This window comes from Mesocricetus auratus, unplaced genomic scaffold (genome assembly GCF_017639785.1).
Source record: "Mesocricetus auratus isolate SY011 unplaced genomic scaffold, BCM_Maur_2.0 Super-Scaffold_100694, whole genome shotgun sequence".
Classification (NCBI taxonomy): domain Eukaryota; kingdom Metazoa; phylum Chordata; class Mammalia; order Rodentia; family Cricetidae; genus Mesocricetus; species Mesocricetus auratus.
Genome location: NW_024429268.1, coordinates 4,640,229 through 4,711,715, shown reverse-complemented (window position 1 = coordinate 4,711,715; position 71,487 = coordinate 4,640,229). Strand labels below are relative to the sequence as shown.

Genomic DNA, 71,487 nt, shown 5'->3' with positions numbered 1-71,487 from the left:
TGGGAATAAACTGTAATAATGGAGATTAACTACTTAGCATTTTACACATTTCATAAGTGTTATTAAAATCCAAATGAGGATATTTTCCAGTCAAGACACGCTTGTGCCAATATCCTATCCAAGCATTCAGATAAGTGTATTTGCAAAATCCTTAAATTCTTACTTGAATTGGAGGATGACACAGAGACAAGTAATATGCTCTTTCTGTTCATTCTTAGAGCACTGTAGGCTTCATAGAACTTGCTAAAGAGATCAAATTCATTCTCTAGTGAGACAAAATAGATGGCAAGCTCCATGCTTTGAACAGAACCCACTTATTAGCTCATGTTTCTGTAGGTCAGTACTTTGTGTTCTGCCTGACCAGAAACACTACTCCTCTTCCCGGGCTTGATTTTGATTCTAATCTGAGTCTTGAAGTTCTCTTCCTGGCTCACTGATGACTAAGAATTGATTTCCTCATATATAAGACTGAAGACCTTATTTTTAAGTTGGTTTAACATTTGTGACAGTTTCTTACTTGTACATAATGTATTGTGATCATAATCCCTCACTACCTCCTTTTATGACCCTCCCATTCCTGTTGACTCCCTCTTCCCTCCCTACTACTGCCCTGCCCTGTTTTCATATCTTGTGCATATGGTCATAGTTAGTGTGTGTTCATGATCAGAATGGCTATACCATATTTTGAGGTTATCATTTGATAGTACTCCTCCCCATCCTCTGGTTCTATGGTCTTTCCTTACCCTCCTTCATGATGTCCTTTGGGCATTGGAGCTGGTGGAATAGATGTCATATTTAGGGCTAAGAACTTATCAATCCCTTATTCTTAGCAACCTTTGTTACAATATAAATTCCTGCTTTAATGACTTCCCACAACCAAGTGAGATGAAGCTTTCATTTCTGCTACTTGCCAGGGAATTGTACTCAGTGCTTAGAAACCACCAGCTCCTTGCCACATGGACCTTACAGACAGCTCACTGTTGGATGTATGACTTACTCCAGGATAGACTGAGTATGACTTTCTACTTTTCATCTACCAGAAAACAAACAAAACGCCTCTCGCCTCTGCCTTTCAGTGCATTAATTACTGGGGTCAAATGTGCATTACTGACCTTTTGGCCTGGCTTAAAAAACTCCTACTGAGCAGTCTATGTTACAGCTACCCCTGAATGGTGATGGGGCACCATGACGGCATTCTTGTTGAGATCTGGTATGTTTAGGATGGTATGGCTACAAGGGGCATCCTCGAATCCATATGGAGTTGGGAGCGGGGTTGGCAGAGAGCAAAGTGAGATGCTGAGAATTCAGAGCTGGGAGATTTGGGTGTCTGCTGAAAAAGTCAGCCCGACAGTGATGTTTCTGAAAAAGCCATGCTTTCTGTTCCTACAAATGTGGTCCTGTGATGGTCTGAAGAGTCTGGGATACTGCAGGCTTAACTGCTAAGTGTAGACTCGAGAAACAGGATCACACATGAACTACGATTAACAATGAATGCCTCATTTGTAAGAATGAAAGACTCCACTGTTGACGCCTGTGTTCATTGGCCATTTTCTGTGTCGTCTGTGGTAAAATTTCTATTCAAATCTTTTAATGAGGGTATCCTTTGACAAATATATGATAGATTCTGGTCACATTCAACCTCCCGTCCTTGATGATTTTCCACTCCATCTGCTCTTCTCCTCCTCTTCCTCCCACCCCTAATATGATTACTTTTTTTTTCTATTGCTGAATTTTCAAAAGCTCTTTACATTTTTGGATAGAAATTCCTTTTGCAAAATTTCTCTCACTAGGTAGTTGTTTTTCAGGTTATGATGGCAAAACACTTGTAGTTTTGATTAAGTTCATTTTATTTTTCTCTTCAGGCATTTATAATCCAGTGTTAGACCCAAGAATGCTTTGTTCTATTCAGATCATGAAGACATATTCTTATATTTTTGGTTGTGAGCCTAGTCTTTAATGGCTGAACTATCCCTCCAGCCCAGAAGATATAGTCTTATGGTTTCTTTTTTTTTTTTTTTGGTTTCTTTTAAGAACTTTATAGCTACAGTTCTCATACTTAGAGTCATGATCTGTTTTGAGTTTTTGAAGCCATCTTAGCACCATTTTTTGAAGCTCATTGGGTTTTCGTAATAATCAAAATATTGGCATATTTAGAGCATTTTGGATAAGTGCATGAGGAGGCAGAGCATTTGCAAGTATAAATTTGTGTGTATTGTTTTTTATCATTTATTACACTGTCTGCTTGTTTTTCTCTCCCAAGAGAGTATCTCAGTCATTATACTAGCATGCCTGGTTTGTTGTCTGAGAGACATGTGACAGATTGATTTTGTTGAAAGAATGGATAATAAGCAGGCCTTTTTGATGAAACAGCCAGTGGGTAAGTCTCTGGGCAGATGCTTCTGTTGTATTTGACTGATACAGAAGCTGCCGGGATTTCCATTGTAAGTTATGGAAGAAAGGGCCTTTTTGGTCTATACTTCCATATCGCTGTTCATGATCTAAGGAAGTTAGGATGGGAGCTTAAGCAGGGAAGGAACCTGGTGGCAGGAGCTGATGCAGAGACTGTAGAGGAGCAGCTTACTGATTTGCTCCCATGGCTTGCTCAGCCTGGGGGATGGCACCATCCACCACAGCCTGGGCCCTCCCACATTAATCTAATTAAGAAAATAATGTCTTATGGCCAGATCTTATGGTAGCGTTTGCTCAACTGAGGCTCCCTGCTTTCAGATAGCTCGCGTCTGTGTGTTAAACTGACGCAACATTAGCCAGCACACCAGCTGAGAGCAAGACCCAAGTCTTAGAACATGTTAACCGCATGTTCTTTGGAGACACCTTCCCAGAGAGCATGGCCTGTAACCTCTGGGTGCAGACCACTTTGGGGATCTGGCATAGACCCTCTTAGTCGTGATTTCCACGCTGGCGCTGCCACTTCCGTCTTTCTGTTTCCTCTTTCCTTTGGAGGAATCTCTCTAATATTAGTTGGATCCTTGGGCTTTCCACCTCCAAAAGCTGAAGGGGTAATTGCTTACTCCAGCCCCCCTGTACCAACGTTCTTCCCCCAGATGATCTCATCCAGTTTAATAGCTTTAAATACCATGTAAGTGTTGAGTCTCCAAACCTGTTACTCCAGCATTTGCTGCTCACCGAGATCCAGACTTAACATTTCAATTGTCTAGCTCATGTCTCAACTTAGGTAACAAGCAGGCATCTCAGGTGCTACAGGACCAAAACAGATTTCCACCCACAGACATGTTCTTCCATCCCTCCCCGTCTCAGCAAGCGGCTCTGGGAAAGCCTCTCCAGTGATACAGCTGAAGCCTTAGAATTGGTGATGGATGTTTTCCCCCCCCTGTTCTTACCCCTATTCATCAGACAAATTATATCAGGTTTACATTCGTAATACATCATAATATTGTTATGCCTGGGCCACGAGCACCCCAGAAGCCACCAGGAGTCCGAGTTTGTATGCAGAAGAAAAGAGCAAGCTGGAGCCTGGGCTCTCCATCTGTTCCAACACAGTGGTTGGATCAGGGAGAGCATTGAGAGCTCAGCTATGGCAGGGTTTTTAAGGAGCAAAGGATGGGGGTTAGAGGAATTCCGGATTCACGTGGCATTGAACTTCTGATTGGGCATGAATGGGATAACAGAAGTCTTGTCAAACAGTGATTGGTACAGGAGTTGCTGCAAGGAAATTGGCAACCTGTATACCTGTTGGGTAAGATATTCTTAATGTTCTGGAGCAACTAGTACTTGTTTGTCTCAATTGCAGGGTACAGTGTGTAAATTTCCTCCCAGTATTGTTAGTCTACAGCCTGTCATGGCTGCATTGATGATAAGTTAGGCCTCTTCACTTGTCATTGCTTTCCTCCCCTTGGGCTTCTATCCGAGGAGAAGCTCTGATCTGCATGTGTAGTGCAGGGTGGAACCCTCTAACTGTTTTCTTCCACCCTAACTTGCCCTGTCCAGGGGATATACAGTTGTCCAGGGAATCCACTTAAACAGATTGATTTGATCACATTGCCCCTTATTTGAAACCCTCAAAGGAACTTCAGCTATACTGGACTAATATCCAAATTCCTTTCCAGGACTAACAAATCTTTTGATGCTGCTTTTTTAGTTAGCACGGTGCTAAACATGGATATTTCCATGAGGAGCAAACACTCAATATCGTGAGAGTTCCGCCATTTCAGTGTTTCCAGATCTTCAAAGTAGATGCAAACAAACAACTAACCAACAGCAACAAAAAACAAAACAAAACCCTGGATTTTGTGAAGAGTAAATGGCTGATGAAACTGTGTTGAGTCTCCTCATTCTTTGTGGAGAAAGACAAGGAATTCTTTCTTCTCACCTCAAAAATTTGTGGGGATCAGGAGTGTCCATTATGATATCAAGAAAGCTCACTGCATTCTGTCTTCAGCTGGGAGTCATATCAGATTTGGGGTCTTCATTCTATCAGAAGGATGTAGAGGGAGTGATGGCCAGTTTGGTCAACTTGAAACAAACTGAGGGAACTTGTATCATCTGGGAAGAGGACACCTCAACATGGAAAATGAGTCCCTAAGATTGGCCTTCTGGAAAGTCTGCAGTGCAGTTCCTTGATTAATGATTGATGTGGGTGTGCCCCTCCCATACAGAGTGCTGCCACCCCTGGAAAAGTGGTCCTGAGTTGCATTAGAAAGCAGACTAAGCAAAGGCATGTAGAACAGGCCAGAGAGCAGCTCTCCTCCATGGCTTCTGCTTCAGCCTAGAGTTTTTGCCCTCGCTTCCTTCAGTGATGGTGTGTAACCTACACGTCAAATAAAACTGTTTTCTCCCCAAGTTGCTTTTGATTACGTTTATCAGAGCAGTAAAAATCCATACTAAGACATAGGTAAGACACAAGCTGTTTGGCTCAATTTTAGAATCACAGGCACAAGTTTACACATATATACTTAACTAAACTGAACATAAGATTGGACTGTGGGCAAGCCTGTAGTGTGTTTTCTGGGTTAATGATTAATGTGGGTTTGGCCTATCCCATGCATCCAAGGGTACCCAGCGGGATCATGATGCATTCCTCAACAAATTATGCCGGGGAAACCGGATATCCAAGTGTAGAAAGTTCCAGTAGGAAACCTTCAGATCTCGGAAAGAAACCCAGGAAAGAGAAGGCTATATTCGTTGTTTTCTAGGTCTGGTAAGTACAAAGTCAGATTCTTATGCCAGCCTCAGTAACTGTTTCCCATACTTTCTCCATTCTCAGCATCAGTCCGTCTGAGGGATGCTGAAGCTGCTGTTATGTTGCTGTCTAGGATTCGTATACTGATACGGTTCAAGGCTGCTTTATTACTTGAGGTGATCTTCTGATAATGTATGCAGTCAGAATGAAAAGAAAAGCTATGCATCCTGCTTTGGCTTGTGCTCTTTCTTAGAATCAAGTTTAAAATAATGGCGAGGGAGGATGAATACAGCTACAACGACATATCACAAGAATGAATGTTGGTGCGGTGCAAGGCTCTGCTCTCCTGGGCCTCTAGGCTCACATATATTGTTTTGATAACATTTCTCCTAACTTTCTGCCTCCTGTAAGTACAAAGGAGCAACTTGCACTGTCCAGCAATCTCGAGGCATCTTCTTTTGTTTTCTCTGGAGAACTAATAAATATTTGAAAACACCTTTCTCACGAGCTTGCTTATATATCACTTACATTCTACAGGACTTCAGTGGCAGCAAAGAGATGTGCTTATAAGTATATGTTGAGGGCTAGGGATACAGTTTAGTGCTAGAGTGCATTTTTAGCATATGTGTGCCCCCGAATCACAACAAACAGACGTCTATAAACATTTTTGTTTAGTAGATAAAGAAATACACGAAAAACAATGTAAGATCCACGACAGCGGTAAGAAGGCACATCCAGATGATCTCAATGGAACTGCTCTTTTTATTGCAGATTGATAAGTTTCACACAGTGGTATAGGGCCTCTGTGTCCACCTTGTGGATTGACGGGTACAACCAACAGCAACTGGGAAAAACAACAAAAACTGTGGCTGTGATGAACGTGTAAAGACATTGTTTTCTTATCATTGTTACTTAAAAATATCCTCGCTAGGCGGGGCCTGTGCTTTTCTGAATGGAAATCGAGGAGGAGAAGATCTGGGGAAGAAGACTGGGGGACTGGGAATAGTGGATGGGGGAAACTGTGACTGAGATGTAATACATGAGAAGAGTAAATAAAAAGGGAAAAAACAAACCAGTGCTTTGCTTAACACAGTATTTATATTGAATTAGGCATACAAGCAATCTAGAGAGTCTTAGAGCATACAGATGTGCATAAGTGATATGCAGCCTCTATTCCATTATGTAAAGGGACCGGTGCGTCTTGAGTATTTTGGTACCCATGGGAGGTCAAGGAATCATTTCATAGGAGTATCTGGATGCACTTATGCTGCGGGGATAACAGTTTTCACATTATTAGCTGGACTAATTTTCTCATGTGACTCATGATAAAAATCGTATTCTAACAGAATATGTGAACACTTTAAAAACAGCCGTAGACAAATCAGAACACACTGGAAGTATTAAACAGAAAATCTCTTAATATAGATTAACTTGAATATGTTCTCGCTCTGAAAATGTTTTTGGAACAAGATTGCAGATTGAGGGCCATAATTCAAGTCTTCCCACAAGGCTAGAATAGTAACTTCATCCTGAGAACAGTTGTTCTTGGAGAGTTCCAGAACACGGCAGGCTGCTGCTGAGCTGCAGAGCGCAAAAGCTAGGAGGGCTACACAGAAAATGATAGGGAGCATTTAATGCGTGTGACACTTGCCTGCAATCATCACAGCTCCATGCAGGAGAGAGAAAGAGAGAGAGATGTATCCGCAGTGGCCCCTCCAGTGGAAAGGGGAGCAGGAGGCCCCTGCTGGCCTTCACTGCCTATTTGAGTAGCCTTTCACTTTCAGACATCTGGAGCTCTTTCCACTGAGGTTGCCCGCAGTCTTCATCAACCCCACTCTCAACTGGTGGAGCTGCCCAGAGCCCTGTGGTCCCTCTGCCCCAAGGCCAGAACCATGACATCACCTGGAGCTGGAGCCACCATGGTCCTCCCTGTAACTGGAGGGCCATGTCCCATCTAGCCTGTGACTTCAGACTTACATACACTTAGAGCTTTTGCTTTTGTTTTTGACACAGGGGCTCCTGTAGCTCAAGCTGACGGGAGCTATGAGTAGCTAGGTAGCTATGCAGCCGTGGATGATTGTCAATCCCTGCTCCTTGTACCTCTGCCCCCCAAGTGAGATTACAGGAATTAGCCATCATGTCTAGCTTGGTTTTTCAATGCTCATTGTTTTTTTTGGTTCTGCGGTTCCTTAGAAACCCAAGTTTGTAGAATCTGGGAAAGGCAATTGCTTCTTTGAGTGTGCAGAAATCACACCCAAGATTATATAAACATTTAAAAAAAATCAAGGAAACACGACACTCATGGAACACAGTAAATTTCCAGAAACCATCCCAAAAGAATGCATACAATATGGTGCTGGAATAAACCCAGACATATAAACAATGAGACACAGCAGAGAGCTCAGATAACAAGTTCATACATGGATGGTCAACTGAGTTTTGAGTAGAGTGCCAAGAATACGCAGTGGGGCTAAGATGGTTTCTTTGATGAACGATGGTGGAGGGGGGATGAGGGAGGCTGGATATTCCCAGGGAGAAGACTGAAGCTAGACCCCTGTACTATACAACACCAAAAAATAACTTAAAATAGGTTAACCACTTAATCATAAAACTATAATAAGTGAAGGCAACTGAAAACTCCCTGACATCGATACGGGTCCCGAGCTTTAGGATATCACACGGAAAGCACACACAGACAAGGACAGTCAAAACAGAGAAAGAGGGTTTTATCAGACTAAAAAGCCCATGGGCAGCATAGGATGCAGTCAGCTGGGTGGAAAAGATAATGTTCTTTAGGCATACAAGCATCACACGCAAGGCTACACAGGACTTGGAAGATTAAAAACAAAACAAAAGACACAAAACAGAAGGAACACAATACATTTCCAGTAACTAACCGCAAATAATGCAAACATCACAAGACTTGAACAAAGCCAGAACGACGAGGCACAGCAGAGCGCTCAGACGCAAGCTTACACACACGCAGACAACTTCACTTTGACTTGGGTGCCAAGAGTCTGCAGTAAGGAAAGAATGGTTTCTTTCTTCTCTTTCTGAGAAGGAAGAAAAATTGTAAGGGCTTTTACACAGGTCAAGAGTGACGTCATCCCCCAAACAACCCGATTTAAGTGTGAGCAAAGGATCCGAGGAGAGGATAGTCTTTAAAAGCGGCGTTCAAGCAGACAAGAAACATGAGAAAATGCGCTCAGCATCATCAGCTTTAGAGAGATGCCAATCCACACCATGAAGAGGCATTACCTCACACCTGTTAGTGGTTACCAGAGAGAGATAAATGCTGGGAGGAGGCAGAGAAAACAAGTCCCTGGATGCATTGGTTGGAATGGGAATTGGCACAGGCAGTTTGGTAAATAATATGGATGTTTAGAAAAAAAGAAACAGAGAGAGAGAGAGACAGAGAGACAGAGAGAGAGACACAGAGAGAGAGAGACAGACAGAGAGAGAGACAGAGAGAGAGACAGACAGACAGAGAGAGACAGAGACAGAGAGAGACAGAGAGAGACAGACAGACAGAGAGAGAGAAAGAGAGACAGACAGAGAGAGAAGAGAACAGAACTACTTTATTAATTAACTGTCCCATTTTCTGGGTTTATGTTATCTCTTAGCCCATTTTCTGTCACTATATTCTGGGTGATTTTTAAAGAGAGTGGTTATCCTGACTCAAGGTTTAGAAGCTCAGGGTATGGTTCTGATCTTTGCTTAACTTCTGGCGAAAGAAGGCAAGCAGATGCTTGCAGAAGAGAATGCCACATCCAGAGACTAGGGAGGCACCAGAGACTAGGGAGGCACCAGCATCACTTCTCAGATTCTCAGGATAACCAATCCAGTCCTACAAGAGTGAGAACATAGATGAGAAAAAGGCTTAATCTCTCCTAACGAACCACTCACCTCTGAGAGTTTGCAACACCCTTTAATATGGTCATACTGGAACCAAGGTTCAGCATGAGTTTTGGTGTGACTCACACATATCTAACCCAGAGTAGGGAGCATCCAAAGGAAGCAAAGTCATTATGTCAGAGATATCAGCGTTTTCATGTCCAAGCAAGTGTCATTTACAGTAGCCAAGACATGGAGACAAATAAGAAAGTACTAATAGCCGGGTGGTGGTGGCACACGCCTTTAATCCCAGCACTCGGGAGGCAGAGGCAGGCAGATGTCTGTGAGTTCAAGGCAGGGCTGGACCGACAGCCTCCAAAACAATACAGAGAAACTCAACCAAAAAAAAAAAAAAAAAAGAAAGTACTAATAAAGAAAACACGATACATGGCCCCTGTAGAATATTATTCAGCCTTCAAAAATGAAATGCTGGGCAGCACCATTGTCAATGGCACCCAGGCAGAGCAAGATAGTAGAAACAAGACCTGCTGTAGCTAAACGACCCTGGCGGCTTCCTGCTCGGGTTCCAGAGACTGATATCTTCAAGTCATAGAGCTGGGTAAGAAAGCTGGTTGCAGTCCTCATCTGTGAGAATGGTTGATCCCAGAAAAGATCAACTCTAACCTCCTAGCCAAAAAAAGGAGGCAAGCAGTCTGGACAAGCTACAGTTTCACAACGTTAAGCCAGAATGCCCGGACAGGGACAACAAGATTCGTCAAGAAGTGATACCACAGATCCAAGAAGACAGCTGTACTCTAGTGCCTTGGTGGGGACATGGAGCATGTGGTGTGGCGAGCAGGATCATGCCGTCCACCTCTGGAGGTGTGAAGGAGGCTATCCAGCCCTCAAGAAGGTCATGAATAAACCCAAAGAAAACCAGCCAATTGTAAATTTCAGTCAGGCCACAAGTGACACGCTTCTCCCCAGGATTCCAGAATCAGTGGGTGTTGGGGTTCAGTTTCTGGAATGAGCCTAGACCAGAGCTCAGTACATACGAACTCCGGTCCTACCAACTCTGACTGGGAGCAGTGACTGAATGGGGGCAATTGCTAATTATAAAGATCTTCAGACCAGAGAAGACATCCGGAATGCAGCAGGGCACAAGTGTGGCTGGGAGGAACGGGTTCCCACTCACTCAGGAATTGGAGTCCAGAATCGTGACCCTGCTCAAGACCTTGTCGCTCTAGTGAAGCTTCCATGTGCCCACACAGGTTTCCGTGATCAATAGGTGTCAGGAATTCATTTCAACCAGTCATCAAGTGAAGAAACCAAGGTGAGGACTGCGGTACACAGCGTGTAAGACTTCCTTTTCTTTTTCACATAATCTAAAAGAGGCATCAGGAGGATCGGGCTAAGTGGAGAGGCACCTTGGAACACCGCCGCTTAGCAAACATTACTGGGCCTCCAGCCTTTCCCAGCAACTCCACTCTTAGGCATATATCCAAAAGATGCCCATTCATACAACAAGGATGTCTGTTCCACTATGTTCATAGCAGCATTATTTGTAATAGCCAGAACTTGGAAGCAACCTAGATGCCCCTCAACCGAAGAGTGGATAGAGAACATGTGGTATATTTACACAATGGACTACTATTCAGTGGAAAAAAAACAATGGAATCCTGAAATTTGCAGGTAAATGGATGGCACTAGAAGAAACCATCCTGAGTGAGGTATCACAGTCACAAAAAGAGAAACATGGCATGTACTCTCTCATATATGGATTTTAGACATAGATCTGGGTAGTGCCAGCCTACAATCCCATGGCCAGAGTGTCTGGGAAACAGAACCTTCATTCAGTGGCTGATGGAAACAGAGGCAGACTCCCAATCCAGTGACAGAGAGGAAGGACTGATGACTAAAGGGGTTAAGACTGGGCTGGTTTAACCCCAGAAACATCTGACCTGACAAGGGTTAGCTCTTGAATCCCAGACTGATGTCTGGGAATCCAGCATGGGACTGATCAAGACCCCCTGAATGTGGGTGTCAGTGAGGAGGCCTAGGTAATCTATTGAGCCTTGGGTAGTAGATCAGTATTTATTCCGGTTATACAAATGGACTTTGGATTCCCATCCAACAATGAGAGATGCTCTCTCACCCTGAACTCTTGGGGGAGGGTCTAGGCCCTGTCCTGGATGAAATGACAGACTATGGACACCTCCATGGAGGACCTCACCCTCCCTGGGGAAATGAGGGGATATTGGGGGGGGGTTGGTGGGAGGGCACTGGAGGAGGGGAGGGAAAGGGAGAGGGACCTGGAATTGACATGTGAAGCAATCTTGTTTCTAATTTAAATTTAAAAATTATATATATAAATAAAACATGATGATCTGAAGCCAGGGTTGGTATCTTGGCACTCAGGGAGGGGAGACAGGAGTATCGTAGGATAATCTGGGCTACGTGGAGAGTTTCAGACCCATTTGGACTCGTGGTTTTCCATAGTTAGATCCTGTCTCAAAACCCAAAATTAAAATCGAACCACCTCTGAGTAAAATTCCAGCTATGAGAAAGAATCAGCTACTTATTTCTATTAAAAAGAAATCTGTTTTACGTTTACAGGTTTCTACAATTTTTTTTTCCCTTTCAGGAAGAAACACAAACTACATCATGTTCCCTGAGCAGTTTTTCTGAATGTCAAACTAGGAACAAATTGTAAGTGCACCCAAGGGCTGACAATGTAGGGTTTTATGACTTTTGGCGAGTCAGCAGCATCGTATCATCCTAAGCTGGAAGGGTCGTCCCAATGCCCTGGACTGAGCATCGTGTCATCCTAGGCCAGAAGGGTCATCATAGTGCCCTAGACTGAGCATCGTGTCATCCTAGGCTGGAAGGGTCATCATAGTGCCCTGGACTGAGCATCGTGTCATCCTAAGCTGGAAGGGTCGTCCCAGTGCCCTGGACCACTAATGCAGTCTCCTCCAGGCACTATGTCCTAAGGGGTTGGTATTAACCAATGCTCCACATATGGCTTTGGAACAGACACCTCAGATAGCATTAATTTGATTTATTATATTTTTCTATAAAACCAGTAGCTCTTGGAAAAGAGGTTTCATCGTTTAAGTCACTGTTTGTAACTTCTGACCTCTGGTTTTATTTTGGAAAGTTCACAGCAGACACTTCTAAGATCTTTTATGAAAGGCAGTGAACTCTGGGTCTAAGTTGGCATAAATCTTCAACATTCTGTTTGTCTCTGTTTGGTTTTTTAATATAGAGTGACTGTAATCACGTGAAAGTCCCACTGAACTGAAGAATTACCTCTGATGTACAAATAAAGTATGACTGTTTATCCAGTCAGATATCTAATTTTTACATGTGAGTTGCTTTCTTCAAGAACATATATAGGTAAACAAAATTATCTTGATAGAAAAAAAGAAATACTGTTATTTGAAACAACACAAATGAATATTATGCTCTAGAAGACATTAAACCAAGCAAAGACCTCCAGACATAGAAAGACAGACACTGGAGGACTTCACATGTGGGAGCTAAAATAACCAAGCTTGCAGAGGTCAAGCGTAGAGTGATGTTGTCAGGGATCCAGGATAAGGAGGTGAATAGTGAGATGTTGGTCACGGGGTACAAAATTCCAGCTATGCTGAATGTTCAGCCATGTGAGAACAGCTGGTCATACCAAAGTACATATTTGTGATTTGCTGAAATATTTTTATGCCACACATGAAAGTAATTAAAAAACATAACTCTCTGAGATGATAGGCATATTAATGTAGTTTTACTTTTCAATGTGGTCTGGTAGGGGATCTCTCTAATGTTGGTGCTGGTAGGCGGGGCTCAGGGGCTCTCTTGTGCCTTCTAAGCTGTGGCACCTCATTGTGGTAGACAAATCTAAGGTGGCCTTCATGAGCACCAACCCTGACCTTTGGAGCTTTGCGGGTTCCTCACTTTCCCAGTTGATAAGAGTCCTGTCTTGATTCTGGGCAAAGGAGTCCAGCGTGCTGTACATCCTGTAACAGAGCTGTGTGTTGCTAGTCAGTTCATACAGGCAAACGAGATAGGTTGAGATCCTAGAAGTGTGTTGTTCCTGTTTTGCTCATATACCGCACCCTGCTGGTCTAATGAAGTCAGTGGCCGTATTTAAACATCTCACTTGGCAAAGACTGAGGACAGCCTCTGTCTCAATCTTTGTGGGACCTAAGTGCATTCCAGTAAATGTACTCTGCTCTACAACCACAAGGAAACGTATTCTCTCACTGGTTATAAATTACTTATACCATGGTATTGACTTTGATGAGTGAGGGTAGGTGTATGTCAGGGAAACTCAGCTGAGCCTGACTTCTTTAGTGCCACAATTTTTCCTAGGTATCTCCGTGTACTGGGCATCTATGCATCTATTTCTGTCTGTCTGTCTGTCTGTCTGTCTGTCTGTCTGTCTGTCTGTCTACACCCAGTAGGAAGATGAGTGGTCATATAGTCCAATGATGGGATAAGAAGGATGGAAGTTACTTACCAAAACTAAAAACCCTCTCCACTGATGCTACCCAAGCGTGGTAGCATGTAGGCAAAACGAGAGAAGGCAAATCACCAGCAGCTGGTGGCCGGTGGTACCCAAGCCCAGGGGGACATTTGCATCCTATCTGAGCCAAGAGCACACCTTTTATCTTCTGCCTGAGCATGCTTCCCACTGAAGCTCTCGTTCAGATGCAGAGCCCAACCGTTCGCCTCACCTCTCCCGAAGGGAGTGTGAGGGACTGTAGGTACCAGTCAGGGAGGAGGCCAGGAACCAAGGCCATCGTTGGGGACTGGAGGAGGGGCTGAAATGCTACCGGCGCTGACGGTTTTCTTCATGTCGGTCTTTGTCTTGCTTTGTGTCCTGGGGATCCTGGCCAACGGCTTCATTGTGCTGATGCTGAGCAGGGAATGGCTACGGCGCGGTAGGCTGCTCCCCTTGGACATGATCCTCTTCAGTTTGGGCGCCTCCCGATTCTGCCAGCAGTGCGTTGGGCTGGTGAACAGCTTCTACTACTTCTTCTACCTGGTTGAATACTCCAAGGGTCTTGCCCGGCAGCTCATTAGTCTGCACTGGGACTTCTTGAACTCAGCCACTTTCTGGTTTGGCACCTGGCTCAGCGTCCTGTTCTGCACCAAGATTGCCAATTTCTCCCATCCTGTCTTCCTGTGGTTGAAATGGAGGCTCCCGGCATTGGTGCCCCGACTCCTGCTGGGCTCTGTCTTGGTGTCCTTCATCATAACTCTGCTGTTCTTTTGGGGAAACCACGCTGTATATCAGGCATTCTTAAGAAGAGAAATTTCTGGGAACACAACCTTTGAGGAGTGGAACAGAAGGCTGGAAATAAGCTATTTTATGCCTCTGAAACTTGCCACCATGTCAATTCCTAGCTCTCTCTTTCTGATCTCAATCTTGCTGTTGATTAATTCTCTCAGGAGACATACCCAGAGAATGCAGAACAATGCTCACAGCTTGCAGGATTCCAGTGCCCAGGCCCACAGCAGAGCTCTGAAGTCACTTATCTCCTTCCTGGTTCTTTATGCGCTGTCATTTGTGTCCATGGTCACCGATGCCACAGTTATCATTTCCTCAGATAACATGTGGTATTGGCCCTGGCAAATTATCCTTTATTTGTGTATGTCTGTTCACCCATTTATCCTTATCACCAATAATCTCAGGTTTCGAGGCACATTCAGGCAGCTACTCCTGTTGGCCAGGGGTTTCTGGGTGGCCTAGAAGGCATGTTCTCTTCATCTAGACCCTTTGAAGACACTCAGGTTGGGGTAACCTCCTTTGGAAGTGAAGCTCTCTCACGTGGAAATGTTTTTGTAGGCAGACACGGGGGGGGGGTCACACTGTGAACTCCCCCCCCCCTTGAGAAGAAGGAGAGGAAAATACAGGACTCTGAGCATTCTTCCTTACCTTGGGATATTATGAAAATAGAGATTCTGAATCTTGAAGAGCCAGTATTGACCCAAAGTGCAAAATACAGTATCTGCTGTTGTTTTCATTATTACCGATTCATTCTTCAAGTAAAAGTCTCGATCCACTGGATCACCTCATCCAGGCTAGCTACTGGGGGAGTTAAAGAAAAGGTGTTTGTGTCTCAGCTGAACTGAGATGTGGGAGTGCACGGGAAGCAACGGTGTTTCTGAAGACAGAGGAGCAGTTGGTATGGGAACCGCAAAGGGCAGGTGGCTGTGGCTGCAGGGGGGTGTGGGCTAGGAGTCCTGAGCACTCTTTACCATATGGAGATTGTTTGTCTCTTGCCAAATTTGGCAACTTTGGCTTTGGTTTTGTGATGATTACTGGGGAAATTCCTGCTGCTATTCTGTTTCATTTCTCGTTAATATTTCCCCTTTTCCTCTCTTTAATTTTCTCCTCTCTGCAGATTCTGCTCATTATTCCTTTTAGAAAAGACCACTGTGACTGCCCCATTTTCCCTAACTGTCTTAGGGAATGCTTTACTTCCCTAAAGTAGACGTAACAGACCCACATCTGCACTGAATAGATGTGATCTTTTTTATTCAGAAAAACAGACTCAAGAACCTCTCTTATGTTATATTCAAATGTCATTTTCAAAAAAAAATTTTAAAACTGTGTTAGATGTTCCAAATGCTGTTTTAAAAATAACTTGCTCCAGTTATTACAAAAATGTTTTGAAAGGTAATTTTGGAAAGAAACGCAGATAGCATGGGCGTTTGTAAGACAGCCTGGAAAGCTCTGTCATGTCATGTCCATGGCAGCTCGTTGCTCTAGCTTTTAGTAGGGCCTCTCTGAATCCTATAGGTCTTTTACCCCACTGAAGCCATTCTGTATCTCTCTCTCCTTCCTGTCTTTCTCTCTGCCCCCACCCCCGTGTGTGTGTGTGTGTGTGTGTGTGTGTGTGTGTGTGTGTGAACTATTGGGTGAAGTGTAATATGTGACTTAAATTGACATTTATAGCTAAGTTTGGGATAACACAACTTGTGATCTCCAACAACCTTATCTGCCATGTGGAAACAGCAACATTTGATAAATTAAAATGATGAAATGGATGCTGCTTGTGTATTCATTGTTCTTCAATAAATTCTGGCATTTTTAGGAAAGAAGATTTTTCAAAAAATTTTAAATTGTTTTGGCATTGTAGGTTTCTTTTTTAATTTTTTATTTACTTAAAAGTTTTTTTTTTTAAATTTTACATGCCAACCACAATTTCTCCTTCCTCCCCTCCTCCTGATCTCCTCCCACTGTCCTCCCCCACCCAAAGCCCTATTCACTCTTCATTAAGGGTAAGGCTTACCATGGAGACTCAACAAGATCTGGCATGTCAGGTTGAGGCAGGACCACCACCCATGTGTTAAGGCCAAGCAAGGTATCCCTCCATAGGGAATGGGCTCCAAAAAGTCACTTCATATACTAAGGATAAATCCTGGTCCCACTGCCAGTGGCACCACAGACTGTCCAAGCCACAAAACTGTCGCCCACATCCAGAGGGCCTAGTTCAGACCTATGCAGGTTCCCAGCTATCAGTTCAGAGTCACTGAGTTACCACTAGCTTAGGTCAGCTGTCCCTATGGGTTTCCCCATCATGATCTTAACCCCTTTGCTCTTAAAATCCCTCCTCCCTCCCTCTGACTGGACTGGACTCTGGGAGCTCAGCCCAGTGCTTAGCTGTGGATCTCTGCATCTGCTCCCATCAGTTACTGGGTGAAGGTTCTATAATGACAATTAGGGTGGCCATCAATCTGATTACAGGGGAAGGCCAGTCCAGGCACCCTATCCACTATTGCTAGGAGTCTTAGCTGGGGTCATCCTTGTGGATTCCTGGGAGTTTCCCTAGCACCAGGTTTCTTCCTAACCCCATAATGGCTCTCTCTGTCAAGATTTCTCAGAAAGAAGAACTTTTGCTAAAAGGCATCAATATGTAAATTTCAGAGACCAGTTTACAAGGTGATAGAGATTGCACTCTCCTCCGAGGAAAAACAGCTGCCCTGTTGTAGGGTATACGGGACTAAGTGAGCATGGGCTGTACGGTTGAAGAAAGTGGTCCTACATATTAAATTTAAACATTTTTATGTGTGATACATTGACGTGATTAAGAACTCAAATGGATAATTCGGGCTGGAGGGATAGCTCAGCCGTTAAAGGCTAGGCTCACAACCCAAAATATAAGAACTCAAACAGAATTGGTAAGTGTATTTGGAAAATCTACCTATGCTGTTGGGGGGCACTTTTGGCAGTTTTATGTTTGTGTTTCTGGAATATTTTACTCTGTATTAACACCCACACAGGGAACCAGTCCATTGACTTACGAACCGGTAACTCCACACCCCTAACCAAATGCCTTACTCACTGTGCTGTCTCTGTGTCTTCCTATGCAAATGATTGTGTAATACATGCATTGCTGGGCTCCTTGCTCTCCCCAATTCACAATAGATCTCACAGGTCTGCCCCCGTGGGAGCCCTTTGAGTTTTTTCATTTTGTTTGTTTGGTATAGATGGAGCATGATTTAATTAGGCACCTGTTAGTGGCCATTGAAGTTCTTTCTTATCTTCCGGTGTTATGACAATATAGGGGCTGAGGATCTGGGTCATCAGATAAGAGGGATTGCTCTGTAAGCATGAGGACTTAAATTTGAGTTCACAGCACCACCAAAAAAAAAATGCTGGGTATGGCTGTACCTGCCTGCTACCGTGGCACTGGGGGATGGGGACCAACAGATGCTAAAAGGCCTAAAAGGTAAAGCAGTCCAGGAAAAAGGGAGAGTTTCTGGTTTAGTGAGACACACACACACACACACACACACACACACACACACTATAATCTTGCATGTGCTCACATTAACCATAGACGAAATTCCATGACATGGACATAGTCGACTGGCATGTACCTTTCTACATTTGGTAAAATAATTGCCACCCCTGGGTTTGAAACAATTTACTTTCTCACCAGCAAGCGTCTTATTTTCACACTTTCTATTTTTGACCAACCTGTTAGGTTAAAAAAAAGAAGTATTATATGTTTATAATTTAATTTATGTGACTCATGATAGGATTATCAGTATCTTACAGGTAGAGATTGGCTCTTTGTCACATGGAGTTCAAATTTTTTTCCCTTGATTTTAATAACTTAAAAAATTCACTAGAGGGAATAATGGTTCATAGAAAATTACAAACATAATTGTGGGGTATTTTTTTGTTTGTTTGTTTGTATTTTTGAGACAAGGTTTCTCTGTGTAACTGCTCTGGCTGTCCTGGAACTGACTCTGTAGACCAGGCTGGCCTAGAACTCACAGACATCCACCCGTCTTGTTAAAGTGCTGGTTAAAAGGTGTGTACCACCACTGCCCAGTTTTTGTTTGTTCCTTTGTTGTTTCGATCTTTGGTGTTCTGAGTGCTTTTAAGTTTTAAAAGCACAGATCTTAGAGCCAGGCGGTGTTGGCACAGGCCTTTAAATTCCATCACTTGGGAGGCAGAGATAGGTGTATCTGAGTTTGAGGCCAACCTGGTCTACAAAGCTAGTTCTAGGACAGCCACGACTGTATAGAGAAAACCCTGTTTCAAAAATCAGAAATAAAGAGGGGAGGGGAGAAGATCTCCAAAGTTAGTGGAAATGTGTAATCCTAAGTGTAATTAACCCCTCATGTCTCAGTTTCCTGGCATGTTAGGTGGAGTAGCCATTTTCTAATAGTTACAGGGGTTGAAACCCACAATATATACATGAAATAAGGAGTACTCATCACAGTTCAAAAACAATTGTAGTAACTCACAGTTGATGCTGTTATTTTCTGTAACTGAATCAGTATGAAGAAGGTAGAGTACAAGGACATTTTCTGGCTACGAGCAAAGAATTCCTCTGACTCTGATCTTTGTCTCCATTTTGCTCACAGTTTTCCACTTGTCCCCTTGTCAAACAGGGGACACTGTTCGTGTGCGTGCGTGTGCGTGCGTGCGTGCGTGCGTGCGTGCGTGTGTGTGTGTGTGTGTGTGTGTGTGTGTGTGTTGAGGAAAACTATTACGGTTGGGAAGGCACGACTGGGGAGGGGTTTTGACATGGTTACATGCTTGGAATTCACTAGAAGGTTGGTTGTGGGCGTGGTTCTAATAGAAAACCTTCACCTGACGAGTATTTTTTTTTATTAAAAAATTTTTTGCCGGGCGGTGGTGGCGCACGCCTTTAATCCCAGCACTCGGGAGGCAGAGGCAGGCGGATCTCTGTGAGTTCGAGGCTGGGCTGGACCGACAGCCTCCAAAACAATACAGAGAAACCCTGTCTCGTAAAACCAAGAAATTTTTTTTATTTTTAAATTTTAATTCAAATTAGAAACAAGGTCTCTTCACATGTCAATATCACATCCCTCTCCCTTTCCCTCCCCTCCTCCCACCCCCTCCCACCACCCACCCAATACCCTCTCCTTTCCCCAGGGAGGGTGAGTTCTTCCATGGGGGTGTCCATAGTCTGTCATTTCATCCCAGACAGGGCCTAGAACCTCCCACAAGAGTCCAGGGTGAGAGTGCATCTCTCATTGTGGGATGGGCACCCAATGTCCATTTGTATGCCAGGAATAAATACTGGTCAACTACCAAAGGCCCCATAGTTTGCCTAAGCCTCCACCTGAGGAATATTTTAATGTCAGCTAATGGAGGTGAAATAAAGGACCCAAGAGAGATTTTATTCCTTTGAAGGCAAAAATATTGGGAGTTTCCAAATGTGGCTATTTCTTCAATTTTTTTTCAAAAACAGATGTATTAATGGGGAATTAGATGTTTGGATGGATTCTGGGTGGGGATTACAGTATCCACTGCCCTTCCTGCTGTCCGGTTCCTTGGTATTGTGAAAGTCTGTTTATAGCCCTCATCTCATCAGCAGCAAATACCGCAGATCCCTGGTAAAATGCTACTTTTTTGTTTGTTTGTTTGTACATATTTGACAGGGTCTCACTATGTAGCCCTGGCTTGCTTGGAATTCACCAGGCAGTTAAGGCTAACCTTGAGGTCAGAGATTGGCCTGCCTCTGCCTCTAGGGTGCTGTGATTAAAGCCACCAGGAAGTGATAATGATTTTGTGAAAGACATTCTGTAAAATAGAAAATCATGTTAATACAGAGTGATCTATAAACTGAAATTATTTGATAATTGGTTCAGCTAAAAATTTGAAGTATGCATATGAAGGCAATGCCTGTGTTAGGGTTAACACAGGGGACTCACAAATCAGCCTCCTCTTCGGAATCAGCAATCTTGTGGGAGTCAGGAATTACGTGCCTAACGAGTAATCTCATTGTTACATGTAGGGAAAGTGCCTGGAAGGGAAAGCTTATGGCCTATCAGTGTGTATAGTGGGAAAACATGACTTTATATGGCAGGCAGAGACTCAGGAAGACACTGTCATCAAGGAGCAGGTCCCTAATGAGGTGATAAGTGTGGGTGAGATCAACATATGGAAACATAATTCCAGGAGTTGACCCACCCAAAATCTGTCAGTAGCTCTAGCTAAGATCCCCTGCTCTCTGTGGTGGGATCCTGTTAGGGGACTCTTTGGAAGGAGATTGCTGGATGGGGAGATTTTATTTTGGACAAAAGTTTGGGTTTGTGTTGTCCTGGGGAAGCAGGGGTGTTCTGCTGTATGTGGGTTAACCAGCCCTCTCAAGAATGGTCATTTGCTTTCTTCCTTGTCTCTAAGAGATTCTGTAAATACTTCGTAATTCTAGCCCCTAATGCTTTCCTCCTCAATGCTCTTTAGGGGACCGAGTCCTTGCTCATGCTATGACTGTGGATGCTGGGTTTTGTTCTTGGGGACATCATACATCGACTTATTCCCCACAAAAAATGCTCTGAACTCTCTCTTCCAGGCTGGTAACTGGTGAGATTCAGAACCTATGTGACTCAGTATCAGCAAAGCAGGTCCCTTATCCCAGACTCACCTGGGTAGGGCTTGTCTAGTCAGGAGTTGCCGTTCTGAAGCACGTCATTAAGGTCAGATACCGTGGCTGTCACAGATGATATGAAAAATATCCAGGAGTTTTGTTTCTTTTTGCTGAGATTTCAGAGAGCTACCCAGATGGTGTGACGTCTCTGATATTAACAAAGCAAAATTAAAAAAAGAGACTGGAAAGTAGAAGTCACTTTATGGACACTTGTATCTTTCATTCAGTTCTCAATATCAAGACTCAGCTTTGCTTCTAACATTTTTCTACAGTCTGAATAACGTCTAGTCTGCATGCTCACTAATACTTTGGCCTCTGAACCCTCCCCTAAACCCCATTCAGTCTATGAAGTCCACCGTAGTTAACTAAAGTAGAACTATACATATTGTTTTTCTTATTACTTCCCTATAAACATAGGATAGAGACTTGCTGGACTAATATGTGGAAACAATGAACCATTTTTTTTCTGTCTCTATATGTTTCTCAGACATGGAGGGAAGACAGCTTTTAGTGACTGTGGTAGATGAGCTTGTCCCATATCAAAACCCCTGCAATGTGGTAGGTTATCTTCTACAATGTGAAATTCCTTGGCCTTATTTTCCAAGATCTACCACATACAGCCCTTCTGCAGTCCGGGCTCCTCCCCGTAACTCCTCAGAATGGGATCTTTACCAGATTGGTTTATTAATGTCTCACCAGAGCCTTCCTGGTCTCCGCTTCCTCATTTGGGTCATACTGTAGGAACAACCCATCTCCTTCCACCCAGTCATCCACCGAAAGTTGACCATTTCCCAAGACTCACCCTGTTTTTCTCATCTAATTCTATTTCAAACCACAGGGATTTCTTATCTCTCTAATGGAACTGCATTAGCCTCTAAGGTTTTCTAACTGTCTCTTGTTTGGCCATTAACCAATACTGTAAAACTGTACTTCTTGCATTGCAGGACTATGTTGGAACTTGGTTTCATTTATTTGTTTTGGCATTAATCTCCTATCTCTGCCCATACCCTGCAGGCTGTGGGAGGATATGTTTCTTGCAGCACCTGACACTGGGTGCTGCGTTCACTGCAGCTTGATGTGGTATTTGTTCTGAAGACCTGTGTGTTATCCTAGGTCCCGTGCATCTTGCAACACAGGAAGCGGGAGCTTGGAACAATAGCGGTTACGACAGGAGCCAGGTTAGACACAATGAGGATATTTGTTAAATGTAGAGTTTGCCTGAAGGGTTGATTGATTGATTATGGATGGAGAACTTTGTATTCAGGGCAATGACGGAAATGATGAGGGCAATTATTCTGATGTTCACCGAGTCAGCAAATACAGGCATTAAATTTCTGGATGGCATAAACTGCTTTTGAATCTTATTAGGGAAAGAGCCGAACTATATAAAAAAAAAGATTCCAGAGTATATGCCCTTATTATTCAGACCTTCAAAATAAGAGTACGACCTCCAACATTTCCCCCTCTTTCTTTGTGAGGTTGCACCTTTTTTCTGCCTTAGTATAAGCTGTATTGTCTCAGAGTCAGGTCATTGCTGTCTACTTCCTGAATTCTCTATACTTGAGTTCTTTACTCCAATGTAATTGACTGGCAACATCACTATTCTGTTGTCTGACATGACAACTTGTGTGTGTGTGTGTGTGTGTGTGTGTGTGTGTGTGTGTGTGTGTGTGTGATGTGTCTTGGCCATAGGGTTCATTCAACACATTGTGTCCACAGATGGGCATTCATGTGGTGTTTGCTAATTCTATGGCAGAATTAGCCAGACCCACAAGACAAAAGATACCTGTCAGGTCACAAGAAGCCTTGGGATCACCATTGCCAGGTAATGTGGGGAGTGGGGGGGGTGGTGGTGTCACGCATGGCCATGTAACAGGAATCTGGTTACCCCAAATTTGGTCTCCCCAAGAGTGAGAAGAAGATCTGGGTCCTCTGTTGGGATAAGAAGGTCTTATTATCCATGATGAACACGTCCTCATCTGGGGGATTTCTCTGGAGCTGTAGCAAATGGCCACCACTGACAGGTGACAGAGGAAGGACATGAGAAGATAGAGTTGAGGGTACAGGGGGAGGGTGAGCAGGGTCAGCAGGTACACGGTTTTAAACAGGACAAAGAGTCCGGCCTAGATGTGCTTATATCTGGAGGGATGCGGTAGAGTGAATTCCCTCACCCAGTTCATATTATTCCCCTCATGGAGCAGGTGGGTCAGTGTGCTTGGGGTTTAGGGAAACCAAGTCACAGTCAGAGCTCATGGTCTGGGGCTGAGCAAAGGACCTTGATTTGGACTGTGAGCATGAGAGTATGCTCTTTTTTTTTTTTTTTTTGGTTTACGAGATAGGGTTTCTCTGTATTGTTTTGGAGGCTGTCGGTCCAGTCCAGCCTCGAACTCACAGAGATCCTCCTGCCTCTGCCTCCCGAGTGCTGGGATTAAAGGCATGTGTCACCACTGCCCGGCTGAGAGTATGCTCTTCATTAGATTCTGAGCACTTAGAGTTGTAGATCTCTCTGAATTTTAAAATTCAAACATTCCTAATGTGTGTTTCACAGGAAAATGTTTATTGAGTCCATGAATACATTTAAGGTGTCTTTGAGGGTTCTTTTTTTTCTAATGTTTTTTATTTTGCGTTTGTGTTTCCAAGAACCAAGGTGTACGTGGGGAGGACAGAGGACAGTTTTGTGAAGCTGAGTCTCTCACCTTTATGCTGGTTCTGGTGACCAGGTGGCCAGGCTTACACAGTAAGTGTGCTTTTGCTCTCGGTCCCTGGCTGGGAATTGTCTTCTGATCACAGAACACAGATTCTGTGTTCTTGCACGCCTCTGTGTTCTGATTACCAGGTAGAGGCAGAGGCAGGGGCAGGGGCAGGGGCAGGGGCAGGGGCAGGGCAGGGCAGGGCAGGGCAGGGGCAGGGACGGGGCAGAGGTCCTTTTTGCTCCTCTATCATCCAGACTAGATCAATGACAATAGAAAAATCACCCATTTGGTTCCCAGTGATTCATCAGCCTTAATCTTCTGCTGATAAGATCAGGGCCTTGTATAGGACATTATATCAGCTACAATTATATTTCATGTTTTGAGATTCTGCTGTCTCCTTGGTAAAATGTTGGCATCTGCTTGACTGTCAAAGTGATTAATAAAAGATGAATGTGCACATCACTTGCAATGACAACATTTGGAAGCAGACAGAACCCACAGATGAAGTCAGCAAGGGAGTGCCACTCAAATCCTTTGGCTTTGTTATGGGTAAACTTTCTGTCACAGCAAAGGCATGTTTGCCCTCCAAACATCTCATTATTTTGTTTGCTGGCTTTTGTTTTGCTTTGCTTTTTTTTTTTTAGCAAAGAATAAAGATCTCTCTCTCTCTCTCTCTCTCTCTCTCTCTCTCTCTCTCTCTTCCTCTCTTTGTGCAAGTGATCTTTTTCCTTCATTTGTAGTTAAGTCCTATTGGCTCCCGTTGTAATGGTTCCCCTTCTGTTAGCACTGGAGGTGGAATCCTGGGCCTCCTATGTACTAGACAATTGTTCTGCTGCTGAGTTACGGCCCTAACACCCTGGCACTCGTTTCAGTATTCACCTCATATCATTTTGCAATGTGATATTATGACAACAAGGGGAGACCATAGAGACACAAGGAAGACTCTGCCTGCTAGATAGCCCATTTGGATTCCTACAACTTCAGGTTTGAGAAAGAACAAAACAACAACAACAACAACAAAACCTCCAGAAGTCAGGGATTGCCCGAGTAACCCCCATAGAGAGTGCTCTCAAAGCTGGCTGTATGGCACAGTCATCCAGAAGCTTTGAAAACTCGAGAAACCCAGATCACCCCCTGAAAGCAGTTCAATAAGGATCTCAGCTGGAAAGGCCCATGAGGATGTTAGTGAATTCCATGTTTTTCAAGAATTAAATAGTGGAGCTAGTGTGAGAGTCGCCATTTTAACTGTTTTTTTTTTCTCTCTCTCTCCTATTTCTCTCGATCTCTTTCCCTCCCCCTTCTCTTTGGGCGGAGGTAGGCAGAAACTTCCCATGTAGCCCTAGCTGACCTGGAACTCACTTTGTAGACTGGGCTGGCCTCAAAATTGCAGTGATCCTTCCATCTTTATATCATACTTGCAAGTTTTGATTTAAGATATGTTTTTTTTTGATAAGGGAATATGGTTTGAGATCAATTTAGAGGAGAAAAAAAATCTTTGGAGCTAATGTCATCATTCTTCATTCAAGGTATGTGAGTCCCAGTGACTTACGGTGAGTCATGAGAAGCTAATCTGATGCCTTACCTTTCAAGTAGCTGTAGTTGCTATGGGACTGTTTCGCATGTATTGTTGTAGAACAGACTCAGACATGGGTACCAAATGAGATGAAGAGTGAAAGAGTCTTTCATAAACTTTAGAACATTATATAGTAAAAAAAATGACTTTAAGGTTATGAGGGATGGCTCACAAATCCAATGAGACAGAAAGAGGAACTGTTTAAGCCCAGTCTTTCTAATGGGGTTAAGAGATGGGGTGAGAGGTGGGTGGAGATATTGAAAGAATAGTTGAATCCTACCCTCCACCTGCTCGCGCCCTCATGACGGTTGCTCTGTGGCTGAGAGCAGTTCCCCATTTGACAGGAGAGACTAGAAACTGGTTTTGCATAGCACCAGCTGCTGCGTTTCTGAGCCCCGCACCTGGGGCCCATGGCTTTAGTCAAAACTTTCTTTTTTTCTGACAGTGCAGTCAGTACCAAGCTTCGGTCCACAAAAGTCCCTACTGAGTGCCAAGAATGCCCACTGACATTCTCATCCAAAAGCAATAACAAATGAGACTCCTGGAGAAGAACACAGTTAGAAAGGACATTCAGGGTCATCCATTTGGCCTCACCGTTTGTTTCAAACTATGATGCCACGGAGAACCAGAGGTCGGAAGTGACGGGTTGAGGGCTACCTTCTTGACTGAAGCAGGCCCGTGAGTGCGTCTGGGTCATGATGCCCAGTCTCTTCTTACGACACCTACTGTGCTCCCACTCATGCAGCAGGAATGCTGCGTCTCAGTGTCTCAAGAGAGGTGGCAGAGGGGTTTGGCTTGGGGTGTAGAAGATGTCTGGAAAAGCTTAGCGGTTAGGATGCTCCTCTGCTGAGGCTGGTGGGGTCTATACTGTAAAGTTACACAGGAAAATGGCTAAAATGTCCTTTGGAATGGACAGTGGACTGTGGTTGAATTTGCCAATCACATGACCACTTTCAATTTTATCTGTAAAATGGAACCATCCATTCCACAGTTGGAGTGAGGGCACAGAGCCCGCACGCCTGGGCAACTCAGTCTTTGCAGCTGTGGGTAAAACTGAAGAGGGACATCTTCACAAAACGCATCGGTTCTATGTCTGTGTTCTAACTTGCAATGACCTACTATGCAAACCTAGTTCACCTCACCTTTTATTTGATTCCCCTCTACTTTCTAGACAGAGGTTGCTATATAATATTGAGCTAAAATAAGAATAGACAGCGAGGCTCTTACATGTTTTACATGGCAATGAAGACAGATCTGTAATATATATCCCACTGTAATCTGGGATGATATGGATATGGATGCGACAGGCACATACAGGGAAGTTGAGGCAAGGAGGAGTTTTACAAATGCAAAACATGAACCCTGTTTTTAAATAAACATTCGTTGGTTCTAAGGACTCATGGTGTCCACTGGTGGTTGCTAGGAAACAAATTCGTATCGGTGACTGGCCATGGGTTGAGATGACTTGCAAGGCTGCAGCTAGGACAGGGTGTTCTTAGATAATGGCTTTATTGTATTTTTGTCTACATGTATTGTCATGGAATTTTTCTTCAGGTAAATATGCATGAGGCCTCCTCTGTTGATGATGTTGCAATTCTATTGCTGGGGTCTGACATAACTGTCTTGACTCTGACAGCTTTCCCAACAGAGTTGGGAACACCGTAAGGAAAAGCCACTCCTTCAGATCCATTCCCTCATGCGTGTAGTCAGAGAAGTAGAAGAACTCTGCCATGAGGGAAGAAGGATGATCTTAAAAGTGCCTTGACATGGCTGGGAGATGGTGGTGCACGCCTTTAATCCCAGCCCTTGACACAGTGAGTTAGAGGCCAGTCTGGTCTACAGAGAGTTCCAGGACAGCCAGGGCTACACAGAGAAACCCTGTTTCAGAAAAAAAAAAATGCCTTGACATGTACTGGTCCCCATCTTAATAAGAATGCCTCTGGAGAGTCTTCTGTGTTAAGATCTCATTCTGAAAGAAATTCTTTTTAAAGATTTTATTTCAGCTGGGCATTGGTGGCACACGCCTTTAATCCCAGCACTCAGGAGGCAGAGGCAGGCGGATCTCTGTGAGTCCGAGGCCAGCCTGGTCTACAAGAGCTAGTTCCAGGACAGCCTCCAAAGCCACAGAGAAACCCTGTCTCGAAAAAAAAGATTTTATTTCATGTGTATGAATGTTTGCACATATGTATGTATGTATGTATGTATGTATGTATGTATGTATATATGTATGTGCACCACATGTGCACCTGGTGCCTGCAGAGGTCAGATCAAGAGGTGGAAACAGAGTTACAGACTATTGTTTGATATCATACACGTTCTGTTCTCAGGACCTGGGTCCTCTTCAAGAGAAGCAGCACCGCCGAGACTTCTAACCCCAAACGCCAACAAGTTCTGAAGAATGCACATTCAATTTTTCTTGAAAAAGTGGTATCTTCTTATTTAGAAGTCTAAACAGTCCATAAGAGATTGAGGAAATATCTCCATTCTTTCTCCTCATTTTTCCCATTATGCCTTTGTCTAGAGATGGTTCCTGTTAATAATATTTTGGTAACAGTAACAACTACTCTTATATAAAATGTTTGATGGGATTGTATAAGGTTTTTCTTTCACATGTTGCGATTTTATTTCCTAAGGGATTTGCCATTTTAAGATGATAGATCTTTCTAGAATGTTTTACCTATTGTTACTATTTTTATTTATTAGCAAATGGTAGCTGTGCATAAATGACGTGTTCATGGCATTTTCATGCTTGTACATAATGTGTTTTGATCATGCTCACCCTGCTGCTCTCTCTTGGCCCTCTCCCACCCCTGCCCATCCGTCTCTTCACCGCCTTCTTCCTACTTTCCTGTTTTTACTTTTGTTCTCCCACGAGTTTAGTTGTGCACGGTGCAATGCACAATGAAATGCAATGGTGCATGGTCATGCTACCAGTGGCTATATTTTAATGTCTCCTCTTTCTCCATCAGTAATTACCTACCTAGATTTCATTGAGCATGTTAGGGCCTCAGGAGCCTCTTCTCCCTAGCAACGCTCAATTGCCTATAGGTCACCAGGGATGGGCATGGAACTTGTGACCGTCTCTCCCTTTCACGAGACAATGCGGATGGGCTCACTCTTGTGCAGGTCTTGTACTGGTAATCAAAGTCACCGTGAGTTCATGAGCTCAGTGGCCATGCCATGCCTGGAAGACAGCGTTCCTCGATACGCCCCATTCCTTCCTCTGGTTTGTACATCCGTGCTCCCCACTCTTCCTACCTGTCCACACAGCTTCTTCAATGCTCCCTGAGCCTGGGAAGAAATGGTCTAGTGTAGTGATATTTTTGTTTGCAATCTGATCAATAAAGCTTGCCTGATGATCAGAGCACAGAGCTAAACTACTGGTTAGCTACACACCTAGTTGAGAGCTAAGCCACTAGTTGGCAACACACATGCTAAGACAATAGTTAGCCACACACCTAAGCCACTAGTTAGCCATAGAGGACAGGCAGTGGTGGCGCACGCCTTTAATCCCAGCACTCGGGAGACAGAGGCAGGTGGATCTCTGTAAGTTCAAGGCCAGCCTGGGCTATGCGAGAGTGAATCAGTCTAAAAGAGAAACAGAGCTCACACCTTTGATTCCAGCGGTTGGGATGACACATCTTTAGTCCCAGCACTAGGGAGGAATATAGGGCAGGAGCTCAGTGCAATCTCACGGAAGAGCAGTGGGTCTGAGGGAAGAGTCGCCCTTTAGTTTCATTGGCAGAGGTGAGAACTCTCTAGTGGTTGACCACTTTACTTCTCTGACCTTCAGCTTTAACCCTGATATCTGTCTCCAGGTTTTTATTATGTGTGCTACAGTATAGACGTTCCTTTTAGGGATGCGCTTTCAATTGTTTTTAGTACTTTATGGGTCTCTGCAGTAAGTGATGCTCATGTGTGGCGGGCAAAGCTCCTTTGACTAAAACTGACAGCAGTACTAATGTATGGACAACCATTTGGAAGGAAACTTGATAGGCACATGTTCATTTAGCAAAACTAAGGTCACCCTCCCAGCCTACAATGTCCCCAGCCAAAGGATGTGACTTGGTTAAGAATACCAGGTATGAATTCTCTCCTGTGGATAGGGCTTCATATTTAATCAGTAAGTATTTGGTAACTCCCGTAACTGTGCCACGAATGTACTGGTAGGCTTATCTTGCCTAGCAGGCCAGTAGTATAGCATGCTGGGTCCATAGCACAGTAGGACTGTGGGTGACTTTCCTCCTCCAGCAACCTGTAAAGTACCTTGCAGCACCACAAAAGGGTAGTCACCAGGGAGGAAGCTTCCAGCTAAGTTTCAGCTTGACTTTCTCTATGTCCTACAATCAAAGAACGTAGTGTCATAATCAATAGCGTCTTTCTATCTTGTTCTGGTAGTGCAGCCAAGAGCAGTGACACTAGCCAGTATTGTTTCAGGGGCCTTCAGGACCTCCCTGACCAACCACTGTAGCTCAGCTCTGGCACAGAGACTTCATTTAATAACCCATAGCTTGATCAACTTATGCAGTGTACCACCATTAGAATATTATTAAATTTTTTAAATTATTTTGTAAAAGTAGCATATTACTTTATGGCTTTCCTAAATATCCTTAGTCTCATTGAATCTCCAGTTTCCTTCTCTCCCCTATGTTCATGACCTTCTTTTTTTTTCTTTTTAAATTTAAATTAGAAACAAGGTTGCTTCACATGTCAATCCCAGGTCCCTCTTCCTTTCCCTCCTCTCCTCCCACGCTCCCCATCAACACCCCCAGTACCCCTCATTTCCCAGGAAGGGTGAGGTCCTCCAGGGGGTGTCCATAGTCTGTCTCATCCAGGGCAGGGCCTAGACCCTCCCCCAAGAGTCCAGGATGAGAGAGCATCTCATATTGTGGGATGGGCAGCCAAAGTCCATTCGTATGTCAGGGATGAGTACTGATCTACTACCCAAGGCCCCATAGATTGCCATGGCCTCCTAGCAGTGCGTGAACTTTTTGTCCTTGTAGGTAGTCTTTGGGATTTAGACTGGGGGTAAACTGTACCAGGCGGCAATGCTCACTGTAGAGTGGGCAGCAAAGGCATTGAGAGCTTTACTTTTCAAACTGTGTACGAAACAGTCACATAACGAGAACACATCAACGTTGGTGTTCTCGTACTTCCCAGAGATCCTGCCTTATCGGCCTGAGAAAACCAACTATTTTTTCCAGACTTCCACTTTGAGCCATGTCTCTTGTGGATGTGGGCGGAGGCATGATTTGTCCACTTGTTCTGTAAATAGTATTTTAGCTCCTCTCCTATCGTGTCAGCTGATTTCCTGCCTGCCTCGTCGTAACTGCCAGACCAGGAGCTGCAACAGCACACCTGCACGGTTCTCATAACCAGAGCAATCATTTCTTCAGGGTCGTCCATCTTCTCACAGGTTCTGGGTTTGATGACCGCTCCCCGCTCCTTATGAGTGGACTTCAAATGTCTACACGTTCTTCACATGTGTTAGAGTCTGCAGTCCGACATGGCTCTCCCCTCCCTTCAATTCTGCAGTTCTATTGATTGCAACACTCCCATCTTTCCAGTAGAGTTAACTCCACGGAACGTTTGCAAGGTGTGATTAGTGGTATGCCCGAGTGTGTGAGCGAGTGGGTGTCTGACTCCTGTGCCTTTTCTTGGGCTCTTTTACCTCTCCTTGTTCGTTTTGTCCAACTCTGACGTGTAAGTTTTATCTGATTATATTATTATCCCTTAGAGACCTGTTTGGTTGTTGTTTAACGAGAGACAGAAAAAGGGGTGGATCTGGGCGGGAGGAGAGGTGGAGAGGAAGTAGAAGGAGGGGAAACTATAACCAGGATCGGAAAAAGAAATCTACATGTGGAAAAAGAAATCTATTCTCAACAAAAAGGGGGGGGGAAAGATCGGCTTTCTGTGTTCATAAGAAGACTAGACAGGGGCGTTAGACAGAGAAGAGAGGAGGTGTACGGGCTCTGCAGTTAGAAACACTGCTCTCCGTTCATCCCTCCCTTTCTGCGGGCACCATGGCGCTAAGAAGACTAGACGGGGGCGTTAGACAGAGAAGGGAGGAGGCGTACAGGCTCTGCAGTTAGAAACACTGCTCTCCGTTCATCTTTCCCTTTCTGCGGGCACCATGGCGCTTCTCACAGTAACTGTGTGTACAATGCTTTCCCACCTCCCTTGGTCTTCACCGCCCATTAAGTTCGTGAGAGTTGTTTTCTACCGTAGCGTACGTAATGTGTGAAGAGCAATGTCTTGGCTGCTTCAGAAGACAGCCTGTGAAAGCGGAAGGGCTGGTGTTTCCCCTGACGGGCTATATGCCTGCAGTTTGCAGATCATTTGGATTTTGAGAGAAAGGATACGGTAGCGCATTGCCCGATAATAATACATTATAAGCATTTAAACATCTTTCTTGGGATGATTGTATAGCTTGTATTAGTGATAAGATTGAAATCAAGCAGGGCAGGGGGATCCTATAACTTGTAAACTGAAAGGTAGAAGAACGTGGGCGCTTTTTAAAAAAAAATCCTTTTGATGAATGTTATTCCAGTACTCAGTGTCAATATTTGACATATAGCTTAAAGTAATTTATTATTTAAATTTGTGTTTCTTAGTTCTTGAAACTGAACATTTTTTCATATAGTAAATACCACGAAATGAATTCCTTAGTTGCCATTTAAAATTTTTATTTCACTATTTTTATGTTTGCATGTTCATCATTTTTTCCTCTGCTAAGTAAGTGTTACCTGAGGCTGGGAAGCTGGCTCAGCGGTTACCAGTGTGTGCTGCTCTTGCAGAAGACATACGTTAGTTTTGCAGCACTTATACTGGGTGGTTCACAAGCCTGTAACTCCTGTTCCAGGGAATACAAAGCCCTCTACTGGCCTCTTTGGGCGCTGCATTCATGTGCAATGTACTGGCCCTCTCATATGTACATAATTTTGAAAATAAAACTAAAATAAATTATGTTACCATTTTTTAAAAGATTGGAAATTGTGAGCTTTCCCTCCCCCTCCCTCCCTCCCTCCCTCCCTCCCTCCCTTCCTCCTTCCCTTCCTTTCTTTCTTTTTTGGTTTTTTGAGACAGGGTTTCAACACAGGCTATCCTGAAACTTACTTTGTAGACCAGGCTGGCCTCAAACTCACAGAGATTTGCCTGCTTCTGCTTCCCAAGTGCTGGGACTAAAGGCGTGAGCCGCCGCCACCTAAAATCATGATTTTTCAACCACTATTCTTTATGAAACTCATGTCATTTTTTCTTTTTACCTCAGAAGAAAAAGTATGTATGTATTTATGCGGTAAAAATTAGTACTTTGGGCTAGAGAGATGGCTCAGGGTTTAAGAGAATTTGTTACTATCCCAAGGGATCTGGAGTTGGTTCCCAGCACCCACAGAGTGGCTTGCAACTGCCCACAATGTCAGTTGCAGGAGATCTGATACCTTCTTCTGAACTCCGAGGACACCAGACTCTGGTTCTCAGTCTGTGAGTCACGACCCCTTCGGGGTCAAACGACACTTACATGACACAGAGGTCACATATCAGATATTTACATTACAATTCATAGCAGTAGAAAATTAAAGTATGAAGTAGCAATCAAATAATTTTATGGTTGGGGGTCACCACAGCAAAAGGAACTGCATTAAATAATCACAGCATTAGGAAGGTTGATGACCAGATATTTACCTGGTGCATACAGATACACATGGGCAAAACATAAATAAAAGAAAATAAAGAAGTTTAAAAATTGATGCTTTGATCTGTGTCTATGACATAGAAATATTCAACCAAGCTAATTAACGTATCCATCACTTCACCAACATATTTTTAGTAAGGTGTTAAATTATTTTAATAGTTCTGTAATATATAGTACATTATTAACTGTGGCCAAAATTATCAAAGAACTAACAAAAATATTAATAATTTCAGACTGAAAAAATGAATAAACATGGAGGTTTTGCTTTCGAGACAGGAATTTAGTGGGCATTGTAAAAGGAAACAATATCTACAATACTGAGAGAGAAAGAAAGTTAGAAGAGTCTAGAACTAAAAGTTACCAAATTCTGAAGTGGATTAAACAATTGGATAACAAACACATAAAGTGATATTTAGCTTCACTAGTCATCAAGGATACACAAAGCAAAATTACAGTGTAATAGGAGAAGTACAAGTTGTAAATAAGCATACTTATTTATGGTTTAAAAATTAGTGCTTTGCTTCTAGACAGATGGTTCAGAGTATTTGTTGCTATCACAAAGGACCTGGGGTCTGGTTCCCAACACCCACACGGTGGCTCACAACTGTTCCTAACCCCCTAAGGATGGCTACCACCAACAAAGAGTTAAATGTGTTGAGGATGCAGATAAACCGGAATCCTCACTAGCTGCTGGTGACCATAAGTGACAGCTTGTTTTCTTTTAGAAATTAAACAGTGTAGCTGTTTCTCAGAGTCAGACGGAAATACCACTCCTGGGTATCTTCCCTGAAAGAACTGAAAAATAAAAGTGAATTCAAACAGTAATTTATGCCTGATGAGTCACACCCACACCGTGCACAGCAGCCAAGAGATGGAAATACAGACGTCCATAAGTGGACAGCCAAATATATACACACAACTGAGTGTGACTCAGCCGCATAAAGGAGTGAAGCCCAGCTGCATATTACAAGGATCAAGTTAAAATCAAAACCCATCATGTTAAGTGAGAAAGACGGGGTGTTCCTTTTATAGGTCTAGCTGGCAAACCCACAAGAAGAATGATAGTGCTTGTTGGGAGCTGGGAAAGCCAATGGATGCTTCATGGGAAGAGGACACTGGTTATTTGGAACTGATGAAAACATTCTGGTGTTAGACAGATTTGTGGATGCAGGATTTTGTGATTATGCCAACCTCCAATGAATTAAATGGAAAAAATGCATGAACCGTGTTATGTGAATTTCATCTTTATTTAAAGTTTTACTAAAAATTCATGATGTGTCTCCTGTATTTAATCTTTGAGAATGTTTCTCACACGTGGAATAAAACTTGCATTGCTCATTTTATGGTTTGTGCTTGTTTTATTGACACAACCGACTTTAGATCTCTAATATTCAGAATAAAAAATGGCTTTCTTACTCGGGCGTTGGTGGATCACACCTTTAATCCCTGCACTTGGGAGGCAGAGGCAGGCGGATCTCTGTGAGTCTACAGAGCGAGTTCCAGGACAGCCTCCAAAACAATACAGAAAAACCCTGTCTCAAAAACCAAACCAAACCAACCAACCAAACAAAAAAGCTTTCTTTTCTCTTTTAAGAAGAAATAAAGTGCATATGGGCATTTTGCCTGTATAGGTGTGCAGTGTCAGCAGAGGTAGGAAGACGGTGTCAGATCCCAAGGGACTGGAGTTGCCGATAGTGGTGAGCTGATACGTGAGCTGGGCGTGGGACCTAGGTTCTTTCTAAGAAGAAGTGTCCTTCACCACCGAGCTGTCTCTCCAGCTCCTGGAGAACAGATATCTAATTTACATCCAAAGAGTTGTTTTAAACATTTGTGAGCATCCAGTCACCACCACTTTTCTTTATTCCCCAAAATGTTAGAAGATGCTCCCGCACACGTGCTGCACACGGTGGCTCACCCCTGATCACGCGTGGCGTGTCCTTAAAATCAAGCACAGCTTTTGAATGCATCCCGGATTTTCGTAAGGGGAATGTGCCTATTGAACACAGCGCTTCCGTTGGAGTCCCTGATCTGGTGCCTCTCTGGCCTGCCGATTGCCCTCCCTGCAAGCTGAAAACAGAAAGAAGGCAATTGAAGCCCTTGGGATGCGCACACGACCGAAGCTTACTCACTAGGGCTGTCGGGGATCACGAGTGTGACTTTGGCTCCTGATCTGTGTGAGTTCCGCACCGTAGTCAGATGGGCTGCATCAAGTGGGAGTCGTACGACATTTATTCTTGTGTCTTAGGGCCGACTTGATCCATTAGCTCAGAGAATTATTTTAATTTGCCACTTACTTCTTCCTCCTTTCTGTCTGACTTCTACATGTTTAGACATTTTAGCCACGACAAGGATCTTAACATAAATTGTGGGGATGTCTGATTAGAGCAACCCTCCTTTCTGATTGGTATATCTGCTGTGTCTTTTCTCTTTTCTGTCACTGTCTTTGGGATGAGGAAGTTACCAGAGGCAAAAATCTTAGCTCTGCTTTATCTCAAAGGAGTGTGTATGTGTGGTAGTCTCATGTCATGTGTACATGTGCGCATACACACCCTTCCATGTGCGCCCATACATGTGCACCACGAGGAGCTACGTACCCCAACGCCCACCACGAACACAGATGGCTCCTTTACAGAGCTGCTTCCTAATTCTTCGACTCAAAGCTCTTCCTCAGAACTCGACTCAGAGCAGCCTTCACATCCTTGTTCCTGAGACTGTAGATGAGAGGATTCAGCATGGGGGTGACCACAGCATAGAAGACCACTACCAACTTGTCCTGCTCAGCAGAGGCTGTGGAAGGGGGCTCCATGTGCGTGAAGAGGGCCATCCCATAAGACATGGAGACCACAGTCAGGTGGGAGGCACAGGTCTCAAAGGCTCTGCGGCGTCCCTGGGTGGAGCGGATCCTCAAGATGGCAGCCACAATGTGGGCGTAGGACAGAGAGACCAGGCAGCAGGGCACCAGCAACACCACCACACTGGAGGCCAGGATCACCACCTGGTTGAGGGTGATGTCCACACAGGCCAGCCTGACCAGTGCCAGGGTCTCACAGGCCACGTGGTTGAGCACATTGTGCCCACAGGTGGGAAGGCGCATGGTGACTGCTGTCTCCACGGCAGAATTCACCACGCCCACACACCAAGAGACACCTGCCAGAAGCATGCAGAGCCTTGGGCTCATCACCACTGTGTAGCGTAGTGGATCACACACAGCTACATAGCGGTCATAGGCCATGGCAGCCAGCAGCAGAAACTCAGTCCCTCCCAGGGCCAGAGCAAAGAAGTGCTGGGTCCCACATAGGGTGAAAGAGATGGTCTTCTTCTCCATGAGGAAGTGGGCTAGCATCTGAGGGACCCCGCTGGAGGTGTAGCAGATGTCTACCACGGAAAGGTGGCAGAGGAAGAAGTACATGGGCAGGTGGAGTCGCGGGTCCAGTGCAATCAGGAGGACGATGAGTCCATTGCCCAGCAGGGTCAGCAGGTACGTGACCCCAAAGAGGACAAAGAGTCCAGCTTGGATGTGCTTATCACTGGAGAGACCCATTAGAATGAACTCACTCACCCAAGTAATATTTTCTCTCCTCATGGAGCACCGGGGCCAGTTGGCCAAGAATAGAGGAAGAAAAGTCAGAGGGGACAGGTGCCGGTGTCACCACAGGTCTTGCACTGAGTCCTAGGTTGCGATTGGTGCTGGGCCTGGGCCATAGCCTGGTTCTTTAGTTTGAGTGTTTAGGGAAGAACGTACTCAAGACAGTGGAGAGAAGAAGACGTGGCTGCTGGCACAAGTGTAGGTGACTCTGAGGAGTCAATCCCATTTCAGTCCTATCCTCTCATGCCTAAGAGTCTACAAGCTCAAACAGTGTGGGGAGTAATTTGCCAGTGTGGAGGGAAAGAGGACAAACACAGTGGATGATGGAGAAGAGGAGGGATGATGCAAGACTGAAAAAAATGAAAGTGAGAGAAAAACTCAGGGAGCAAGATGTAAACGCGGAAAAGCAATGACAACGGGAAATAGGAAAGAAAGGGGTAATTCTTTAGTGTCAGTCGGTAGCTGCTCAAGCCTTGTAGGTACCGCTGGGCACGAAAGGGATGCTCCCGCACTCCTGAATGCCACTTTGCAAGCATCCGTTCGCTCGCGCTCCTTGTTCCCAGTATCTTCTGCCTAAATGATGATGTAGAAGAGAATCCTCTCACATCCTCCTTTTCACACCCACCGCCTCCAAGGAGGCGTCTCTCTCTGAGATGGGTACCCGCTGTGTGCTGGAAATGGTGTAGCTTTTGCTGTTGTCGTTCCTGTGGGTGAGAGAGAATAAAAAAGACAGACTCACAAGCCCTGCTCTCTTGTCTCACAACCAGGGACACAGAGATTAATTTAAAAATTGCGAAAATTAATTAAACTGTGTTAAGCACCGTGGAAGGAACAGGGTCAGTGCTTGGATAATTGAATTTCAGCCTTCGTAATTAAATTGCCATTGTGGGTGTTCCTTACATCTCTATAGCATGCAACTTGTGTTGTAAATTTTGAGCATTTATTTCGATGTTTAAGAAAGTGATGAAAGGTTGATGCGTTTAGTTCCTGGTGACCAGACACATTGACACCAAGCATGAAACGATGAGAAGCTTGCGGATTCTCCTCTCTCATCTGAGTTTGCCCTAGACTGTCGACTATCCATCATGGTGACTGACTGGTTCTTGGGAAAATTCAATTAAATTCCTTCAGATTTCCTACGGGTGGTACAATCTCTAGGTAAGCTTCTTTTACTCAAAATGTCTAGCAGGCAAATAACTCATTTACTGGAAAATTTATTGAACACACAGGTTCTATGCTCTCAGCCAGTCTTTAGGAAACCTTGCCTTTCAATACTAAGCCTCTGTGTTTTGAAAATCAGTGGTTCACAGAATCAAATTGGAAATTAAAAAAAAAGTTGGAGTTGGACTTTGGCTCAGCCTTTGGAAGCCAAACGAACCAGTTTATATATATATATATATATATATATATATATATATATATATACAGCTAAGCAATACAAACAATGTGTATCATCATTAATACAGCTGGAACAGAGCCACATCATCAAACATGAGAGCTCTGTAAAGCACACCTCTGTCGAGATTTCCTCTGGCTGGGTAGAGTCCCACCTAACTTTTGCAAGGGCAGAGTAGAGTGCAGGCAGCTCTGGCCCCTCTTTGGCTTTGATACTGGCCAAAAGCCATCATTGTGGCAATTGTGAAGGGTAGAAACCGGCTTTGGGTTCTCAGTGAAGTTTAGGGGATAGGGTCGGGTTTAGGAAGGTGCCACATGGGATTCGGAGCACCGTCACAGTCCAGAGCCCACATGCTGAGTCAGTAGAGGGAGTGGTTCAGTTTGGACTTGTTTCCATACTCAGATCACTTGTTGCTGTAGACAGAATCCTCATCTTCACGCTAGTGTGGATGGACCCAGAATCCATCCGCATTGGGGATCAAACCTGCTAGAAGGAGAAGGAACCATAAAGATCTCATCTCCACCCTTTATGCCTAAAGAATCCGGGGTACAGGCTGAGGCCACCTGCTGAAGTCACAGATCCACCTGTGCCTGTGATCTCAGGTGTTCCCTAGCTTACCAGTGAGAGGTAGAAGGAGTTGTTGACAGATACAGTCCAGGGAGAAGGATGCTTGCTCGCCGTGGACGGCAGGTTCCGAGTGGTGTCTTGCCTTTTGAGCAGGCAGAGCTTTGAACGTGCAGTCAGGGCGACGGAGCTCCAGCCTGCCCATTTGAGGAGGCTGTCCTGTTACGAGCTTCTTGACATCCCCACCCCTGTTTTCTCCATCAGAAGCATTAAACAACTATAAATAAGTAAAGCTCCCTGCGGAGCATGTCCGGTGAAGTCAGATGAACCAATGAACAGGAATGCATTTTGGAAAAATACCCAGTAACTCCTTACTGAACATTGTTCCTGGGCTCAGAAAGTCCACACCACTTCCCTGTCTACTTGCATGAGGACGAGTGACAGCACGAAGTACAGAAGATCAGAAAGGTAGCAGAGTGGGGGGAGGGGCACAAGATCATTTACAATAACTTCTAATGTCTAAACTTAACTGCAAAAGTGATGTTTCAAGACATCTCAGGAACCAGCGTAGAACCTGTCTATATCTGTTGCACAGAGAATGAACTCACCATCTGTTTGTCCTAGTAATATTTTGATGTTGGTTTTGTAGGAGGGCCAACTTTTTCTTGTCATGTGGTAATGCTCTGAGTTTCTTCAGATTAACAAGAGAATTTCATTTCACCTTTCTGAATCTGATGAACACATACTGTGTACTGGTCAGGACCTGACCAGTGGCAGGAGCAGAGATTATAGGGTCAGCGGGTGAGTGAGGACTCTGTCTCCAGACACTTATTCTTGGAAGGAGGATGGAGAGGCTGTGTCACTATGCCCTTACCAGAGGAAGTTCCAACATTGCCTCAGTAACTGAAGACAGGTCCTGACTGTCTCAGGCAATAGAACGTAGAAGTTATGAAGCAGAACTAAGAAGCCACCAATGCTTGCTTTCTGAACTGGAAGTGATGACAAGAATGGTAGGAAAATGGGACCTGACTTTTCTGCCTGTACAGAATTTCATCTTTGTACCATTGGGTAAGTTGCACTAGTTTTGTAGCTTAGATCTTTTTTCATGTTTTCATTTGGTAAACATTAAGATTCTCTCTAGTTACAGAGGTTTGTGATAAATTAAAAATATTTATGGGATTTTAAAGCAGAATAGTAGGAAAGCTTAATTCTCTGGTCTTTCATCACTCTATACAAGTAAGGGTCAGGGCTGGGAGACGGTTCAGCGGGTGAAGGAGACTTCCACCAAGTTTCACAGCCTGAGTCTGACTCCTGGGACCTACATGGTAGAAGAGAGAACCAACACCTACACACGCTGTCTGCTGACTTCCAATTGCATAGCATTTCATGTGTGTGCCCACATAAATAAATAATGAAATCAAAATGAATTTCAAAAGAGGGGTCACTAAGTTTCCCGTCACAGGATTCAGGTCATGCATAGAACTATTTCTGTAATAAGTGGAATTTCTTGTCTTAAAGAGTAGAGACCAAAGAAATATGGGTAAGAGGACATACCATCAGAACAGGGAAAAACCAACACTTGTCCTCCATTAACTGCTTTCCAAAGTCCATCTCTCATCATTCCCACAGTGTGATATTCACTAACAAGTTTTTTTAACCAGGTCAGGAATAAACCTGCTATAGTTCCTTAAAAAATTATGCCTTTGATACTTGACAATTGAGAATATTTACTATCTTGCCTTTTGGAATAGATGGGTACCACACCATCCTTTGGGTTATCTACCAACCCCCTCCCTCATCCATTCCTTCTTACCCCAACAGCGTAGATGTTTCAAGGACAAGAAAATAGCCGTCCAGCATCAATATCTCATCCCAGGAGTGCTTATCTATGTATTTAGAGCATCGCAGTTGTATTGGGTATTGGATGACTGACTGGGAAGGAGGACTCCATGGAGTGACTCATATAATCTAAGTCCCAATTTTCGGAAGCTGCAGCCAGTAAGAAAAAGACATCAGCGGTTACAAAAGCAGTCCTGGGTGCTCCCAAAATTTTGGGATCCTTCATCTCACCACCTCCTCTGAGCAGTCTCTGTGGGCTAGTCACTGAAGGTGAGCACTCACTCACATCATGTAAACTGTTCATTTTGGCTGGGCGTGTGTCTCATCTCTGAGGGAGTCCTTGATGCACTTGCCATTTGTCTTCTTAGGCACAGAGGTTTTTCTCTGTCAGCCTGAGCTGATGACTTTTCAGAGCTTAGGTATCCCCAGAGGGCAATTACTTTCTCTTGGTGTGTTCTTTTACACTCTTCCTCCAGTTACATCTCTGCCACCCAGCTTTCCCTCTAAAGTTCCCTTTGGGATCAACATTTTGAAAGCCACTTACCTCAACTTTTAATTGTCCTTCTAGTTTTTGAGTTAATGAGACTATCTATGGCTCATTTTAGACTCAGTGAATTTTGGCAGGAGTCTGAATTAGAGAGGAATTGTTTCCCCGAGCCTGGCAAGAGAGATTGAAAGAAATTGAGCAGTAGAGGACTAGCTAACTCTGAGATCCTGGTCTGCCTTCTAGAGGAAGATGATATGAATACCCCCTTCCCTCCTCCTCACAACCCAGCAGTTGGGACCACGGAGTTGGAAGCATGTGCAACACAGTGCAACTGTTGTGTTCAATGCAGTAGAATAAAACCTCACAGTCACTGACATGTTCTCAGACTCCATTGTGTTCTGCTTTCTTTGCATAGTTTGATCTCTCGAAGACTCTTTTCTTTTAGTGACCCTTGAGCTTCCAAAGTCTGGTCATCTTCCACAGCTTTTCATCTCTTACGGCACTGTTAGGAGAAATAGAAGCAGTGCTGTATAAGGATCCTTTTCTTTCTGCGCATGGTTATCACTTTAGTGACAATGGACCTGAGTACTCTTGCTTTACTTCTTCTTTAGACAATCTCAGGTTCATCTCTGTTCCTTTCAGCATTCTGCTCAACTTAGGACCTTCAAGGCCTGGAAGACCTCCCAGCTTTGAGGTCTATGGGACTTGCAACTGAGAATTGCAGCCAAGAGAAAGAGAGATGGCAAACATAAAAGAGGAATTGCACAATATCACAAGGGAGAAGAGAAAAGAAGAGTGACTGCTGACACATCAGACTCCAAAAGGTATCTCTTGTAAAAATGGGTAGAACACCGCCAAAGACAAAGAAGAAGAACTATGGGACACCATTTTCCAGAATAAATATATCTAGATACAATTAAAATGCTTCCTTGCTTACAAAAAGTGCATCATATCTATTTCCCACCTACACTTTGATGACAAATGATATGTAGCTAAATAAAAACATGTAGGTTGGAAAATGGTAGAAAGTATGTCTGAACAATTGGATGAGTATAGAAAACTCAAATGCAGAAAGGCAATGGTGCTCAGGAAGGATAAAGGGGTTATCTGTGGGTAATGAGATCACAATTTGTAATTTCTTCTTCTTTGGTTATCAATATTTGTCAATGTTTGCAACAAAGACAAACACGTACATTATCAAATCAAATGAAATGAAAAAAATCTGTATCTGCCCTATCTTTATATAATGACACAGTGGTATTAAGAAATTAACATACTATTTTAATAAGCAGCACTAGTGAATTATGTTTGGGAAACTGAGTGGCTATCAAAGGGTTAAGGGAAATACACATCTTCTGGGTGCAACACAGCCATTGCAATCATTAACTCATAGCAGCTGCAGTTGCCTGCAGTGGGCCTGGGCCTGCACAAAATAGGGCCTGACAACACTCGTTCACTAATGAGGGAGGAATCAATGGGGCTCTATCCCTACCCGCTGAACTACTGGTTACTGATGGATTCTGGACGAGGCACAGTCATTGTCTTCAGTCATCACTGATAGGCCCACCATGCTCCAGTGGAGAGTTCTAAACTCATGGCTACACAGATGACCCTTGTTAAACTCAATGCATCACAAAATAAATCATGAAAACATGAATGGGAGAAAAGGATTTGTAGAAAAGAGGAGGATGTTGAACAGGGTGGGAAGAAGGTAAGACAGAGTGAGGGTGAGAATAATTAAAATGTATTAGAACATTTATGAAATTGTCCAAGAACGAATTTGATTAATAAAAAAGAATTAAGCGCGGGGGGAAGTATGTAGTCAAATGTAGTTAAAATTGGGTCACATGTTGGCATGCCAACTGGTGTTGTCAATTTTCAGGTCTTGTTTTGGCAACCATATAGTGACAATACAAGTTGATATATCAATGTGGGTGGAGAAATCTCACAACCCCCAGACAAAAAGCTACAGGCAATTACTAGCTGCTGAGAAAGGAAGAAAGTGTCTCCTCCAGGAACAGGCCCTCTGATGGTTATCCAACCAAAAGTGGTCAGCCCTACACACATACACCTATAAGCAGGGTGACTCCTATGAGAAGGGACTCAGCAGGTTGTATTTATAAATGCATATTTTTATATGTAACAATATATGGTGTGACTTCTCTCCCACCCGCATTATTCATGCATGCAGAGTTAGAAGATGGGTGGGGGAGGTCCGAGTGATAGAGAGGAGATGAACTGATTCTTTTTTCTGCCCCTTAGCAAGGGTTAAGGCTAGAAACAGGTCCCACACAATATCAGCTGCTGAGTTTCTAAGCCCAGGGCTTTTCCTAGAACCTAATTCTTTTCCAGCAAGCTTTGGTCACAAATGTCCCTGCTGAGTGCCCAGTGTAGTCACCCAAATCTTTTCTGTTTTTGAGAATTTCAGAGAAGGAAAGAAAATACTGGATAAAACTTTGGGGAAAATTTCTTTGAATCTCTTTTCCTTAGTGGGGTTCAGAGAGTGGAAGTGGTGGGACCAACATTGTGTTCTGGGTTAGAGCAGGACTACAGCTGTGTGTAGATCCCATGATCTATTTTCTTCACAGGACACCAACTGCGCTGTCACCTATCAGGCAAGAGAGAATGGTCACAATACCTCACGGGGAGCAGTAGAAGACAAGCTCAACTTCTGGGTAGGATGAGGGAAGCCTTAGACTTACAAGGCTGTGCCTGTGGGCTAGTAGAGGATTCTGACCACCACAAGATTATGCAGGAACCAGGCTGAAGAGCAGCATGGAATGGCTAGTGAACTGGGGGTTGAATCAACAAATCAACCTCTAGCTTGAAATGTTCTCTTTGTTTCTTATAAAATTTTCAAAATTTTGGGTCTTACATTAAGGTTTTTGGTCCATTTTGGATTGATGCTGCAGTGGGTAAGTGTTGAGAATCTAGTTCCAGTTTCTACACATGTATCTAATTTCCCAGCACCATTTTTCCCCACCCTGCCATGCCCTGCCCTGCCCCTCCCCTCCCTTCCCTGCCTCTCCCTGGCCCACCTTGCCCTGTCCCTCGAAGCTGCATTGGATGTTGGATCACTTGAGCCACTGCTTCAGAGGGTCTTGCTTGATTAAACCGTATTAATCTGGAAGGAATACACAGCTTGTCATCCTCTGTGGAAACAAAAATAAAATCTCTTTTCCAATGTGACATGTCCTTAGAGTTAAATTAAAATTCAGGGCATTTAAAAATATATAAATTGGATTAATCCAGCAACATTTATATAAAACGTCTGTTAGCAGCTTGTTGCTCATCCCTCAGCAATCAAACAATTCAAAGACAACACAATAACATGTAGCATCCAGACTCTCTGTGTATTTTCCATTCTTACATGGATTTTTTCTTACTCTACTTCTTAAGTTTTACTCTTTAGTAACTTTGGCTGCCCTTGAACTCACTCCGTAGACCAGGCTGGCCTTGAAATCAGAGAGATCTGCTTGCCTCTGCCTCCCAAGTGCTGGAATTAAACTGTCGTGCTCAGTTCTATCCTGATCTTTTACTCGATCCATTTCCAATATGTAGAGTAAAAGTTTGAATTGTTCTAAAATCAATCTGCAGTGTTTATTTAGGCTTGTTGGAAAGATAACGAGAGATCCGTTATGCTTTGATAAGTGATATTTAATTATGGTTTTAAAAAAGTTGTTTTGAACATTTGTTAGGATCAGATCATCGCTGTTTTGTTCTATAATCTAGGGTGACTGGAACTCAGTCATTTTTGGCGTTTGTTAAATTATTTCTAGTGGAGAAACAGAGTTTTTCCTTGCTGAATGTCTTGATTCACCTCTGATTACGTGTAGAGTAGCCTTCTGGTCAAGTGTGTGCTCTGAATGCATTCCTGAGGGTTGGTCTGAGGATACGGTTGGACACTATTATTAGGCATTTGTCTGAGGTCTTTAACATGTGACTTGCTGACCTGCCATTTGCCTTCCCTGAAATTTGGAAAGAGAAAGAGAGATAGGGGTACCTGTGGGACATGCTCGTGGCCAGAGCTGTGGAAATCATGACTGCCACCAGCCATAGATCCTGTGTGCGTTCTCTACCTTGGTAATATGGGCCTGAACATGCGTGAGTCTTGTGACTCATGCACGTCCCTCAATGAAAATGTTCGAGTGTGTGTGTGCATGAACACATACGCATGTGCATGCACTGTGTGTACAGACATATGCGAACATATATGAAAGTCAAAGGACAACCTTGGGTATCAGCCTACGTGGCCGATTGTGTGGTCAGTGAGCACCATGAATCTTACTCTCTGCAACTCCACCGAATTACGAGCGTGTTCTACCACGCCAACCTGTTAAAAAAGTTTATTTTATGTGTATGTGTATGGGTGTGTGTGTGTGTGTGTGTGTGTGTGTGTGTGTCACACGTATGTATGCCTGGTATCCACAGATACGGGGAGAGAGTGGGAGATGCCCTGGAACTGGAGTTACGGATAGCTGTTAGCTGCCTTGTGGGTTGCTTGGAACCAAATCCAGGCCGTCTATGAGAGCAGCAAGTGGTTTTAACTTCTCAGTCATCTCTCTGGGATCCATGCCCATCTTTTGGCGTGGGTCATGGGCATCACACTCAGACTGTCTGGCACGTACTTTACTGACTGACTTCTATCCTCAGCTCGGGTTTGTCCTTCTGACCTAAACGCCTGTGGGTTCTGTGGGCACAGGCAAGTTTGAAGCTTATAGATGGTTATTTTTCTTTTCTCGTCGACTGAAGGAAAGTTAGAGACACATTTACAGATTCCTACTGTTGGTTCACTTGTATTTATTAATTGATTGCATGTATGTGTTGTGGCTGGCACAAGTGTGCCGTGGTAGACTTATGGAAGTCAGAGGATAGCTTGTGAGAGTGAGACCTTTTCTTTCATCATGTGGGTGCTAGGGATCAGACACAGGCCACTAGACTTGGTGGCAAGTACCTTAACCCACTGAGACATATTGCCATCCCAGAATGAGAGTTGACAAGTGGTGGGCGTTGCTCTGATGTCTGATCTAGCCTTCCCTTCTTCTGTGCTGTTTTCTCTCTTCCTTTCAGTTAAGAAAATGCATACGTCTCATTTAACTTTCTGCATGACATTTGCATCTTAAACGTGCTTCAATTTGTTCTCTTTGAAATAAAACAGTGGTCAAAGTAAGGATCAGAGACAAAATTCTGTTTTCTGTTACCTCAAAGAAGCATTGTGTAGATTTAGGTCCTGATACCTATTCCCTTACACACAGGCCATCACACTTAAAGGCAGGTCACATGAGTGGATCACACACCAATGCTGGCCAGGATTGGGAAAGTAGAGTCAATGACAGCGACTGGCGTGTGGGCCACATACATGACTTGCCCATAAGCATGACCACAGTCTTCAGAAGGACACCCTTTCCTTCAGAAAATTGTCTCCTAATTCGACTCAAAGCTCTTCGTCAGAACTCGACTCAGAGCAGCCTTCACATCCTTGTTCCTGAGACTGTAGATGAGAGGATTCAGCATGGGGGTGACCACAGCATAGAAGAGAACCACCACCTTATCCTGCTCAGCAGAGGCTGTAGAACGGGGCTGCATATAGGTGAAGAGGGCCATCCCATAAGACATGGAGACCACAGTCAGGTGGGAGGCACAGGTCTCAAAGGCTCTGCGGCGTCCCTGGGTGGAGCGGATCCTCAAGATGGCAGCCACAATGTGGGCGTAGGACAGAGAGACCAGGCAGCAGGGCACCAGCAACACCACCACACTGGAGGCCAGGATCACCACCTGGTTGAGGGTGATGTCCACACAGGCCAGCCTGACCAGTGCCAGGGTCTCACAGGCCACGTGGTTGAGCACATTGTGCCCACAGGTGGGAAGGCGCATGGTGACTGCTGTCTCCACGGCAGAATTCACCACGCCCACACACCAAGAGACACCTGCCAGAAGCATGCAGAGCCTTGGGCTCATCACCACTGTGTAGCGTAGTGGATCACACACAGCTACATAGCGGTCATAGGCCATGGCAGCCAGCAGCAGAAACTCAGTCCCTCCCAAGGTCAGAGCAAAGAAGAGCTGGGTCCCACATAGGGCGAAAGAGATGGTCTTCTTCTCCATGAGGAAGTGGGCTAGCATCTGAGGGACCCCGCTGGAGGTGTAGCAGATGTCTACCACGGAAAGGTGGCAGAGGAAGAAGTACATGGGCAGGTGGAGTCGCGGGTCCAGTGCAATCAGGAGGACGATGAGTCCGTTGCCCAGCAGGGTCAGCAGGTACGTGACCCCAAAGAGGACAAAGAGTCCAGCTTGGATGTGCTTGTCACTGGAGAGACCCATTAGGATGAACTCACTCACCCAAGTCACGTTTCCGCTCATGGAACAGCTGGGCTGGTTGGCCGGGAGTGGAGGAAGTAGAGTCAAGTAAAGACATGTAAAGATATCAAGTAAGGATAGCAAAGACAATAAAGAAAGATATCATTACGGGTCTTGCACTAATGTTGAAACCAGAGTCGGGACACAGCCTGGCTCTTTAACCTATGTGGTCAGGGGAGGAAATTGTGAAGACATAGAAATAACTCCCCTGCCATTTTCAAATAAAAAAAGGGGGAAGGGGAGATCGGCATGGTGGTACTTTTCCTCTAATCCTGTCACGTGGGAGCTAGAGGCAGGAGGAACAGAGTTCAAGATCAGTGTGATCTACAAAGGGTGTTTGAGGCCTATGAGCATCTGTTTCAGACAAACAACAAGAAAGAGATACCGGAGGAAGGGAGATTTAGCTTCTCACACTAACGCATAAGTTTCTGAAGACCGAAACCCCTGATTTGGCCATCTGTTCATATCTAGCACCTTGTGCAATGACGGTTACATGACAAGTAATCAGTCAATGTGGGAGGAAAGATAATCCATAAGAGGGGTGGTATTACAAAAAACAAACCAGCTGCTGTAGGGGTAAAGAGAAATAAACACCCAGGAAGGAAAGCATGGGCATGGGGAAGGGTAGTAGTGAAAGCCGACAGGACAGAAAGGCAGGCTCTACAACATGGGCTAGCAGTGGCCCTGTCTTCCCATCAAACACACGGGGAGAACAGGATGCGTTAGTGAGTCTTGGACACCATTTCCTACACCTCAGTTCTGTTGATGTTCATGCTTCTTGCAAGCCTAGGTCACGGCCTTGCGCGGAACCCTCTCACATACTCTGTGTCATGACTCACTGACGCGGCTTATGTCCCTGAGATGAGCGCTGATGTGTCCCAGGAAATGGGCAGGGCACATTGCATCTGGCCGTGAGCACAATGACAGGGACATGGGGCCTTCTTTCTTGGGTCTTATAATTTGGGGATGCAGAGATTAATTTTAAACATTAAAAATAAATATGTTTGTGCCAGGTACTATGAAGAAACACAAAAAAGATTAGACTTGGCTAATCAAATTTGAATCTTGGCAGACATTCCTTTATCTCTCAATAACGCGTGATCTATGTAGTTGATTTTTAAAGATCGTCAAGTAAGTGATGAGAGAGTAATGTGCTGGGAGGTTTTGGCGAACAGTGGCTCTCATATTTTTACTGAGTATGAAGGATTGGAAAGCTCTACACTTTTCCACTGTTGTGAATTCTCCTTTCTCAGCCGGGCCTGTACTAAGTCATTGTCCTTTGTGGTGAGTGACTGTCCCTTGTATAAGTCAGAGACATCAGGTGTTTTGTTTGATTTTGTTTTTTTATAATTCTAATCTTTAGTGAACTTCTTCTTGTCAAGTATTTATTTTGTTAGGTCCACATTTCACTTATTTTAATCATTTCAGTTTCATTTACAAATATAACAATCTTTTCCCTCTGTTTTTTTTTTTTGTTTTTTTGTTTTTTTTTTTTTTTGAGACAGGGTTTCTCTGTGTAGCCCTGGATGTCCTGGAACTCACTCTGTCACCCAGACTGGCCTCAGACTCATAGAGATTCACCTGCTCTGCCACCAGAGTGCTGGAATTAAAGGTGTGCACCACCACCTCCTGGTGTATGTAACATTCCTAAATCAAAGTCTCCCTCGATCCTTTCTTATCTTGTTTCCATACCCACCAAATCTTTTTCTTCCCAAGTCCCCCTCCTCCTTTCATCAGTTTTGCCTGTATGTGACCCACTGCATTTAACCGGGGTTGCTCTTTTGAGCGTTGGTCGGGGATTATTTAATTGAGTTGGGACGATGCACCAGGTTTGTTGTCGCTCTGTTTGCAAGGCTGGGAAACGGAATCAGCGTAAATATGCATTAACAAATGAATGGATAATGAAAATGTGGTACATACGGACAGCGGAAATTACATTTACTGTGAAAAATAAAATTGTCAAACTTCATGCAAGTGGTGGTGATTAGGAAATAAATTGAGTGGCCAAAGACAAATGCCGCACCCTGTTTCTCTCACACGTGAATTAGCTTTGAATCTTTGGCGTCACGTGTTTAACTATCTGTGGAGGCCGGGAAGGCGGGAAGGGATACTGGGGGAGGATGCCTTAAGGGAGGGGAGACGGTGGGACACAGGTGATGTGAGGGAGAGGGAGGAGTACTGGGAAGGAAAGGTTTATAGGACACGTGTGGGGACAGGGTGGAAGGAAGCTTAACCCATCTTTCAGCTCACCTCAACGGGAATACTTCCTTTGATATAAAGTGTGCATTGGGGAACGTCAGTGGCTCCACAGAATAAAATAAGAAAATTTAAAAATCAGACCTTGGTGCATTCTGTGTGTGTGTGGGAGGGTCAATGACTTTGCTGTATGCCAATCACTGTAGCAAAGCAGGACAGGTGCAGAGTACCAAAATTAAGACAACTAAAGCAGAACCGCAGCACCAAACGGGCGACATCTGAAGAGCGTAAATCCATCCTGACTCCCCGGCAGCTAACAGGCTGAAGCCCCACCTGATTGTTGGAAAGCGAGAGGGGAGTGCTGGGTAGAACAAGAAACCAGCCTCCCCTCAGCTCTGACCCTCAGTTTGTAAACTCCATTCACCACTTTTTAACTTGATTCCCACATGTTACGTTCCTTGACCAAAGCACCCCCATTTATCCTCTCTTATCTTGCTTCCATACTCACCACGGAGGTGTTGCTGGCTAGAAGGTATCTCTGGAAATCCTTAAGGGTGGCTTTGGGTTCTCAGTAGTGAATTTAAGGAAGAGGGCCAGACCCTAGGGAGGTGCTGGTTGGGATTCTGAGCGCTTCACAGTCTTGTCCTCTGAGTCAGCAGAGGGAGTGTCTCACTCTGGACTGGTTAACAGTCCTAGGCCAGTTGTTGCCACGGTCAGAAGTCCCACTTTCGAACTGGTGTGAAGGATCCAGAACCGCCCCTCCCAATTCTGGTCCAAAGTGTAGAAATGAAAGGAACCACCAAGTCAGAATTTCCTTTCTCTCTCTCTCTCTCTCTTTTTTTTTATGCACAGGGAATCCGAGGGCCAGGGAGAGGTGATCTGCTTATGTCTTAGATCTGCCTAGAGACCAAGATAAAGGCAGACTGTCTGAGAGACAGTGTGGTTTTGAACAGACATGCCTCAGAAAAGGAGACTCTTGGGCGTCCCAGGTGGCAGATTCACAACAGTACCCTGCCCAACAGAGTTGCGTTTTGGAGAACAGGCAAAGTTTTGAACGAGAAGTCAGGAAGTCTGGATTCTAGTCTCCCAGCGTCAGGAACCAGCTGCTTGACCTCCGTGACGCCACATTCCTTCATCTGAAACGCGTGGGTGACGGGGACGCTTTCCTCAGGGGTTTTGAATATGTGTGTTCCGACGAGCTAGTGAAGACGAATTTGTTTCTGCAAAAATACTCAAAGGGTGTGATTCTTACATTCAGAAAGCCCACAGTACCGAGGCCAATTCCGCCTACACTATGTGGACAATTGACAGTGGGTGTGACAAAGTGCTATTATTAAGACCGGTAAGCTAGCAGAATGTGGTCCCAAGATGATCTGCAGTCAGCGGTGATGGCTGAACCTGATTACGGAGTGCATACAGCAGTATACTTCAGGAGTTAAGTTAGAGCCCATCACACGTTTTTGGGTAGCTCTACACTTTGCACACAGCATGAGCTCATTGTATTTTTATTTCAGTGATGTCTTGACATCTATTTTGGATTATGATTAACTTTTTTTTTCTTGATAGGTAACCTTGTTCTGAGCTCTTTTGGACAACAATTAGAGAATTTCCATTCTACGTTTTCTCAGCTTCACAAACATTTAGTGAGGGCTTGGTAGGGCCTGGACAGTGGTAGGAATTGAGTTCCAGGTGTTATTAAAAGAGGATTCCTCCAGAAGCTCATCCTGGCGGGGAGGGTAGAGAAAGTGAATCGCCACGCCCTGATCCTTCATAGGAAGCCTCAGCAACATTTCCAGTAACTGAAGAAAGACTAGCTATGCCAGCAAGCAGTAGATATACTTTATATATAGCAGCGCAAATACTTTATATACTAGATACAATGTAGAAATAAAACAACTAACATTTTTGTTTCTTTGAAGATACCTTCGAAGTTACAGTATCATAAGACCTACTTGCAGTTGATGTTAAATTCTATTTACACATCATCTGGTTAGCTGCTGTATTTGAAATATGTATTATTCATCTGAAGAGTGAAGTAGTAATATTTAGCGAACATTAAGATATCTTGTACTTGTAAAGGTTTGCAATAAATTAAGCCACATAAGCTATAATTTAAAACACCAAAGAAAGTAAAAATAAATTATTTGGTCTTCCTACATTCTGCGCATGGCTAATAAAAGTGTAGTTTAGGAAACATTAAGAGTCACTGGATGTCCTATTGAAGCATTCGAACTGCACATACAATTGTTTGGTGTGATGGCAATAATGGCATTTACAGTTTTTAAAAGCAGAGAGCAAGGAAACAAATAATGTGGTCATGCAATGAGACATGAGGAAACTGTTAGATTAAGCCATGGTTATTATAATCGTCCAAATTATAAGCCTTCTTCAAAAGTCCAATCTTGATAAAAATCCAGGGTGAAAATTCCACTAGCAACAAATTTTCTACCAGATCAAGGATTATACTTTCCTTCATCTACAGGAATTCTTCCAAATGCTAACAAAATTCTCCATTGTGCCTTTTAGAGAAGGTGGACTGTCTTTGGATAGTCTACCAACCCCTTTCCTCGTCCATTCCTTCCTACTCCAATGTAGGGTAGGTGTTTCAAGCCTAGAAAATAACTTTTGATTTACACTACTCCATTCTGCAAATGCCCTCCTACATAGTCTGGGCATTTTGTTTGATGGCACATTGTTGGTTAACTGACCTAAAAGGACTGACTCTTCAGTAGCCTGAAAGAAATCAGTTTCATCAATAAGTCACTGGAGGAACTCCAAGAGTATCTAACTGCAACTAGTGAGAGGTTTTTAAGAGCCACGTTCGCTGTGTAAGAGGCTTTGGCAGCATGTTCCCATCCATGGCTCTGAACTGTCCCTGAAGGAAACTGTCAGGGCTGAGTGCTAACTCACTTCGGATGGGCGGGAGGCTCACCTCTTAGGAAGTCCTTGAAGCACTGTTTCCTCTTCTCTGGTGTGGAGGTTTTACTTTGTGAGTCTGAGCTGATAACTTTTCAGAGCCTAGGGGTCCCTTGAGGGCAATTATTTATCTTAAAAAGTATCTGTTCTTCCCCTAGCTACTTCTCACCAACCCTACTACTGTCTCTAAGTTCCCTGTGGAATGAACATTCTGAAAGCATTTTGTCTAAACTTTTAATTGTGCTAGTCTCCGTGCTAAGGAGACTTTCCTGACTCTTGAATCTTTCAGTGCCTTCCCAAACTGTTGCAATGCTGGAGACTCTTCACAGGAGTCAGGAGATAGGGACGTTTGTCTCTGTGGCCTGCTTGCAAGGGATTGGAAGTAATTGGAATTTGGTGTAAAATCTGAAATGGCTAGAGAGAAACATAGAAAAACACTTCAAGATACAAGCACAGGCAGGGACTTTCTGAAAAGGACTATGAACTGACAAATGGTATCTCTTGAAATTAAAAAGCTCCTGCACAGCAAAGGACATAATCTGTAGAAGGAGGCAATATAGAGTTGAGGAAACCATTGCCAACCATTCATCCGTCAGGGAGTGAAATATAGGGCATGTAACCAGCTACCAAAAGTAAGCATCAACGAGACGAATCTTCCAAATAATACACAGGCTAATTAATGGAATCATCAGTTTTCAAGGAAGAAATCCAAATAGCAACAAATACTGGCAAAGGTGTCAACATTGTTAGCCATCAGGGAACTGAAAATTAAGATTGCTTTGGCATTCTATCTCACTCTACTCAGAATAGCTGTCACAAACAAACAAACAAAGAACAAATTCTAGCAAACGTTTTGGGAAAAGAAGAACCCTTTGAAGGATTAAACTTGTGATCCCACTGTGGAAACTGGCATGGTGTTTTCTCAACAAAACTGGAAACAGAGCTACCAGGACAACCAGATCTCTCCTACTCTCCATAGCATACTTGTAGGAATTGAAGTTAGAATACCTGGCAATCCTTGGGCATCTGCATTTACTGATGCTCCGTTTAGAGTAGCTAAGATACAGAACCAAACTAGACGTCCATTAACAGATGAGAGGATAAACAAATCGAGCCACACATAAATGATGGGATTTTAATCAGCAGCAAGGGAAAATGAAATCATGGCATGGGTGGATAAAAAAATGGAAAGTATTATGTTAAGCTAAGTAAGCCAGACTGAGGAAAACAAGTACTCTGTGTACCTCCAGACCTCTACAGTTAGCTAGTGGCAAGAATGGTCTCTGACCCCGCCCCCGACAGGCTTTATTTGTGCAAGAAAGATACTACCACATTTGAGTTTCATTACGTGTATTTCTGTGTATACACATGTGATGTGGAAGTCCTGTGTCAGTAAAGCACTGTTGGCCAATAGGGAAGCAAGATAGGTGGGACTAGGAGTCCAGGAGAATTCTGGGTAGGGGAAACACAGGGAGTCATCATGTAGCCCGCCAGAGAAATGGTCAGAGCTAGCCAGTAAGAAACAAGCAAGGCCAACAGCTTCATAATTAATACAACGTCTTGTGTGTTATTTGGGGACTACAACGTGGCAGAGCCCAGGCGACTGGTGGGGAAAAACCAAAGAGGCTGGCAAGAAAAAGGCTTCTCTTTACACACATGTACATGTATATATATATTCACTTATATGTCTGTGTGTAGGTCATGAAATAGAAAGAGAACAACAAGAAAAGAGGAAAAGATGTTAATGTGGGGGGTGGAGGAAGAGAGAGAGGGTAATTGAATATATGTGCCATAAAAACTTAAGCCTTTTCTATTTGGGGACAGGAGACTTGGGAGGCAGCCATGGGAGAGATAATCTGAACAGAGCACAGTAGCACACATGTGTGGAAATGCCACAGTGAAATTCATTACATTTTTACTAACTGTTTTTTTTTTTTTTTTTTTTTTGGTTTTTACGAGACAGGGTCTCTCTGTATTGTTTCGGAGGCTATATTTTTACTAACTTTAAAAAACAATTTAAAAGTTTTTTTGAAAAAGGGTAAAGTAACTGAAAAAGAGAATGGGAAGAGGAATTAAATCGCAGAGGCCGAACTCTACCCTAGAGGGAAAAGACACAAATTTCGTCTTTCCTCTACCCAGCAACTCATGTTGGTGCCAAGGGAATTGTGGGTTTACATCCCATAGTTGAACTGTTATGTTCATGTTCATGGCGTGGAGCCATTGAGAAGTCTCAAGTTCAGATTCACTCATTCCCACAGCCTTCTCGGTGAGTCCCCATCTTATCTGCTTATTGTGTTGAGTTTCCTTTGCGTGTTTGCATGGCGTAGAAGCTTGCTCTTCTAGCTTCTGTCATTTCCACTGTTTTTCATTTTAAATTTTAAGTTACATACATGTATGTGTGTCTGTGAGGGAATATGTGCATTTGTAGGCAGGTTACTGTAGAGTCCAGAAGAGAACATTATATACCCAGAGCTAGAGCTATAGGCAGTCATGAAATACCTAATATGGGTACTGGTCACTGGATTTGGGTCCTCTAGAAAAATAACAAGCCCATGATGAGGTTTTACTATCAGCATTTACATGTGTTATTCAATGAAAATAAATGTATAATTTGTCTATGGGAAGATATTATTGTGTACCAGAATTTTTTTTATATTAACTGACCATTGCTAGTCAGACAAAGATGTCCTAAACTCTAAGTGAGATTTATCACCATAGTGACACTGGACCAGGAGACAGCCATTTCACTTCATGCTTTCCCCTTTTGGACAATCTAAAGTTCACCTTTGTTCTTTCCACCTCTTAAGTAAATATCAAACACTAGAAGACTTGAAGGCTTTCCAACTTCAATGTCCATGAGAAGAAAAAAAATCTGATAGGACATCTTTTTACTGGGAGTTCTATCCAAAAGTTAAGAGGGAGACCGGAGGGGAAAATCAGTTGGAAGGAACCAAAAGGGAGGAGTGGAAGGGAAAGTAATGTCTGAAAGAGGGAACTCCAAGAAGTAGACTTAATATATAGAGACATAGTTCATAGGAAAACTGGAGGAGAAGAGCTGTTTGGTCTGCTATCATATAATGAAAATGCTTCCTTGTTTGCAAAAAGGGATTTGCATCATTTCTATCTCTTCAAATAGAAAGATTAAAAATTATCTATAACCAGAGTAAAAATAGATTGGAAAGCTGAAAGACATTAGAATTGAATGTCTATAAAGAATGAGACACCACCACTTGCCACCCACACAAGATCAAGCCAGTTAACATTCTAGTATGGAATGGTGAGTGCCTCCCAAGTCTCCATCCCTAGCTGAGGAGTTATTGGTGGTTGATGTCTTCTAGGAGAGGTAGAATAAGTTTTATTTAAGAGTGTGGTTCCTGATAGGTCAATCGTGCTTCAGGAGATGACCCCTGACCTATGCGTATAGGTGCGACCCAAAGTGGGCTTTGAGTTATAAAAAAAGGGAGACATGAAGTTATGAGGGGCTGAAGCATGGGGGTGAATCTGGAAAGAGTACAGGAAGAAGTCAAGAGTGGGTAAATAGATCAAACTACATTGTTACCTGCTTGAAACTCTAAAAGATAAAATGCCCAACACAAAACACAAACAAACAAACAAAAAAACCAACAACAAACCAACCAAACAGAAGTATTATTTTAACAAAAGAATGGAAGGAAGACCACAAAGTATTTGTGGCTTACTGCTGGCTCCCAAGAGTATAATTTTTCCAAAGAATGATTTTCATTTTTTCTTCTGTTTATCACTATTGAAAAATTGTCCACATGAGTGAGGTAACCCAGTCACAAAAAGACAAACATGGTATGTACTCATTATATATGGATTTTGTACATGGAACAGGGGATTGCCAGCCTACAATCCCACTGCCAGAGAGTCTGGGAAGTAGGGAGGACCTTAAGAGAGATATGCTTGGTAACCCGGAGAAGGGGAATGGGAGGAGATCTCCTATTAGATTGGGAGGGGGGAGAAGGAGATGGGAGAAAGAGAGGGGGAAAAGAGGAGGGGAGAGGAGGTCATGGGGGAGCAGGAAGGTTGAGCCAGGATAAGAGTAGAGAAGGAGGAGTGATACCGTAATAGAGGGAGCCATTATAAGTTGGAGGAGAGATCTGGCACTAGTGAGATCTTCACAGATCTATAAGAATGACACCAACTGGCATTAAGGCTACCTTAAATCCCTCCCAGGATAATGAGATTGATGACTACCTAGTATGCCATCCTAGAACCCTCATCCAGTGGCTGACAGAAGCAGAGGCAAACATACACAGCTAAACACTGAACTGAACTCCTGGAACCCAGTTGCAAAGAGGAGTGGTGAGCAAAGGAATCAAGACCAGGCTGGCGAAACCCACAGAGGCAGCTGACCCAAACAAGGGTGAACTCATGGACACCAGACTGATGACTGAGAGGCCAGCCAGCATTGGACTGATCCAGACCCCCCCCAACCTGGGTATCAGAGAGGAGGCCTCGGCAATCTATGGGACCTTGGAGAGTAGATCAGTATTTATTCCTGGCATACAAATAGACCCTGGGAGCCCATTCCACATGGAGGGATGCTCTCTCAGCATATAGACACATTGGGGGAGGGCCTAGGCCCTTCCCGGGATGGTATGACAGACTCTGAAAGTCCCTCATGAAAGTCCTTACCCTCCCTGGGGAGTGGAGGGTGGGTGGGGTGGGGTGGGGGCTTGGGAGGATTGGGGGCTTGGGGGAGCAGGGGAAGGAGAATGAACTGAGAGTAACATGTGTACAAAGTTAAATTAAATAAAAGGAAAAATTGTCCACAATAAACACATACATTTTTGAATATGAGTACAAATTAAAATTAACAGTCATGGAACCATGGAGATAGCTGAACAGGTAAGAGTACTTGTTATGCGAACATAAGAACTTTAGTTCAGATTCACAGAACCCACATTAAAAAAAACTGGGTATGACCACACACAAGCCTGCAAGTCCAGTGCTATAGGTGGGTGGAGACAGGAGGATTGTTGGAGCTTGCTGGGCTCCAGCCTAGTTCAAGGATAGTTGAAAGATCTCATCTCAAGGGAGTACAAACATCACACACACACAGACACAGACACAGACACAGACACACAGACACACACACAGACATACACACAGACACACACACACACACACACACACACACAGACAGAGAGAGACGGAGAGAGAGAGCTTTTTATAAGATTGATATAGTTGTGTCTCATTGAGAGAGTAACATTAGGAAGTAACATTCTTTTTAAACATTGAGCAGTTGTAACAGAAGATAAGAGTAAAATTGTGTCTCCTCAGAGTATATATAACCACAAGTTTTGGGTTAATTATATCCCCAGAGGTAAGACTGTACATACTCTATGCTAAGGAGTGTGGACTAGAGTAAGCAAATACTCTGTTTTAGCAGGAAGACCTCTGTGTCATTGGCAAGATGCATGATATCAGATTCGTCATACAGAATCCTGCAGATCTAGAAATGTATCTTTTTCAGTGTGTACTTTATAGTGTTTCCTTTACATTTAAGATTCTAGATTCTGCAATATGACATTAAAGTCACTTCTTCTTGGGTTTCTGTAGGCGTAACAGGCTACATGAGTTTCTCTGTTTTGAGCCTGATCCATACCAGGAGATTAATGGAAGAAATGAAATTTTAGGCACAATTTGGACTCCAAGTCCTTGGACATACGCATTTCCTGCAGCCCCAGCCTGGCTGCTTGCCTAGATCTTTGGAATTCTCCCATGACTCCTATTTCCTTACATTTCCTCTGTCTCCTCTGTCTCCTCAATGTCTCATTGCTGCATAGTTTCAGGAAATTGCAGCAATAGCAAGCTATAAGTATATTACCTCACTCCCACTAAACTTCTTAACCAAGTTCTTGGCTACCAATCTTTTCTGTTAAGTTCTTCCTAATTTTTTAAAAAAGCTAACTTTTCTACATATACTATTTACTCTTTTTCTCATCTACAGTCACTTTGAAGGGATAGCACATCCTGGCTTGAGACTACAACAGAGGACAGTTATCTCACAAGATAGGAAGCAGAAGGAAGGGGCCAGAAAAAAAATATTCCCCTAAAGGGTCATACCTAATGACTCACTTCTTCCAATAGAGTCACATCTTCTGAAGTTTCCAGAACTTCTAAAATATTGCCAATACCTGGGGGCCAAGCTCTGAACACATGAGTATTTGTAGTTTCAAATCCAAACTATGTCACTCCATCCTTCTCCAGTAAAACTCAAGGAAAGCGCTGGTGGGGAATGACATGTGGGCAATAATCCACAACAGATTCAAAAGCCCTGATGCCACCCATCACATGTAACTCTACAGGGAGAAAATTCAAACACTGTTCTTCCTGTCTCTATAGAGGGAAATTTGAAATCGTGTTCCACACCTTTGGTCTTCTGTCTATGCTTTGGTCTTCTGTTCCAGTTAGCATGAATTGTCAACTTGATACCACCGAGAATCTCCTGACAAGAGTCTCAACAGAGTAATTGCCTTTAGCAGGCTGGTCTGTGCGTCTGTCTGTGAGGGGTTGTCTTGACTGACAACTGATGCAGGAATCATTTCCTGGGCGGGTGGTCCTGAGCTGTATAAGGATGCTAGCTGAGCCTGAATCCAGGGTGAGAAAGCACACAGCATTCCTCCATGGTTTCTACTTCAGGTTCTGCCTTGAACTCCGTCTAGTCCTGAGTTCCTTCAGTGATGGACTATGATACGGAAGCCATATATATATACCTTTTCTTTCCCAAGTTGCTTTTGGTCAGAGTGTTTTGTAACACAAATAGAAAGGAAGCCAGAACAGCAACTATATGACACTGGAGAAAATACTTTAATGGCCACAGTGGGGACAAGAAGAACTGGGCCTACGGTTTCATTCGCACTCCATATATGTTATTTTGCTGAAACTATGTAATTTACTATTGTACATTAGCATTTGGTATACAATCCATTTCTGGAAAGGAAATCCTTTCATAATATATTATTATTATTATTATTATTATTATAAATATGGAGCCCACAACAATCTTCAAGATCACTAGCTCAAGGGTCAAGATAATGAGTTTGAAACACTCTCCACTAATGCTCTTTGGAAATGTACCTTCTTCGTTTTCTGTAATGATCTTAACTTACTGACTTGCTATCCTGGTGGATGGGGTGCAGATGAGGTATGGGAGGGCGGGCAGAGGTGAGGGTGGGAACTCACTTTTCCTATAGAATAAAGTGCACCCTTATACTTCAGATAATCTTCCTGGGTAAATGTACAACTGATTTGAAGTTGAATCCTGCATTAAAATGGTAGATTTGCTTTTCTTCTTTTCTACCGTGACTTACAAATTTATGATAAAATTCGACAGTGTCGGTTTTCAAGACTTTGGAAAAGAAGACAGAAGTCACGATTTCATGGCGGTTCTGCCATTCGTCTCCATAGGCAGGCAGCCGCGCTCATTTTCGTCTTTCCGCCGGGATCCAGGTAACGTGGACCAGGCTGTGACACTGTGTCCGACTCGGCAGTCACAGCCTGGATGTGCACATTACTTGTTGCCGTAGTTTGGTTTTATAATGCACCGGTGGCAGTCGCTTTGTTACGTGGTCTCGTTTCTTATTTCTTGATGCTGTCATTCCTTCACAACGCACCTGCACCCGTGATGCTCCGACACCCGGAATCCCGGAGTGCTAACTTAGTACGTCTGTGTTGCAGGCCTCATCCACAGGGACTACCCAGCTCATTCCTCTGAGAGGTCTTTGGTTGAACGCTCAGGTGCCTTTAGTACCTCTTTCTGGATGTGTGTTTGCGCACTTCACTTTTTAAATTAAAAAAATTTTTTTTTTAGGGAACTTGGGGAAGGCCCCAGGTGGACTTCTTGGGAGCTCCTCTACTGCTCTTTCTTTCTCGCTCCTCAGTGACTTTTGTGGCATCTGGATCTTCCTAAGCCATGGACTCTTCCACGGTTCAAGAAGATCCGCAAAGCATTTTTACTATGGGCCTTGTCTAGCTTCTCATTCACATGACAGTCTCTTAGAATTAGGGTTGGAACACGGTGTCTTGAGAGTCTTGATTGTGTCTCTTGCTTTTCTTTCTCTTGTCTAATTAATTTGATCACACACACACACACACACGCGCGCGCTCGCACGCACATGTATGCAGATGCATATCTGTCAGTGTGTGGGGGTGTATGTAAGTACAGACAAGAGGTCAACTTAGGCGTTGTCCTCAATGCCATCACTTTGGTTTCTTTTCTAACACATTTTTTTTTTGTTTTTTTATGAGACAGGGTTTCTCTGTATTGTTTTGGAGGCTATCGGTCCAGCCCGGCCTCTAACTCACAGAGATTCGCCTGCCTCTGCCTCCCCAGTGCTGGGATTAAAGGCGTGCGCCACCACCGCCCGGCTTTCTAATACATTTTTATTTTTACATTTATGGGTAATTCACCTGCTTCTGTATCTGGGCACCATAAGTATGAAGTGTCCTTTGAGACCACAGAGGGCATCTGATCCCTTGGAACTGGGGTTACAGAAGGTTGTGAATCACACGTGGATGCTGACAATTAATCCTGGACCCTCTGGAAGCGAGGGGACTCTGCTTAACCGCTGAGGCACCTCTTCAGTCTTCATCCATCTTGGTTTTTTTTTTTTTTTGAAACAGAGTCTCACTCGTCCTGGAACTCACAGATTTGGCTAGGCTGGCTGGAAAGCAAACCCCGGGAATCTACCTGCTTCCATCTCCACGGCTCTGAGGGATTACAGATGTGCATAACTTCCCTGAGTTTTTCCACATGAATTCTAGTCAGGTCTTTGTTTTTGCTCAGCAAACACTTTACCTTCTGAGTTGACTTTCCACCCTACTGGGTTGCTTTGTTGTTTATTTCTAATACATTTTTTCATTTAAATTAGAAACAGGCTTGCATCACATGTCAATCCCAGCTCCCTCTCCCTTCCCTCCTCCCCTGCCCTCTCTATCAGCTACTCCAGCTCCCCACCCAATCCCCACACCATTCCCCAGAGATATCCTCCTTAAGGGTATCTCCAAAGTCTGTCATTTCAGGGTCTAGGTCCTTCCCCATGTGTCCAGGCTGAGAGAGCATCCCTCCATGTGGAATGGGCTCCCAAAGTTCGTTTGTATGCCATGGTAAATACTGATCTACTACCCAAGGCCCCATAGATTGCCAAGGCCTCCTCACTGACACCACATTCATGGGGTCTGGATTAATCCCATGAGGGCAACTCAGCCATCAGTCTGGGGTCCAAGAGCTCCCCCTTGTCAGGTCAGCTGTCTCTGTGAGTCTAACCAGCAGAGTCTTGACCCCTTTGTTCATCTTTCTTCCCTCTCTGTCATTGGGTTCCAGGAGTTCAGTTCAGTTTAGCTGTGGATGTCTGCCTCTGCTTCCATCAGCCACTCGATGAAGGCTCTAGGATGACATATAAGGTAGTTGTCAATCTCATTATCAGGGAGGGGCATTTAATGTAGTCTCTCCACTATTGCTTAGTTTGTCAGTTGGTATCATCCTTGTAGATCTCTGGAAATCTCACTAGTGTCAGCTGTCTCCTCAAACCTATAATGACTCCCTTTATTATGGTATCTCTCATCCTGCTTTCCTCTATTCTTACCCCAACTCAACCTTCCTGCTCCCCCATGTCCTTCTCTCCCCCTCCTCTTCTCCTCTCTTTGCCTCCCCCCCACTCCACCTCCCCTCCCCCATGCTTCCAATCTGCTCAGGAGATCTTGCCTCATTCCTTTTCTCTGAGGTACCATGCATATCTCTCTTGGGAACTTCCCTGTTTCCCAGACTCACTGGCCATGGGATTGTAGGATGGCACTACCCTGATCCATGTCTAAAATCCATATATGAGCGAGTACATACCATGTTTATCTTTTTGTGACTGGGTTACCTCACTCAGGATGGTTTCTTCTAGTGCCATTCATTTGCCTGCAAATTTCAAGATTCCATTGTTTTTTTGCGCTGAGTAGTACTCCATCGTGTAAATGTACCACATTTTCTCTATCCACTCTTCAGTTGTGGGGCATCTAGATTGCTTCCAGGATCTAGCTATTACAAATAATGCTGCTATGAACATAGTAGAACAGATATCCTTGTTGTATGAATGTACATCTTTTGGGTATGTGCCTAAGAGTGGAATTGCTTGTGGTAGACTGAGTTCCATTTTCATGAGGAATCTCCATACTGATTTCTAAAGTGGCTGTACAAGTAGGCACTCCCACCAGCAGTGGAGGAGTGTTCCCCTTTCTCTACATCCTCTCCAGCATAAACTGTCATTGGTGTTTTGATTTTAGCCATTCTGACAGGAGTAAGATGGTATCTCAGAGTTGTTTTGATTTCCCTAATAGCTAGGGATGTTGACTACTTTCTTAAGTGTCTCTCAACCATTTTACACTCCTCTACTTAGAATTCCCTATTTGGCTCTGTACCCCACTTTTAATTGGATCCTTTGGTGTTTTGGAGACTTGCTTCTTGAGTACTTTGTAAATTTTAGAGATTATCCCTCTATCAGACGTGGGGTTAGTGAATATTTTTTCCCATTCTGTGGGCTGCCTTTTTGTCTTGTTGACTGTGTCCTTTGCCTTACAGAAGCTTTTCAGTTTTAGGAGGTCCTATTTATTAGTTATTGATCTCAGTGTCTGTGCTACTGGTGATATGTTCAGGAAGTGGTCTCATGTACCAATTTGTTCAAGGGTACCTCCCACTTTCTCTTCTAAGAGGTTCAGTATGACTGGATTTATGTTGAGGTCTTTGATCCATTTGGGCTTAAGTTTTGTGCATGGTGATAGACATGGATCTATTTGCAGTCTTCTACTTGCTAGCATCCAGTTATGGTGTCACCATTTGTTGAAGACACTTTCTTTTTTTCATTGTATAATTTTAGCTTCTTTGTCAAAGATCAGGTGTTTGTAGGTGTATGGGTTAATATCAGGATCTTTAATTCAATGCCATTGGTCCACCTGTCTATTTTTGTGCCAATACCATGCTGTTATCAGGACTATAGTTGTATCATAGAACTTGAAGTCAGAGATGGTGATGCCTCTAGACTTTGTTTTGTTGAATAAGGTTGTTTTGCCTATCCTAGGTCTTTTGTTTTTCCATATAAAGTTAAGAATTGTTCTTTCAAGGTCTGTGAAGAATTGTGCTGGAATTTTGATGGGGATTGCATTGAGTCTGTAGATTGCTTTTGGCAAGATTGCCACTTTTTGCTATGGTGATCCTTCCTATCCAAGAGCACGGGAGATATTTCCATTTTCTGGTGTCTTCTTTAATTTATTTATTTTCTTTAAAGACTCAACGTTCTTGTGATATATATCTTTCACTTGTTTTGTTAGCATTGCCCCCAAGTACTTTATGTTGTTTGGGACAATTGTAAAGGTAATGTTTCTCTGATTTCTTTCTCAGCCCTTTTATGGTCTGTATATAGTAGGGCTACTGATTTTCTTGAGTCAATCTTGTATCCTGCCACTTTGCTGAAGGTATTTATCAGCTGTACGAGTTCCCTAGTAGAATTTTTTGGGTCACTTATGTAAACTATCATATCATCTGCAAATAGTGAAAGTCTGGCCTCTTCCTTTCCAATGTGTATCCCCTTGATCTTTTGTTTTCTTATTGCTCTAGGTAGAACTTCAATTACAATATTGAAGAGATATGGAGAGAGGACACAACCTTGTCTTTCTCCTGATTTTAGACGGATTTCTTTAAGTTTCTCTCCATTTAATTTGATGTTGGCTGTTGGTTTGCTGTATATAGCTTTTATTATGTTTAGGTATGTTCCTGTTATCCCTGATCTCTCCAAAACCTTTATAATGAAGGGGTGTTGGATTTTGTCAAAAGCTTTTTCAGCATCTAGTGAGACAATCATGGGTTTTTTGTTTCTGAGCTTGTTTATATGGTAGATTACATTGATGGATTTTAGTATGTTAAACCATCCCTGCATCCCTGGAATGAAACCACCACATCATGGTGGATAATTTTTCCGATGTGTTCTTGGATTCAATTTGCCAGTATTTTATTGAATATTTTTGCATCAGTGTTCATGAGGGATACTTGTCTGAAGTTCTTTGTGTGGCTTCAGTATCAACGTTTTTGAAGCCTTGTAAAAAGAGTTTGGCAAAACTCATCTGCTTCTATTGTGTGGAATATTTTGAGGAGAATTAATATAAGCTTTTCTTTGAATTTCTGGTAGAATTCTGCACTGAGGCTCCGGGCTTTTTTTGGCTGGGAGACTTTTGATGACTGCTTCTATTTCCATAGGGGTTATAGGTCTATTTAAATTGCTTATCTGTTCTTGATTAATTTTTGTAAGTGATATCTATCCAGAAAATTGTCCATTTCCTTTTAATTTTCAAAATTTGTGAAGTATAGGTTTTGAAAGTATGACCTGATGATTCTCTAGATTTCCATAGTGTCCATTGTTATGCCTCCCTTTTCATTTCTGATTTTATTAATTTGCATGTTCACACTCTGCCATTTGGTAAATTTGGATAAGGTTTGTCTATCTTGTTGATTTTCTCAAAGAACCAACTCTTTGTTACATTGATTCTTTGTATTGTTTTCCTAGTTTCTACTTTATTGATTTCAGCCCTGAACTAATTATTTCCTGGTGTCTACTCCTCCTGGGTGAGTATGCTTCTTTGTGTTCTAGAGCTTTCAGTTGTGCTGTTAATTCTCTAATGTGACTATTCTCCAGTTTCTTCATGTGGGCACTTAGTGTGCCATGAACTTCCCTTGTAACACTACTTTCAAAGTATCCCATAAGTTTGGGTATGTTGTGTCTTCATTCTCATTGAGTTCTAGAAATACTTTAATTTCTTTTTTCATTTCTTCTTTGACCCAGGAATGGTGCAATTGTGCGTTATTCAATTTCCTTGATTTGTAGGGTTTCTGCAATTTGTGTTGTTGTTGAATTCTAACTTTAGAGCATTGTGGTCTGATACGACACATGAAGTTATTCCAGTTTTTTTGTACCTGTTGAGATTTGTTATGTTGCCAAGTATGTGGTCGATTTTTGAGAAGGTTCAGTGTGGAGCTGAGAAGGAGGTATATTATTTAGTGTTTGTATGGAATGTTCTATAGATGTCTGTTAGACCCAATTGGGTCATAACTTCTGTTAGTTCCTTTGTTTCTTTGTTAAGTTTTTGTCTGGTAATCCTGTCTAGTGGTAAGAGTGGGGTGTTGAAGTCTCCCATTATAAGTTTGTAAGGTTTTATATGTGATTTGAGTTTTAGTATTATTTCTTTTACGAATGTGGATGCCTTTGTATTTGGGGTATAGATTTTCAGAATTGAGACTTCATCTTGATGGGTTTCTCCTGTGATGAGTATGAAATGACCTCCTTCATCTCTTTTGATTGATTTTAGTTTGAAGTCTAATTTGTTAGATATTAGGATTGCTATCCCTGCTTGTTTCTTGGGTCTATTTGATTGGAAAATCTTTTCCCAATCCTTAACACTGAGGTATGTTTCTTGTATGCAGCAGAAAGATAGATTCCGTCTTCGAATCCATTGTGTTAGCCTGTGTCTTTTTTTTATTAATATTTTTTTATTTTCCATTTTAAATTTAGATAAGAAACAAGGTTGCTTCACAAGTCAGTACGAGGTCCCTCTCCCTTTCCCTCCCCTCCTCCCGTGCCCTCCCCCCATCCCCCCCCCGTTATCCCCTCATTCCCCCAGGGAGGGTGAGGCCCTCCATGGGGGTGTCCGTAGTCTGTCATTTCATATAGGGCAGGGCCTAGACCCTTCCCCAAGAGTTCAGGGTGAGAGTGCACCTCACATTGTTCTATGGGAGTCCAGAGACCGTGTGTATACTTGGGATGGGTACTGATCTGCTGTCCAAGGCTCAATAGATTACCTAGGCCTCCTCACTGACACCCAGATTCAGGGGGTCTTGATCAGTCCCATGCTGGATTCCCAGGCTGATGCCTGGGATTCAAGAGTTAACCTTTGTCTGGTCAGCTGTTTCTGGGGGTTCAACCAGCCCAGTCTTAATCCCTTTGATCATCAGTCCTCCCTCTCTGATACTGGCTTTCTAGAGTTCAGCTCAGTAATTAACCAGCCACTAAATGAAGTTTCTGTTTCCCAGACTCTCTGGCAATAGGATTGTAGGCTGGCACTCCCCAGATCTATGTCTAAAATCCATATATGAGAGAGTACATGCCATGTTTCTCTTTTTGTGACTGGGTTACCTCACTCAGGATGGTTTCTTCTAGTGTCATCCATTTGCCTGCGAATCTCATGATTCCATTATTTTTTTCTGCTGAATAGTACTCCATTGTGTAGATGTACCACATTTTCTCTATCCATTCTTCGGGTGAGGGACATCTAGGTTGCTTCCAAGTTCTGGCTATTACAAATAAAGCTGCTATGAACATAGTGGAACAGACATCTTTGTTATATGAATGGGCATCTTTTGAATATATGCCTAAGAGTGCAGTTGCTGGGTCTTGTGGTAGGTTTATTCCCATTTTTTCTGAGGAATCTCCATACTGCTTTCCAAAGTGGCTGAACCAGTTGGCACTCCCACCAGCAATGGAGGAGTGTCCCCCTTTCACCACATCCTCTCCAGCATAAATTGTCATTGGTGTTTTTGATTTTAGCCATTCTGACAGGAGTGAGATGGTATCTCAGAGTTGCTTTGATTTGCATTTCCCGGATGACTAAGGATGTTGAGCACTTTCTCAAGTGCCTCTCAGCCATTTTAGACTCCTCTATTGAAAACTCTCTATTTAGTTCTGCAGCCCACTTCTTAATTGGGTCCTTTGCTGTTTTGGAGACTTGCTTCTTGAGTTCTTTGTAAATTTTGGAGATCAACCCTCTGTCAGATGTGGGATTAGTGAATATTTTTTCCCATTCTGTGGGCTGCCTTTTTGTCTTGCTGACTGTGTCCTTTGCCTTACAGAAGCTTCTCAGTTTCAGTAGGTCCCATTTATTAATTGTTGATCTCACTGTCTGTGCTACTGGTGTTATGTTCAGGAAGCTGTCTCCTGTACCAATTCTTTCAAGGGTACCACCCACTTTCTCTTCTAAGAGGTTCAGTGTGGCTGGATTTATGTTGAGGTCTTTGATCCATTTGGACTTAAGTTTTGTGCATGGCGATAAACATGGATCGATCCGCATTTTTCTACATGCCAGTCTCCAATTATGCCAGCACCATTTGTTGAAGATGCTTTCTTTATTCCATTGTATATTTTTAGCTTCTTTGTCAAAGATCAGATGCTCGTACGTGTGTGGGTTAATACCCGGATTTTCAATTCGATTCCATTGGTCTGCCTGTCTATTTTTGTGCCAATACCAAGCTGTTTTCAGGACTATAGCTCTATAATAGAGCTTGAGGTCAGGGATAGTGATGCCTCCGGACGTTGCCTTGTTGAACAGGGTTGTTTTGGCTATCCTGGGTCTTTTGTTTTTCCATACAAAATTGATTATTGTTCTTTCAAGGTCTGTGAAGAATTGTGCTGGGATTTTAATGGGGATAGCATTGAATCTGTAGATTGCTTTTGGCAGGATTGCCATTTTTACTACATTGATCCTACCTATCCAAGAGCATGGGAGATCTTTCCATTTTCTGAGGGCTTCTTTAATTTCTTTCTTTAAAGATTCAAAGTTCTTACGATACAGGTCTTTCACTTGTTTGGTTAGCGTTACCCCAAGGTATTTTATGTTGTTTGTGGCAATTGTAAAGGGTGATGTTTCTCTGATTTCTCTTTCAGCCCTTTTATCATCTGTATATAGTAGGGCTACTGACTTTCTTGAGTTGATCTTGTAACCTGCCACTTTGCTGAAGGTGTTAATCAGCTGTAAGAGTTCCCTGGTAGAGTTCTTTGGGTCATTGATGTAAACTATCATATCGTCTGCAAACAGTGAAAGTTTGACTTCTTCCTTCCCAATTTGTATCCCCTTGATCCCCCTTTGTTGTCGTATGGCTATAGCTAGAACTTCAAGTACCATGTTGAAAAGGTATGGAGAGAGTGGACAGCCTTGTTTTGTTCCTGATTTTAGAGGAATTGCGTTGAGTTTCTGTCCATTTAGTTTGATGTTGGCTGTTGGTTTACTGTATATGGCTTTTATTATGTTTAAGTATGTCCCTGTTATCCCAGATCTCTCCAAGACCTTTATCATGAAGGGGTGTTGGATTTTGTCAAAGGCTTTTTCAGCATCTAGTGAGATGATCATGTGATTTTTGTTTTTATGGTGGATTACGTTGATGGATTTTCGTATGTTGAACCATCCCTGCATCCCTGGGATGAAACCTACTTGATCGTGGTGAATGATTGTTTTGATGTGTTCTTGGATCCGATTTGCCAGTATTTTATTGAGTATTTTTGCATCAATGTTCATGAGGGATATTGGTCTGAAGTTCTCTTTCTTGGTTGTATCTTTGTGTGGCTTGGGGATCAAGGTTATTGAAGCCTCATAGAAAGAGTTTGGCAAAGACCCTTCTGCTTCTATTGTGTGGAACACTTTGAGAAGAATTGGTATAAGCTGTTCTTTGAATTTGTGGTAGAATTCTGCACTGAGGCCATCTGGACCTGGACTTTTTTTGGTTGGGAGACTTTTGATGACAGCTTCTATTTCCATAGGGGTTATAGGTCTATTTAAATTGCTTATCTGTTCTTGATTTAGTTTTGGCAAATGATAGCTGTCCAGGAAGTCATCCATTTCCTTTAAATTTTCGAATTTTGTGGAGTACAGGTTTTCAAAGTATGACCTAATGATTCTCTGGATTTCCTCAGAGTCTGTTGTTATGTCCCCCTTTTCATTTCTGATTTTGTTAATTTGCGTGTTCACTCTCTGCTGTTTGGTAAGTTTGGACAAAGGTTTGTCTATCTTGTTGATTTTCTCAAAGAACCAACTCTTCGTTGCATTGATTCTTTGTATTGTTTTCCTGGTTTCTACTTTGTTGATTTCAGCCCTCAATTTGATTATTTCCTGGCGTCTACTCCTCCTGGGGGAGTTTGCTTCTTTGTGTTCTAGAGCTTTTAGCTGTGATGTTAATTCTCTGGTATAACTGTTTTCCTGTTTCTTCATGTGAGCACTTAGTGCTATGAACTTCCCCGTAGCACTGCTTTCAAAGTGTCCCATAGGTTTGGGTATGTTGTGTCTTCATTCTCATTGAATTCGAGGAAGTCTTTAATTTCTTTTTTATTTCCTCTTTGACCCAGGGATGGTGCAGTTGAGCATTATTCAATTTCCATGAGTTTGTAGGTTTTCTGCAATTTGTGTTGTTGTTGAATTCTAATTTTAAGGCATGGTGGTCTGATAAGATGCATGGAGTTATTCCAATTTTTTTGTAGCTGCTGAGGTTTGATATGTTGCCAAGTATGTGGTCGATTTTTGAGAAGGTTCCATGTGGTGGTGAGAAGAAGGTATATTCTTTTTTATGTGGATGAAATGTTCTATAGATATCTGTTAATCCCAGTTGGGTCATTACTTCTATTAGACCCTTTGCTTCTTTGTTGAGTTCCTGTCTGGTATTCTTGTCTAGTGGTGAGAGTGGTGTGTTGAAATCTCCCACTATAACTGTGTGGGGCTTTAGATGAGATTTAAGTTCTAATAATGTTTCTTTAACGAATGTGGATGCCTTTGTATTGGGGGCATAGATGTTCAGGATAGACACTTCGTCTTGGTGGGTTTCACCTGTGATGAGTATGTAATGACCTCCTTCATCTCTTTTGATTGATTTTATTTTAAAGTCTAGTTTGTTAGATATTAGGATTGCTACCCCTGCTTGTTTCTTGGGTCCATTTGATTGAAAAATTTTTTCCCAACCTTTAACTCTCAAGTAATGTCTGTCTTTGAGGGTGAGGTGTGTTTCTTGTATGCAGCAGAAGGAAGGGTTCTGTCTTCGAATCCATTCTGCTAGTCTGTGTCTTTTTATGGGTGAGTTAAGGCCGTTAATATTGAGGGATATTAATGACCATTGATTGCTCATCCTTCTTCGATTTGCGATGGTTGTTGTTGGTGGAACTATGGGTGGAATTTCGCCCCTTTGTTCTTTTGGCTGTTGGTAGAGAGGGATTCTCTAATGCTTATGTTTTTCTGGTTGTAGTTAGCTTCCTTGGGTTGGAGTTTTCCTTCCAAAATTTTCTGTAGGGCTGGGTTAGTGGACACATATTGGTTGAATCTAGTTTTGTCATGGAATATCTTGTTTTCTCCGTCTATAGTGATTGAGAGCTTTGCCGGGTATAGTAGTCTGGGCTGGCATCCATGGTCTCTTAGTGTAGGTAGAATATCTATCCAGGACCTTCTGGCTTTCAGAGTTTCCATGGAGAAATCAGGTGTAATTCTGATAGGTCTGCCTTTATATGTTACTTGACCTTTTTCCTTAGCTGCTCTTAATATTCTTTCTTTATTCTGTATGTTTGGGGTCTTGATTATTATGTGGCGAGGGGTTTTTTTTTGTGGTCCACTCTATTTGGTGTTCTGTAGGCTTCTTGTACCTTCATTGGCATGTCTTTCTTAAGGTTGGGAAAGTTTTCTTCTATGATTTTGTTGAATATGCCTTCTGCCCCTTTGAGGTGGATTTCTTCTCCTTCTTCTATACCTATTATTCTTAGGTTTGGTCTTTTCATGGTGTCCCATAATTCCTGGATGTTTTGTGTTAAGGATTTGTTGGATTTAAGGTTTTCTTTGGTTGATAAATCCATTTCTCCTAATGTATCTTCAACACTTGAGATTCTCTCTTCCATCTCTTCTATTCTGTTGGTAATGCTTGTATTGGTAGTGCCTGACTGTTTGTCCAGCTTTTCTATTTTCTGCCTTTCTTCAGATTGTGTTTTTTTTAGTGTCTCTATTTCAGTTTTCAACCCTTGCAGCGTTTGCATTGCTTCTTGCAATTTTCTGTTTATCTGTTCGTCCGTTTGTTGCCTTTTATGAATTTTTTGGTTTGTTCTTTCTTCCATTTCTTGCATTTTTTGGTTTGCTTTTTGTTCCATTTCTTGGATTTTGTGCTTTGTTTCTTCTTCCATTTCCTGCCTTTTTTGGTTTGTTTCTTCCTCCATTTTTTTCATTTTTTGCTTTGTTTTTTCTACCATTTCTTGCATTTTTTGCTTTGTTTCTTCTTCCATTTCCTGCCTTATTTGGTATGTTTCTTCTTCTAATTCTTGCATTTTTTGCTTTGCTTTTTCTTCCATTTCTTGCATTTTTTGCTTCATTTCTTCTTCCATTTCGTGCCTTTTTTGGTTTGTTTTTTCTTCCAATTCTTGCATTTTTTGGTTTGTTTTTTCTTCCATTTCTTGCATTTTTTGGTTTGTTTTTTCTTC

At 43.2% G+C, this 71,487-nt stretch overlaps 3 protein-coding genes, 2 long non-coding RNA genes and 1 pseudogene across 5 annotated transcripts; 4 read left to right on the top strand and 2 right to left on the bottom strand.

Annotated features, from left to right (window-relative positions):
• Nucleotides 1–10,239, top strand: part of LOC101839864 — a 22,532-nt pseudogene extending 12,293 nt beyond the window's left edge.
• Nucleotides 10,240–13,782: 3,543 nt separating this feature from the next.
• Nucleotides 13,783–14,953, top strand: Tas2r41 (taste 2 receptor member 41). Its single transcript, XM_005083069.4, has one exon. It carries the CDS (start codon nucleotides 13,824–13,826, stop codon nucleotides 14,748–14,750), a length of 927 nt encoding a protein of 308 aa, XP_005083126.1. The 5' UTR covers nucleotides 13,783–13,823; the 3' UTR covers nucleotides 14,751–14,953.
• A 7,668-nt stretch (nucleotides 14,954–22,621) lies between these two features.
• LOC110343377 lies at nucleotides 22,622–28,756 on the top strand. Its single transcript, XR_005875075.1, has 4 exons — nucleotides 22,622–22,744; nucleotides 23,560–23,656; nucleotides 25,067–25,138; nucleotides 27,513–28,756. It is a non-coding gene; the product is annotated as an uncharacterized LOC110343377 (long non-coding RNA).
• Nucleotides 28,757–34,216: 5,460 nt separating this feature from the next.
• LOC121137779 (olfactory receptor 2F1-like) lies at nucleotides 34,217–37,162 on the bottom strand. Its single transcript, XM_040740465.1, has one exon. It carries the CDS (start codon nucleotides 36,459–36,461, stop codon nucleotides 35,520–35,522), a length of 942 nt encoding a protein of 313 aa, XP_040596399.1. The 5' UTR covers nucleotides 36,462–37,162; the 3' UTR covers nucleotides 34,217–35,519.
• Nucleotides 37,163–39,260: 2,098 nt separating this feature from the next.
• LOC110343374 lies at nucleotides 39,261–43,896 on the top strand. Its single transcript, XR_002385642.2, has 4 exons — nucleotides 39,261–39,492; nucleotides 40,246–40,533; nucleotides 41,393–41,574; nucleotides 43,339–43,896. It is a non-coding gene; the product is annotated as an uncharacterized LOC110343374 (long non-coding RNA).
• A 2,278-nt stretch (nucleotides 43,897–46,174) lies between these two features.
• On the bottom strand, nucleotides 46,175–47,110 carry LOC101830903 (olfactory receptor-like protein OLF3). The gene has a single exon (XM_005083068.2). The coding sequence runs from the start codon at nucleotides 47,108–47,110 to the stop codon at nucleotides 46,175–46,177; it is 936 nt and encodes a 311-aa protein (XP_005083125.1).
• Nucleotides 47,111–71,487: the final 24,377 nt, after the last annotated feature.

Bases quoted from the DNA above. Each gene is read 5' to 3' on its own strand.
- Tas2r41 (XM_005083069.4), top strand. From the start codon at position 13,824: ATGCTACCGGCGCTGACGGTTTTCTTCATGTCGGTCTTTGTCTTGCTT.
- LOC121137779 (XM_040740465.1), bottom strand. From the start codon at position 36,461: ATGAGGAGAGAAAATATTACTTGGGTGAGTGAGTTCATTCTAATGGGT.
- LOC101830903 (XM_005083068.2), bottom strand. From the start codon at position 47,110: ATGAGCGGAAACGTGACTTGGGTGAGTGAGTTCATCCTAATGGGTCTC.